This window comes from Corvus hawaiiensis, unplaced genomic scaffold, assembly GCF_020740725.1.
Source record: "Corvus hawaiiensis isolate bCorHaw1 unplaced genomic scaffold, bCorHaw1.pri.cur scaffold_32_ctg1, whole genome shotgun sequence".
Lineage (NCBI taxonomy): Eukaryota > Metazoa > Chordata > Aves > Passeriformes > Corvidae > Corvus > Corvus hawaiiensis.
The window spans coordinates 1-70,470 of record NW_025963366.1 but is presented as its reverse complement, the minus strand read 5'-3'; the positions used below and the strand labels follow the sequence as shown (position 1 = coordinate 70,470).

At 57.3% G+C, this 70,470-nt stretch overlaps 2 protein-coding genes and 1 long non-coding RNA gene across 9 annotated transcripts; 1 reads left to right on the top strand and 2 right to left on the bottom strand.

The window, feature by feature from the left end:
- The first annotated feature begins 736 nt into the window (after window positions 1-736).
- On the top strand, window positions 737-9,463 carry LOC125321031. The gene is made up of 3 exons (XR_007201408.1): window positions 737-927; window positions 8,619-8,699; window positions 9,329-9,463. It is a non-coding gene; the product is annotated as an uncharacterized LOC125321031 (long non-coding RNA).
- Window positions 9,464-21,317: 11,854 nt separating this feature from the next.
- Window positions 21,318-30,268, bottom strand: LOC125321033 (hornerin-like). Of its 7 annotated transcripts, none has more exons than XM_048293455.1 (5): window positions 30,200-30,264; window positions 26,965-27,051; window positions 23,707-23,785; window positions 22,394-23,549; window positions 21,318-22,165 (listed from the first exon to the last, which is right to left on the bottom strand). In XM_048293455.1, the coding sequence occupies exons 1-5, from the start codon at window positions 30,230-30,232 to the stop codon at window positions 21,358-21,360; spliced, it is 2,163 nt and encodes a 720-aa protein (XP_048149412.1). In that variant the 5' UTR covers window positions 30,233-30,264; the 3' UTR covers window positions 21,318-21,357. The 7 variants fall into 7 exon arrangements, with proteins under 7 accessions (XP_048149412.1, XP_048149411.1, XP_048149410.1 ...); XM_048293454.1 differs by having other exon boundaries at window positions 21,318-22,250; window positions 22,401-23,549; XM_048293453.1 differs by having other exon boundaries at window positions 21,318-22,586; window positions 22,737-23,549.
- Window positions 30,269-39,247: 8,979 nt separating this feature from the next.
- On the bottom strand, window positions 39,248-70,107 carry PFAS (phosphoribosylformylglycinamidine synthase; the record flags this gene model as incomplete). The annotated part of the gene is given in 15 exon segments (XM_048293400.1): window positions 39,248-40,746; window positions 42,649-42,802; window positions 45,211-45,356; window positions 51,417-51,531; window positions 52,928-53,019; window positions 55,748-55,958; window positions 59,148-59,293; window positions 60,397-60,522; window positions 62,292-62,420; window positions 62,423-62,446; window positions 64,965-65,048; window positions 65,901-65,946; window positions 65,948-66,082; window positions 67,356-67,586; window positions 69,905-70,107. Coding segments are annotated over 15 exon segments (2,177 nt in total), but the record flags the coding sequence as incomplete, so codon positions are not given.
- Window positions 70,108-70,470: the final 363 nt, after the last annotated feature.

Below are 70,470 nucleotides of genomic sequence, written 5' to 3'. Positions count from 1 at the left end.
TGGCAGGGGATGTTCCCCACTGGGCCAGGAGCAGTTTGGGGCAGCAGTGCCGGGAACGGGCTGGAGCCGGGCACTGCGGCCACCCCAGCACTGCCCCAAGCCCAGCCCTGCTGTCCCAGTGCCACCATTCCCCAGCGCTCCCCAGAGCCTCCAGAGACTGCAGATCCCAGTTACCCACTGGGAACTGGTGGGAGAGTCACCCGCTGTCCTCCCATCTCGCCATGTCCCCTGATCCCGGGGTCCTGGCGCCCCAGGAAGCGCGGTCAGTCCAGCCTCAGTTTCCTCATGAGACTGGACTGGGAACAGGGACAATTCTGCTCTGCCACGTGCCGGGTCTGGGACTGGGCTCAGCTCTGGGGTGTCCCACAGGGAAAGCTCTGGGAGGGAAGGGGCAGCGGGAGATGGGGGATCTGGCTGTGGGGGCTGCAGGAGGATGGATTGTGGTGGAGTGGGGGTTGTCCCCACAGGGTCCCCAGCTGCCTTTGGCTCCCTACCCCCCCCAGGGCCTTGGCCCCCGCAGGTGCCTGGGCCATTCCAGGGGCAGCTGCCCCGTGCAGGAAGCTGGAGGGATGCCAGGCAAGGGGGCTGGATGCGTGCCGCAGGTGGGATGGACTCTGTGCCAGGGCCGGGCTTGTGGCCAGGGCTGGGGGCTGTGCCAAGCCGGGCTTTGGCCTGGGGGCTGTCGGGGAGGGTGCAGCGAGGAGTCCCGGCAGGGATAAAGGTGCTCCTGGCCCGGTGCAGCCTCAGCCAGCGCTGCCCAGTGCGAGAGGAAGATGAAGGTGGCTGTGCTCAGCGTGGCCCTGCTCTTCTCCATCCTGCTGTGCCGCCCGGCAGACGCTCACTTTGGGAGAGATTGCCGCTGGTCTTTGCTGGGGGGTGCTCGTTGTCCCCATGACCCCGGCTCCGGTGGAGGACCCCCTGCTGATGGTGAGCAGGAGATCCCTTGGCTTGAATTCTCTGGGCTTCCCCTCTGGGATTTTCCTTCTTGGGTTGGGGGGGGTCCCACGGGCTGGCAGGGAGCCTGGGGACACCTGTGTCCCTCCCTGGGCTGCACAAGGTCCCATCCCGACCATCCCTTTCCTCTCCTTCCCCAGGCCATGACAGACACTTGGCGTGGTTCCATCATCGTGGTTAGTTCTGGAGTTGGGGGGGGGGGGGGGGGATGCCCAGGGTGGGAATGGGCCCCAGTTTGGTCACCACATCCCTTACTGGGAGTGGCGACACCCCGGTGATGTGTCACGGTGTCTCTGCTGGGGGAAGCCATAGTTGGGAGAGACCGGGACGGCCAGGTGGGTACTGAGAATTCTGGGATCAGACCCCCCCTCTCATGGCTACGGCCCTCCAGGGCACCCCAGTCCACCCCAGTGCTTCCCAGAAGCCTCTCACTGTATTCCCATTAATCCCAGTCCACCCCCGAGCGCACCCCAGTTCTTCCCAGAGAGGGCCTCCATTGTATTCCCAGTTATCCCAGTGCACCCCAGTAACCCCCACAGTGCAACATTCCCAGTCCGTTTCTTGCCCTCTTTCCCCCCAGTCCTTTCCCTTTCCTATTGCCCGTGTGTGCGATGTCCCCAAATCCCCTTCCTTGTCCCCTGTACTAGTTTGAAAACAAACCAGTGGGAGGCACCAAGTCAGAATAACAATTTAATGGAAATTAAAGAAAAGGGGAAAAAAAAAGGTAAAAGAAAACACTGTCAAACTGACAGAGTCAAGGTACAACCTGACACCCTGTTAGGCACGGTGGTGGTAGCAGTCTGGTAGAAATGGTGGCTGCAGTCCTCTGAAGCAGTGATCCTGTAGTAAAACAGTCTGCTCTTCCTCAGAAAGTCCAGTGGTGGCTGTGTAGCTCCTGTCCTCTGGAAATCCAGTGGGAAGCCGGTGTCTCTGGTGTTCAGCCTCAGATTATATCCAGGATGGGATGCTTGGTTCCTCCCTCTGGGCGGAGCATCTCACAATGGGGTAATGAGTCATGAGGCAAAGTGTTGATTAGGCTCATTAACAGAAGATAGTCCGGAGGGAGTTATCTCTGAGTCAGGCGGCAGGACAATGATGGGCAATTAACAGAAAGATAGTCTGGGGGGAGGAGGCAAGGAAACACTGCCCCACCTGATTTCAACAGCTGATGGAGATGGTAATAGAATACACTGCAACCCAGGACATTTTCCACCCCTTATTCTATTACCATCTACATTATCCCAAATCAATACCTTCTTAAACTCTAAAACACACACATATATATATATATATATATATATATATACACAGTGAAACCTACACACCGTTCTCACCTAAGATTAGGTCTCCTTGTGGTACACAACGGGTTTCCCCATCTTTCTGCATTACCCACCAAGTGCAACCAGGTCCTTGAGCAAAGACAATCCCACGGATGGGTTTGCCTTTGCCTGAGGTGGGACTAATCCAAACAGTCTTTCCTAAAATACCTCTCAGGTGTACCACAGGGACTCTATCTCCATCCACTGTGTGCAAGGGTTCAGACTCGGCGGGACCAGCTCGATTGATGGACCCTCGGGTATTGACCATCCAGGTGGCCTTTGCTAAGTTCACTTCCCAATTTTTGAAGGTCCCCCCACCAAGTGCCTTTAGGGTAGTTTTAAGTAGTCCATTGCAGCGTTCAACTTTTCCAGCAGCTGGTGCATGATAAGGAATATGATATATCCATTCGATACCGTGTTCTCTGGCCCAGGTGTTGATGAGGCTGTTCTTAAAATGAGTCCCGTTGTCCGACTCGATCCTGTCAGGGGTGCCATGTCTCCACAGGACTTGCTTTTCCAGGCCCAGGATGGTGTTCCGGGCTGTAGCATGAGGCACAGGGTAGGTCTCCAGCCATCCAGTGGTTGCTTCAACCATGGTCAACACGTAGTGCTTGCCTTGGCGGGTTTGGGGAAGGGTGATGTAGTCAACTTGCCAGGCTTCACCATACCTGTACTTTGACCATCGTCCACCGTACCACAGAGGCTTCACCCGCTTGGCCTGTTTGATTGCAGCACAGGTCTCACAACTGTGGATGACCTGTGAGATGCTGTCCATGGAAAGGTCCACCCCTCGGTCACGGGCCCATCGGTATGTTGCATCTCTCCCCTGATGACCAGAGGCATCATGGGCCCAACGAGCTAGGAATAATTCTCCCTTGTGCTGCCAGTCCAGATCCACCTGTGATACTTTCACCTTGGCAGCTCGGTCCACCTGCTCGTTGTTGCGATGTTCTTCATTAGCCCGACTCTTGGGTACGTGCGCATCCACGTGTCGAACCTTCACGGTCAGCTTCTCTACTCGGGCGGCGATGTCCTGCCAAATCTCAGCGGCCCAGATGGGCTTCCCTCTGCGCTGCCAGTTGGCCTTTCTCCAGCGATCCAGCCATCCCCACAGAGCATTAGCTACCATCCATGAGTCGGTGTAGAGATAGAGCCTCGGCCACTTCTCTCGTTCAGCAATATCCAAAGCCAGCTGGACGGCTTTAAGCTCTGCAACCTGACTCGATCCACCTTGTCCCTTGGTAGCTTGTGCAACTCGTCGTGTGGGGCTCCATACTGCAGCTTTCCACTTTCGATTAGCGCCTACAATTCGGCAGGAACCATCAGTGAAGAGGGCATAACGTCTTTCAGTCTCCGGTAGCTCATTATATGGTGGGGCTTCCTCAGCACGAGTCACTTGCTCTTCCTCTTCTTCAGAGGATAATCCAAAAGTCTCACCTTCAGGCCAGTTTGTTATAATTTCTAGAATCCCAGGGCGATTCGGGTTTCCAATACGGGCACGCTGTGTGATGAGGGCGATCCACTTGCTCCATGTGGTGTCGGTGGCATGATGCGTGGAAGGAACCTTTCCCTTGAACATCCAACCCAGCACCGGTAGTCGGGGTGCCAGAAGCAACTGTGCTTCAGTGCCGATTACCTCTGAGGCAGCTTGAACTCCTTCATAGGCTGCCAAGATTTCCTTCTCTGTGGGAGTGTAGTTGGCTTCAGACCCTCTGTAGCTTCAACTCCAGAATCCCAGTGGTCGGCCACGAGTCTCACCAGGCACCTTCTGCCAGAGGCTCCAGGACAGACCATGGCTCCCGGCTGCAGAGTAGAGCACATTCTTCACCTCTGGTCCTGTCCTGACTGGGCCAAGGGCTACCACATGAGCGATTTCCTGCTTGATCTGGGCAAAGGCTTGCTGCTGTTCGGGGCCCCAGTGGAAATCATTCTTCTTGCGGGTAACCAGGTAGAGAGGGCTCACGATCTGGCTGTACTCGGGAATGTGCATCCTCCAGAAACCTATGGCGCCTAGGAAAGCTTGTGTTTCCTTCTTGCTGGTCGGTGGAGACATCGCAGTGATCTTATTGATGACCTCGGTGGGAATCTGACGTCGTCCATCTTGCCACTTTACTCCCAGGAACTGGATCTCTTGGGCAGGTCCCTTGACTTTGCTCCTTTTGATGGCAAAGCCAGCTTCCAGGAGAATCTGGATGATTTTCTCTCCTTTCTCAAACACTTCCTTTGCTGTGTTTCCCCACACGATGATGTCATCGATGTATTGCAGATGTTCTGGAGCCTCACCCTTTTCCAATGCAGTCTGGATCAGTCCGTGGCAAATGGTGGGACTGTGCTTCCACCCCTGGGGCAGTCGGTTCCAGGTGTATTGCACACCCTTCCAGGTAAAAGCAAACTGGGGCCTGCATTCTGCTGCCAAAGGAATGGAGAAGAAGGCATTGGCAATGTCAATAGTGGCGTACCACTTCGCTGCTTTGGACTCCAGCTCGTACTGAAGTTCCAACATGTCCGGCACAGCGGCGCTCAATGGTGGCGTGACCTCATTCAGGCCACGGTAGTCCACCGTCAGCCTCCATTCTCCACTGGACTTACGCACTGGCCATATAGGGCTGTTGAAAGGTGAATGGGCCTTGCTGACCACCCCTTGGCTCTCCAGTTTGCGAATCATCTCATGGATGGGAACCACAGAGTCTCTGTCGGTGCGGTATTGCCGGCGGTGCACTGTTGCTGTGGCGATTGGCACCTGTTGTTCTGCAACTTTTAGCAGTCCCACGGCAGAGGGGTCATCTGAGAGGCCAGGCAATGTACTCAGTTGTCTGATATCTTCTGTCTCCACAGCAGCTATCCCAAAAGCCCAACGATGTCCTTTTGGGTCCTTGAAATATCCATTTCTGAGATAGTCTATGCCGAGAATGCACGGGGCCTCCGGGCCAGTCACGATGGGGTGTTTCTGCCACTCGTTCCCAGTTAAACTCACTTCAGCTTCCAGTACAGTCAGCTGCTGGGATCCTCCTGTCACCCCAGAAATAGAAATGGGTTCTGCTCCCACATACCTTGATGGCATCAGAGTACATTGAGCACCGGTGTCAACCAAAGCCGTGTATCTTTGTGGGTCAGATGTGCCAGGCCATCGGACCCACACAGTCCAAAAGACCCGATTCTCCCTTTCCTCTACCTGGCTAGAGGCAGGGCCCCTCTACTCCTGGTCATGTTGCATGTTGCTCTCTTCCGGTGAATACGTTCCTGAGGTCCCTTCAAGAGGATCGGTCATATTATCATTCCGGTACCGTCTGGAGTTCTGTGTGCGGGAGACCGGAGCAATGTTGACTCTAGATGCGCTTCTTGTGGTAGTTGTCCCTCTTTTTAGTTCACGTACCCGAGCTGCTAAGGAGGAGGTGGGTTTTCCATCCCACTTACTCATGTCTTCTCCATGTTCCTGAAGGAAAAACCAGAGGTTACCTCGTGGGGTGTATCCTCTCTCCCTGGTTGGGGGTCGCCGGCTCCTAATGGCAGAGACTCTTGTTGGTTCTGGAGAGATCTGGTAAATCTCTTCCTTAAGTTCCTTTTTCAATTTCTGATGGCCTTCTTCAATCAAGCTCTGGACTTGCTCAGCCAAAAGACTTGTTTCCACGGATGAGACATGGGTGCGAAACGGGGCTGTGACGGTGTCCTCGTAAATCCTCAGTTTGTTCACCAAGACGCCCACCCTGTCCTCGCCTTCCCTCCATTGCAGCGTTGCCAGGTAACGGGAGTATATCTCTGCTCCAAGGCATGCGAACCTCAACCACATCTGTGACGTGCACTGGACACCATCTGGGCTCTTAGGAAATCTCTCATCTTCTGAGAAAATGATCTCCAGCACAGCCAATTCCCTCAGGCACCGGATACCTTGTTCCATTGTGCTCCATTTTCCTTGGTGCACCTGGAGGTCTTCTTTACAAAGGTACCTGTCCCTTACACTTGTAAGCAGTCGCCGCCAGAGGCTGAGGGTTTCTTGGGTTCTCCCGATCCCCTGGTCAATGACCACATCCCGGGACAGAGATCCCAGTTGCCTGGCCTCACTTCCGTCCAGAATGGTGTCATTGGCTGCAGCGTCCCAGATGCGGAGCAGCCAGGTCAGGATAGACTCGTTCGTCTGGCGGGTGAATTCCCTCCGCAGGTCTCGCAGCTCACCCAGGGATAGCGACCGAGTGATGATCTCTGGCTCTGCCTCTTCTGCTGGGTGCGAAGGTCCTGCTGCATCCTCGTCAGTCACTATGCGGACTGATTTGCTTTTTGATTTCTTCTGCACGGGGGCAACTGCAATCGGTTTAGGCTGTTCTGGTTCAGTGATGGTTTGCATGGGGACGCTGACAGTGCTTTTGGTTCCTTTCTCCTCTGAGTCAGTCTGCGTAGACATGGACGCTGTTGTTTTACATTTGGTTCCTTTCTCCTCTGTGACAGTCTGTGTAGAGATGGACACTGTTGCTTTTTGTTTGGTTCCTTTCTCCTCTGTGTCAGTCTGCGTAGAGATGGATGCAGTTGCTTTGCTCTTGGTTCCTTTCTCCTCTGTGACGGTCTGCGTAGAAATGGATGCGGTTGCTTTGCTCTTGGTTCCTTTCTCCTCTGTGACGGTCTGCGTAGAGATGGATGCGGTTGCTTTGCTTTTGGTTCCTTTCTCCTCTGTGATGGTCTGCATAGAAATGGATGCGGTTGCTTTGCTTTTGGTTCCTTTCTGTGTGACAGTCTGCGTAGAAATGGATGTGGTTGCTTTGCTCTTGGTTCCTTTCTCCTCTGTGACGGTCTGCGTAGAAATGGATGCGGTTGCTTTGCTTTTGGCTCCTTTCTCCTCTGTGACGGTCTGCGTAGAAATGGATGCGGTTGCTTTGCTTTTGGCTCCTTTCTGTGTGACAGTCTGCGTAGACATGGTATTTGCTGCTTTGCTCCTTTTTACCTCCTCCTCAAGCAGACGTTGCACCACACTAAGTAGTGTTTTGTTTCTAAGCATGGTGTACACAATGCAGGCCATAGAGAAAAAAGAGAAGAGAACTGACAAGAAGATTATACCATCCTTAATATCCAGAGGGAACTCAATTTTTTCAAAAACTGCTGTGCCTGGCCTGAAAGGCTGGAAGAAACCACTCTCTACTCCTCCCACCAGGGGCTGGCTGTGATTGTTGAAGAGGTCCCAGACATAGGAGCCCAGACTAGGACAGCCAAACAAAATTGAGTATATATTCCGAATGGTATTCATCGCCTCGCAGGTTATTATGCTATAGACATAATAAACCAATAAAGCAATTCTCATACCATTCCCTGGTTTTAACAGGAGTAATACAACAGGCAGGTAGTTCCCCACGTGAGGAAAAATATAGAGAGCAAGATACAGTACCCATGCAGACCAGCTGAGCACCATGGTGAATAGATTTCTGTTTATACAAAATTGTAATTCTGACCTTTTCTCAGAGCAAGCCCCACATTGGGCGCCAAATTATGTACTAGTTTGAAAACAAACCAGTGGGAGACACCAAGTCAGAATAACAATTTAATGGAAATTAAAGAAAAGGGGAAAAAAAAAGGTAAAAGAAAACACTGTCAAACTGACAGAGTCAAGGTACAACCTGACACCCTGTTAGGCACGGTGGTGGTAGCAGTCTGGTAGAATGGTGGCTGCAGTCCCCTGAAGCGGTGATCCTGTAGTAAAAGAGTCTGCTCTTCCTCAGGAAGTCCAATGGCGGCTGTGTAGCTCCTGTCCTCTGGAAATCCAGTGGGAAGGGTTGTCTCTGGTGGTCAGAGTCCCAGATTATATCCAGGATGGGATGCTTGGTTCCTCCCTCTGGGCGGAGCATCTCACAATGGGGTAATGAGTCATGAGGCAAAGTGTTGATTAGGCTCATTAACAGAAGATAGTCCGGAGGGAGTTATCTCTGAGTCAGGCGGCAGGACAATGATGGGCAATTAACAGAAAGATAGTCTGGGGGGAGGAGGCAAGGAAACACTGCCCCACCTGGTTTCAACAGCTGATGGAGATGGTAATAGAATACACTGCAACCCAGGACATCCCCCCACTCCCAAAGCCCCTCCCAATCCCATTGATTTTTGTCCCCTGCCCCCCTTTCTCCTGCCCCCACCCACCCCAAGATTCAGCCCGAGTCCCCCCCATGGAATTCCCTCCTCCACCTCCTCCTCCTCCTCCCTTCTTTGCCCCCCGCTCCCCTCAGCCCCGGCCCTTCAACACCCCCACCCAGTCCCTTGGGGTCCCCAGTTCCCCTCAATTCACCATCACTGAGGGCCCCCCCTTCACCCCAACCCTCCCATCCCTTACTGGGACTGGGGACACCCCGCTGACATCCCACGACCTCTCCACAGAGACGAGCGAAAGTTCGTCAAGCGAAAGTTTGTCGAGCGAAAGTTTGTCGAGCGAAAGTTCGTCGAGTGAAGAGGTCTGAGGTGAGTACCCCGAGTTCTGCCGGGCCCAGACCCTCCCCTGCCACGCCCACGGCTCTCAGGGCCATCCCAGTGAGCCCCAGTACAGCCCAGTGTGTCCCAGTATCCCCCAGTACACCCCGGTATCTCCCAGCTGCCCCCTAGCCCTGCATTCATTCCCAACTCCCCCATGGATGACGCGGGGCAGCATCACCTGGCTGCCCTTCGGGATGCTCGGGTGAGAAATCTCGGGGGGTCTCCAGCCCCACAAAGGGTTCGGGGGGGTTTCAGGGAGACCCCGGAGCCCTCTGGGGTGGGCAGAGCTCGGGGACAGCAGAGGGACAGGGAAGGGGCTGTCCCTGCTCTGTGTCCTGAGGGCACTGGACAGAGCTGTCCCCAAGCCCCTCCTTGTGCTCGGGGGGCTCTGGGGACCCCCAGGGTCACTGGGGGGGGGGGCTGGGAGGGGCTCTGGGAGGGTTTGGGGCATCCCGGGGCTAAGGGGTCTGGGGGCCACATGGATGTGAGGAGCCGAGTCCTGTCCTGGCTCCATGCAGGGCCCCAATTCCCTTCTCCTGCCAGGCGGGGGTGGGACAGGGCCCCTCTCCTGTCCCAGTGGACACGGGGGGGATCGCGTTTTGGGCTCTGGCTTTTAGGATTGGAACTGGTGGTGACACCCGTGTCCTGTCCTCCTCCAGCGGCATGAGGAGATCGTCACCCGTGGAGGACCCCTCCACCCCCTGGGAGCCCTGGGAATTTCCCTGGAATGATCAATAAACCCCTCCAGCAGAGCTCGGTGTCCGTGCTTGGGAATGGGAGGTTCGTTTCTGCCGCCGGCTCCTCCTCGGGGAGAGGATGCCCTTCCTCTGGGGTCCTTCCTCCAGGAACTGCTCCAGGAGCTTTCCATGGGCTCAGGAACGGCTCCAGGTCCTCTCCATGGGGTCAAAACCTCAGGAACTGCTGCAGGTCATTCCATGGGCTCAGGAACTGCTGCAGGAGCTTCCACGGGGTCAGGAACTGCTCCAGGAGCTTTCCATGGGGTCAGGAACTGCTCCAGGTCCTTCCATGGGGTCAGAAACTGCTCCAGGTCCTTCCATGGGGTCAGGAACTGCTCCAGGTCCTTCCATGGGGTCAGAAACTGCTCCAGGTTCTTTCCATGGGGTCAGGAACTGCTGCAGGTCCTTTCCATGGGCTCAGGAACTGCTCCAGGAGCTTTCCATGGGGTCAGGAACTGCTCCAGGAGCTTTCCATGGGCTCAGGAACTGCTCCAGGTCCTTTCCATGGGCTCAGGAACTGCTCCAGGTCCTTTTCATGGGGCCAAAACCTCAGGAACTGCTCCAGGAGCTTTCCATGGGCTCAGGAACCGCTCCAGGTCCTTTCCATGGGCTCAGGAACTGCTCCAGGTCCTTCCTTGGGGTCAAAACCTCAGGAACTGCTCCAGGTCCTTTCCATGGGCTCGGGAACTGCTCCAGGTCCTTCCTTGGGGTCAAAACCTCAGGAACTGCTCCAGGAGCTTTCCATGGGCTCAGGAACCGCTCCAGGTCCTTCCATGGGCTCAGGAACTGCTCCAGGTCCTTCCTTGGGGTCAAAACCTCAGGAACTGCTCCAGGTCCTTTCCATGGGCTCAGGAACTTCTCCAGGTCCTTCCATGGGCTCAGGAACTGCTCCAGGTCCTTTCCATGGGGCCAAAACCTCAGGAACTGCTCCAGGAGCTTTCAATGGGGTCAGGAACTGCTCCAGGTTCTTTCCATGGGGTCAGGAACTGCTCCAGGAGCTTTCCATGGGGTCAAAACCTCAGGAACTGCTCCAGGTTCTTTCCATGGGGTCAAAACCTCAGGAACTGCTGCAGGTCCTTTCCATGGGCTCAGGAACTGCTCCAGGTCCTTTCAATGGCGTCAAAACCTCAGGAACTGCTCCAGGTCCTTTCCATGGGGTCAAAACCTCAGGAACTGCTCCAGGAGCTTTCCATGGGGTCAAAACCTCAGGAACTTCTCCAGGTCCTTCCATGGGCTCAGGAACTGCTCCAGGTTCTTTCCATGGGGCCAAAACCTCAGGAACTGCTCCAGGAGCTTTCCATGGGCTCAGGAACTGCTCCAGGAGCTTCCATGGGGTCAGGAACTGCTCCAGGAGCTTTCCATGGGGTCAGGAACTGCTCCAGGTCCTTCCCATGGGGTCAAAACCTCAGGAACTGCTCCAGGTCCTCTCCATGGGGTCAAAACCTCAGGAACTGCTGCAGGTCCTTCCATGGAGCCAGGAACTGCTCCAGGTCCTTTCAATGGCGTCAAAACCTCAGGAACCGCTCCAGGTCCTTCCATGGGGTCAGGAACTGCTCCAGGAGCTTTCCATGGGGTCAAAACCTCAGGAACTGCTCCAGGTTCTTTCCATGGGGTCAAAACCTCAGGAACTGCTCCAGGTCCTCTCCATGGGGTCAAAACCTCAGGAACTGCTCCAGGTCCTTCCACGGGGTCAGGAACTGCTCCAGGTCCTTTCAATGGCGTCAAAACCTCAGGAACTGCTCCAGGTTCTTTCCATGGGGTCAAAACCTCAGGAACTGCTCCAGGTTCTTTCCATGGGGTCAAAACCTCAGGAACTGCTCCAGGAGCTTTCCATGGGGTCAGGAACTGCTCCAGGTTCTTTCCATGGGGTCAGGAACTGCTCCAGGAGCTTTCCATGGGGTCAAAACCTCAGGAACTGCTCCAGGAGCTTTCCATGGGGTCAAAACCTCAGGAACTGCTCCAGGTCCTCTTCATAGGGTCAGGAACTGCTCCAGATCCTTCCATGGGCTCAGGAACTGCTGCAGGTCCTTTCCATGGGCTCAGGAACTACTCCAGATCCTATGGGATCAGGAACTGCTCCAGGAGCTTTCCATGGGCTCAGGAACTGCTCCAGGTCCTTTCCATGGGCTCAGGAACTGCTCCAGGAGCTTTCCATGGGGTCAGGAACTGCTGCAGGTCCTTCCCATGGGGTCAAAACCTCAGGAACTTCTCCAAATCCTTTCCATGGGGTCAAAACCTCAGGAACTTCTCCAGGTCCTCTCCATGGGGTCAAAACCTCAGGAACTTCTCCAGGTCCTCTCCATGGGGTCAAAACCTCAGGAACTGCTCCAGGTCCTTTCCATGGGATCAGGAACCGCTCCAGATCCTCCATGGGGTCAATCCCTCACTCCCTCCTCCATTTCTTCCTCTCTCCCCCATTTAGGATCTTAGGGACACCTCCTCTTTTGATCACCCTAATTCAAAATACAACACTGGGGGGGGGGCTGGAATTACACGTCAATAGGAATTAATTAAAAGAAATAAATAATAACAAAAAGGCTCATTAACACTGCAATTAAATCCTTCTCCACCCTCGCGACGCAGAAATGAGGCTGGAAGAGGAATTTGGGGTGGATTTCTCACCCCTTTTTTCCTGCCATTCACGCCGATATTTGCATCAAATTTACCGAATTCCTCCGTTTTTGTTGTGCAAAAATCACCCAACGGCCTCGTTTTCCACTGAAATTCGCAGTTCCAAATAATGAGTTGGAGGGAAGAGCCAAAATGATGAAATGGGCAAATTCCACGTAACAACAGCGGGACGGTGACTTCCTGAATAAATTAACGCGGAATAAATTAGGGTGGAATAAATCAGCACTGAATTAAATTAACAAAAACGGACTTGTTACATGTTCTTTTCTTACGATAAATGAAGTTATTTTTACGAGCCAGAGAGGCAGAAAAAGCGGGAAATAATTCCTGGAGGTGAGAAAGTTCCAATTTCCAGCGCAGCGCCACTTTTGAGGGTTTCAGGCCCATTTCGGGGGGTAGTTCTGGCCCAGCTCCAGCTCCAGTTTGTGATTTTCAGCACTTTTGGGGGAAAAAAAAAAAAAAAAATTACTCCAGGGGGTTCCCACAGGATTTTACCTCAATTATGGATTTTTGGGCTAATTCCAGGAGGGTTTGGTACCTTCTGTTGTGCTGCTGTAGATTTTACATCATTTATTTCTATTCCTTTACGTGGAAATATCATGTAAAAAATATTATATCGTGTAAAAAATATTATATCATGTAAAATGTATTATATACCATAATGTAATATAGAAAATAGCACTTTATATCACATTATGTTGACTTTGCAGATATTAATATATCTTACAAATAACATTTGATAAATTATATAAAACGTATTGATATAATTCTATATATATTTAATAAATATGTGTGAATCTGTAAATCCCAATTGCAATTCTAATGCCATAATACGATTTTAATACAATTTGTATATATTGATGTACTATTTATCACATTATATATTTTATAGCTATTTTATAGCTATTTTATAGTTATTTTATAGCTATTAAGGTCCTTTTATATTTTTACATAATTTATGTATTTATCATTATATATTATATATATAAACAAACATATTTCAAATGTATTTGTGTCTATATAAAGCTAAATATTGCATATTGGTTTATGTACTAACGCATAATAATATACATAAATTATGCATTTCACCTTTGTATCCTTTAATATATATTTTATGCATCCTTCTCTACAATCTAAACATATTTTATACATATTAGAGATCAGATTATATAACAACTACTATATGTATAAATATACAACAAATATTCTATGAGTATATATAAAATATAATCGTGTATGCATAAAATAAAAAATATTTTATTTGTTTCTATATGCATATTTAATATGCATATATCATATATCAGAAATATTGTGCATATTAAAATGCATAATATATAATATATAATATATAATGTATAATATATAATATGTTAGGGTATATATGATATATGATATATGATATATAATATATAATATATATATAATATATAATACATTAGGTATGTAATATAATAATAATATATATAATATATATTATTATATATATTATATATTATATATATAATTCTTATAATTACAATTATTATATTATATCTATAAATACAATAATATATATGTTATTAAAATATATATAATATATATAATAATATATTACGGTATATATTATATATAATATATTATATTTATATTTATGTATTACATATTATATATTATCTATCATATAATATGTATCATATTATATATATGGTATACCTCTAATTATTTATTTTATATAAAATAATTTGCCATTATATGTATTTTTATATATTCATATAATAAATGTCACATATAAGGTATTGCTGTTTATTTTATGTATCTATATAGTATATACAATTCTAGATTATAATTATATATAATTACATATATATATGTTATATGTTATGTCATATGTTATATGTTATATAATATATATTATATATTATATATTATTATGTATTGTATATATGTTTTGCATATTACATGTATATTGTATATTATGTATTATATGAAATATAATATATATTATAATTGTATCTAATAGATTCTATATTCTATATTTCATATATTATAAATATATATAATTACATCTACATTATATATTCTATTTTATAGATATATACGTGTAATATATATTATGTATTTTATCTATTTTTGCATATATATTTATATATAATTGTGTGTATTTCAGAATTAATTATGATTTTATTATACAATTTTTGATTTATTGAATAAATATAAAATGAAATTAATATTATATATAAAATCACTTAGTATTGAATAAATATAAAATGAACTATTACACAATATTTTAAATGTAACATTTAATATATCTTTAAGATGTAATTTCAATCATTTTATAATTGATTACATTTATTCTCTATCTCTTTATAGCTGTTATTTGACATTATATATAATAACCATTTCTGATATTTCACTGTACATTATTTATCACATTCTATCGTACCGACCATTTGTGGTCCATACATTGACATAAATCAACTTTCCACTCGTTAATTCCCATTAATTTTCCAGGAAAAAGGAAATTTTGGCCAAACCACCCAAGTTTGGGCTCCTCCCACGCCGCTTTTTCACCCAACAAATTTCCGATATTTTAGAAACCCAACCAGAGCCCAAAATTCCCCCCAAACCCCAGAATTTTCCTGGTTATTTAACAGGATTAAAACAGGATAAAAACAGGACAGAAAAATGGCTAAAATTGGATTAAATGTTCAACTAGACGAAAACAGGACGGGAAATCAGGAAAACAGGAGGGAAAATGACTGAAATTGGATCAAAAGGACTCAAATTGGATTAAATGGACTAAAACAGGGTGAGAAAGGACTAAAGTGGGATGGAAAAGGGCCAAAAGAGGTTTTAGGTGACTAAAAAACGATGAAAAAGATGAAAATGGGATTAAAACGATTAAAATGGAGGGAAAATGATTAAAAGTGGATAAAAATTGCTAAAAGAGGTTCAAAAAAAGGCAAAAAAGGGGATTAAAAAGGACTTAAAGAGGATTAAAGGGATTAAAACAGGATAAAACCGGGATAAAACCAGGATTAAAACAGGATAAAACCAGGATTAAAACAGGATAAAAACAGGATAAAACCAGGACGGAAAAATGGCTAAAATTGGATTAAAATGTTCAACTGGAACAAAATGGACGAAAACAAGATGGAAAAGGACTAAACCAGGACTAAAAGGATTAAACCAGGACAAAAAAAGGGCCAAAAGAGGTTTTAAGGGACTAAAAAAGGATGGAAAAGAAGAAAATGGGATTAAAGTGGGATTAAAATGATTAAAATGGGAGGGAAAATGATTAAAAGTGGGTTAAAATTACCAAAAAAGAATTTTAAAAGGACAAAAAGCAGCTGAAAAAGGACTAAGCCAGGCTTAAAAGTATTAGAAGAGATGAAAAGGATGAAAACGGGATGGGAAATGAGGAAAACAGGAGGGAAAATGACTGAAATTGGATCAAAAGGACTCAAATTGGATTAAATGGACTAAAACAGGGTGAGAAAGGACAAAACCAGGACTAAAGGGACTAAAGTGGGATGGAAAAGGGCCAAAAGAGGTTTTAGGGGATGAAAAAACGATGAAAAAGACGCAAATGGGATTAAAACAATTAAAATGGAGGGAAATGATTAAAAGTGGGTTAAAACTGCTAAAAGAGGTTCAAAAAAAGGCAAAAAAGGGGATTAAAAAGGACTAAAAGAGGATTAAAGGGATTAAAACAGGATAAAACCAGGATAAAAACAGGACAAAATCAGGATAAAGCCGGGATAAAAACAGGATAAAAATGGGATAAAAACGGGATTAAAACCAGGATTAAAACAGGATAAAAACAGGATAAAACCAGGAAAGAAAAATGGCTAAAATTGGATTAAAATGTTCAACTGGAACAAAATGGACGAAAACGAGATGGAAAAGGACTAAACCAGGACTAAAAGGATTAAACCAGGACAAAAAAAGGGCCAAAAGAGGTTTTAAGGGACTAAAAAAGGATGGAAAAGAAGAAAATGGGATTAAAACGATTAAAATGGAGGGAAATGATTAAAAGTGGGTTAAAATTGCTAAAAGAGGTTCAAAAAGGACAAAAAGGGGATGGAGAAGAACGAAACTGGGGGGCAATGATTCCAACAGACGGAAAAGAATCAAGATTTTCTGTGGTTTTTTGTGGATTTATCCCAATTTTTCACAGATTTCTCCCCATTTTCAGGGATTTTTTCACAGATTTTTCTCAATTTTCTGTGATTTTTCACAGATTTTTCCCAATTTTCTCTGATTTTTTCATGGATTTTTCCCAATTTTCAGGGATTTTTTGTGGATTTCTCCCAATTTTTCACAGATTTAACCAAATTTTCTGGGATTTTCCATGGATTTTTCCCGATTTTCTGCCATTTTCCATGGATTTTTCCCGATTTTCTCCGATTCCTCACAGATTTCTCCCAGTTTTCCACCAGACACAAAATCACATCAGGAAAAATCCGCCCGGGACATCAAAAATGAGGAAAATCCGGGAGTTTTGCTGAATCTGGCGGAATTCAGGTGAAATCCGATCCCAAAAATCTGCTGGGAAAGGGGGAATTCTGTCAAATCCCAAAATATTAAAAATGGAAATGGAAATAAAAATTAAAATTCAAAAATAAAAATTAAAATCAAAAATGAAAATTCAAAATAAAAATCAAAAATCAAAAATAAAAATAAACAAAAATAAAAATAAACATAAAGATAAAAATAAAGATAAAAATAAAAATGAAAATAAAAATAAAAATAAAAAATTAAAATCTAAAAATAAAAATAAAAACCAAAAATAAAAATTCAATAAAAATTAAAAATCAAAAATTAAAAATTAAAAATTTAAAAATTTTTAAATTAAAACAAAAATAAAAATAAAAATTAAAATTAAAATTAAAATTAAAAAATAAAAATAGTAAAAAAATTATTTTAAATGAAAATGAAAATGAAAAATAAAAAATAAATTTTTTAAATAAAATGAAAAATGAAAATGAAAATGAAAATGAAAAAAAATTTAAAATAAATGAAAATGAAAATGAAAATGAAAATCAAAATTGAAATTAAAATTAAAATTGAAAATTTTAAATTAAATAAAAAGAAAAACAAAAATAAAAATTAAAACATCAAATTAAAAAATAAAATTAAAAACAAACATAAAACAAAAAGCAAAACGAAAATAAAAATAAAAAATTCAAAAATAATTAAAAAAATAATAAAAATAATGCCTGGAGATTGCTTTTGATTCTGTTTGGTTAATTAATATTAATTAATGGAGAGACTGGGGGGATTTAGGGGTGGGGGAGGGGTGGGAGCCGGGAGATTTTGGAGGGATTTGGGGGAATTTGGGGGGAATTTGGGAGGAATTTGGGAGGATTTGGGGGAATTTGGGGGGTGGGAGCAGTGAGGAGATTTTGGGGAGATTTGGGGGAATTTGGGGGGATTTGGGGGGAATTTGGGAGGATTTGGGGGAATTTGGGGGGTGGGAGCAGTGAGGAGATTTTGGGGGGATTTGGGGGAATTTGGGGGGAATTTGGGGGGAATTTGGGAGGATTTGGGGGAATTTGGGGGGTGGGAGCAGTGAGGAGATTTTGGGGGGATTTGGGGGAATTTGGGGGGATTTGGGGGGAATTTGGGAGGATTTGGGGGAATTTGGGGGGTGGGAGCAGTGAGGAGATTTTGGGGGGATTTGGGGGAATTTGGGGGGAATTTGGGGGGAATTTGGGAGGATTTGGGGGAATTTGGGGGGTGGGAGCAGTGAGGAGATTTTGGGGGGATTTGGGGGAATTTGGGGGGAATTTGGGGGGAATTTGGGAGGATTTGGGGGAATTTGGGGGGTGGGAGCAGTGAGGAGATTTTGGGGGGATTTGGGGGGATCTGGGGGGATTTGGGGGGAATTTTGGGGGATTTGGGAGAAGTTTGGGGCGTGGGGGAGGGCGGGGATTTGGGGGGGATTTGGGGGATTCCAGGGATCCTCCGGGGGGGGGAGGACCCCAGAGCCCCAACCCCCCCCCCTTGGAACCCCCCCCAACCCCACAAGGGACCCCCAGAGCCACAGAACCCCCCAGCCCCCCCCTTATAGGGACCCCCCCCTTATAGGGACCCCCCCACCCTTATAGGGACCCCCCCCCTTATAGGGACCCCCCACCCTTATAGGGACCCCCCCCTTATAGGGACCCCCACCCTTATAGGGACCCCCCCCCCTTATAGGGACCCCCCCCTTATAGGGACCCCCCACCCTTATAGGGACCCCCCCCCCTTATAGGGACCCCCCCCTTATAGGGACCCCCCACCCTTATAGGGACCCCCCCCCTTATAGGGACCCCCCACCCTTATAGGGACCCCCCCCCTTATAGGGACCCCCCCCCTTATAGGGACCCCCCACCCTTATAGGGACCCCCACCCTTATAGGGACCCCCCCCTTATAGGGACCCCCCCACCCTTATAGGGACCCCCCCCCTTATAGGGACCCCCCCCTTATAGGGACCCCCCACCCTTATAGGGACCCCCCCCCTTATAGGGACCCCCCCCTTATAGGGACCCCCCCACCCCTTATAGGGACCCCCCCCCCTTATAGGGACCCCCCCTTATAGGGACCCCCCCCCCTTATAGGGACCCCCCCCTTATAGGGACCCCCCCCCACCCCATAGCGATCCCATTGGTCCCCCAAAGGGAACCCCCACCCTTGTAGGGACCCCCCCACCCCATAAGGACCCCCCACCCCTATAGGGACCCCCCACCCTTTATAGGAATCCCCCACAGGGACCCCCCACCCCTATAGGAACCCCCCCACCCCCACAGGGACCCCCAGTCCTACAAGGACCCCCCCAGCCCCATAGGAACCCCCCCGCCCCATAGGGACCCCTCCTCCTCTTTAGGGACCCCCCACCCCTTAAAAGGACCCCCCCGGGGACCCCCCACCCCCTATAGGAGCCTCCCACCCCTATAGGGACTCCCCACCCCTCATAAGGACCCCCCTCAACCTTATAGGGACCCCCACCCCCTATAGGGCCCCCCCCCAGGAAACCCCTGCCCTATAGGAATCCCCCACCCCATAGGGACCCCCATTTGTCCCCCATAGGAACCCCCCAGCCTCATAAGGACCCCCCACCCCATAGGAACCCCCCACCCCTATAGGAACCCCCCCACCCCATAGGAACCCCCAACCCCTATAGAAACCCCCCCACCCCATAGGAACCCCCCCTCCTATAGGGACCCCCACCCTTTATAGGAAGCTCCCCCAAGGGACATCCCACTCCTACAGAGACCCCCCCACCCCTATAGGAACCCCCCACCCCCATAGGAACCCCTCCACCCCTATAGGAACCCCCCACCCTATAGGAACCCTCCACCACTATAGGAACCCCTCCACCACTATAGGAACCCCCCACCCCTATAGGAACCCCCCACCCCTATAGGAACCCCTCCACCACTATAGGAACCCCCCACCCTATAGGAACCCCCCACCCCTATAGGAACCCCCCCGCCCTATAGGAACCTCCCAGTTCTACCAGGACCCCCCCCCCACCCCTATAGGACCCCCCTCGACCCCATAGGGACCCCCCACAGAGGGATCCCCCAGCCCCAAAAGGACTCCTCAACCCCTATAGGGCCCCCCACCCCTATAGGGCCCCCCCCCACCCCTATAGGGCCCCCCCCCACCCCTATAGGAACCCCCCCCACCCCTATAGGGCCCCCCCCCACCCCTATAGGAACCCCCCCCACCCTTATAGGGCCCCCCCACCCCCTATAGGGCCCTCCCAACCCCTATAGGGCCCCCCCCACCCCTATAGGGCCCCCCCAACCCCTATAGGGCCCCCATCCCCTATAGGGCCCCCCCCAACCCCCTATAGGGCCCCCCCACACCCCTATAGGGCCCCCCCCCACCCCTATAGGGCCCCCCACACCCCTATAGGCCCCCCCCAACCCCTATAGGAACCCCCCAACCCCTATAGGGCCCCCCCAACCCCTATAGAACCCCCCAACCCCTATAGGGCCCCCCCACACCCCTATAGGGCCCCCCCCCACCCCTATAGGGCCCCCCCCCACCCCTATAGGGCCCCCCACACCCCTATAGGAACCCCCCCAACCCCTATAGGCCCCCCCCAACCCCTATAGAACCCCCCAACCCCTATAGGAACCCCCCAACCCTATAGGGCCCCCCCCATCCCCTATAGGGCCCCCCAACCCCTATAGGAACCCCCCATCCCCTATAGGGCCCCTCCCACCCCTATAGGGCCCCCCCCATCCCCTATAGGGACCCCCCCACCCCACAATTCCAGCCGGGAATTCTGGGATTTTTAAAATTTTATTTTTTATTGGGATTTTTCCCTCAAAAAACCCCGAGAATTCGGGGGGGAGGGGCCCCGAATCGGGCCCGGAAAAGGGGAACCCAAAATTCCATCGAAACCCAAAATCCGGGAATTCCGGCCCTTCCCGAAATTCCCCAAAATCCGGGAATTCCGGCCCTTCCCGAAATTCCCCAAAAACCCGGAATTCAGGGACCCCAAATCCTTCGGTTTTCACCCCAAAATCGACGCTGGGAGCCCCGAGGTTCCCCTGGAGCCGTTCCCAGTTCTCCCAGTTTGGGGTCAGGACTGGGATCCCCCTCCCATGGGAGAACTGGGAGGGCAACTGGGAAAACTGGGAGGGACTGGGATGGACTGGGACAAGTGGGAGGGAACTGGGAGAACTGGGACAGACTGGGAGAACTGGGAGGGAACTGGGAGGGAACTGGGAGGGAACTGGGAGGCTCCTCATCCTCCCAGTCCACCCCATTAAAACCAGACCTTCCTCCCAGTATAACCAGTTAAATCCCATCTGCTTCCCAGTTCACCCAGTTAAATCCCGCCTGTCTCCCAGTATAACCAGTTAAACCCAGTTAAACCCCATCTACTTCCCAGTTCACCCAGTTAAATCCCGCCTTTCTCCCAGTATAACCAGTTAAAATCCCCCATTCCTCCCAGTACATCAGACAACCCTCCCCCAGTATCCTCCCAGTTTGTCCCAGTTCCCCCAGTCCCTCCCAGTCTCCCCCAGTTCCCCCCAGTCCCTCCCAGTCCATCCCAGTTCCCCCCAGACCACCCCCAGTCCCTCCTGGTCTCTCCCATTTTGTCCCAGTCCCCCCCAGTCCCTCCCAGTTCCCCCCAGTTCCCCCCAGTCCCTCCCGGTCTCTCCCATTTTGTCCCAGTTCCTCCCAGTTCCTCCCAGTCCCCCCCCCATTTCCCCCCAGTCCCTCCCAGTTCCCCCCCCCAGTCCCTCCCAGTCCCTCCCAGTCCCTCCCAGTCCATCCCAGTCCCCCCAGTTCAGGGCCAGGGTCTCCAGACCCAGCCCCCGCCCGGTGCCGCCATCTTGGCCTCAGGGACTTCAACGGGGACGGGAGCGAGGCCTTGACCTTGACCTTGGCCATGACCTTGACCATGACTGGGGTGACCACTGGGGCCATGACTGGGGTGACCACGGGGGCCATGGCCATGACTGGGGTGACCACTGGGGCCATGACTGGGGTCACCACTGGGGCCATGACTGGGGTGACCACTGGGGCCATGACTGGGGTCACCACTGGGACCATGACTGGGGTCACCACTGGGACCATGGCCATGACTGGGGTGACCACTGGGGCCATGGCCATGACTGGGGTCACCACTGGGACCATGACTGGGGTCACCACTGGGACCATGGCCATGACTGGGGTGACCACTGGGGCCATGACTGGGGTCACCACTGGGACCATGGCCATGACTGGGGTGACCACTGGGGCCATGACTGGGGTCACCACGGGGGCCATGGCCATGACTGGGGTGACCACTGGGGCCATGACTGGGGTGACCACTGGGGCCATGGCCATGACTGGGGTGACCACTGGGGCCATGACTGGGGTGACCACGGGGGCCATGGCCATGACTGGGGTGACCACTGGGGCCATGACTGGGGTCACCACGGGGGCCATGGCCATGACTGGGGTGACCACTGGGGCCATGACTGGGGTGACCACTGGGGCCATGACTGGGGTCACCACTGGGACCATGGCCATGACTGGGGTGACCACGGGGGCCATGACTGGGGTCACCACTGGGGCCATGACCATGACTGGGGTGACCACTGGGGCCATGACTGGGGTCACCACTGGGACCATGGCCATGACTGGGGTCACCACTGGGGACATGACTGGGGTCACCACTGGGGACATGGCCAAGACCTCGATGGTCATCGTGGCCACCACCGGCAACAGGCCCAAGGCCTTGACCATGACTGTGGTCACCACTGGTGAGAAGACAAAGACCATGGCCAAGAGCCTGATGGTCATCATGGCCACCACTGCAGACAGGACCAAGGCCAAAACCTTGACCATGACTGGGGTGACCACTGGGGACATGGCCAAGACCATAACGGTCATCGTGGTCACCACTGCGGACAGGACCAAGGCCTTGACCATGACTAAGGCGATGACCAGGGACAGGACTGGGGTCACCACAGGTCACTCGGTCAAGGCCATGGTTGGGGTCACCATTGAGGACACAACCAAGACCAAGACCATGACTGGACACAAGACCAAGACCAAGACCAAGGCCATGGTTGGGGTCACCACTGAGGACACGACCAAGACCAAGACCATGACTGGACACAAGACCAAGACCAACGGCAAGACCATGACTGGGGTCACTACTGTGGACATGACCAAGACCAAGACCATGACTGGACACATGACCAACACCAAGGCCATGACCAAGACCAAGGCCATGGTTGGGGTGACCACTGGACACATGACCAAGGCCGTGACCATGACCTGGACCATGACTGTGGTGACCACTGGGGACAAAAGCAAGACCTTGACCAAGACCAAGACCTTGACCACAACTGTGGTCACCACTGAGACCATGACCAAGACCGGTGACAGCACCCAGGACACGACTGATGTCACCCCCGGTCACGTGACCAAGGCCATGCCCAGGGTCACCACCAAGGCCATGAGTGGACACTTGACCGGGGTCATCAGTGATGAAATGACCAAGGCCATGCCCACGGCCATGAGTGCACACACGACCAAGGCCATGAGTGGACACACCACCAAGGCCACCCCCGGGGTCACCAGCAAGGCCAGGACTGGGCACATGACCAAGGCCACCCCTGGGGTCACCACCAAGGCCACGAGTGGACACATGACCAAGGCCATCACTGTGGTCACCACCTGGTCCATCACTGTGGTCACCACCTGGTCCATCATCGTGGTCACCACCAAGGCCACGACCGCGGCCACCACGGGTGCCCCCGGCCCTGCCCCGTCGCCCGGCGTGCCCGCGGTGCCCGGCAGCCCCGGAATCGCTCCCGAGGCCTTTCTGGGTCGGGCCGGCGGCGCCGGCGGGGCCGGAGACGCCGCTCAGGAAGCGCCGGGCTCGGGCCAGGCAGGCCTGGTAGCCACGGCGGAAATGGCGCCGCAGCTCCTCCTCCTCCTCTTCGTCCTCGTCCTCGTCCTCGTCATGGCGGCCCCGTGGCTCTGCTGGGGACAGGGAACGCCGGGAATGCCGGGAACGCCGGGAACGCCGGGAACGCCGGGAACCCGGGAACGCCGGGAACGCCGGGAATGCCGGGAATGCCGGGAACACCGGGAACACCGGGAACCCGGGAACGGGGGCAGGGGAAGCGGAGGCACAGACCTGGGCGGGGCTGGGCCCGCAGGAACCGCAGCGCCCCCTGCAGGATCTCGGCCTTCTCCACCCTGGGGTTCAGCAGCCGCTGCGGGGGAGGGGCCTCGCGTCACGACGGGGCCGCAGCGTCGCGATAGAGCCCCGATGGTGTCGCGATAGAGCCCCGAGAGTGTCGTGATAGAGCCCCGATAGCGTCGCGATAGAGCCCCGATGGTGTCGCGATAGAGCCCCGATAGCGTCGCGATAGAGCCCCGATGGTGTCGCGATAGAGCCCCGATAGCGTCGCGATAGAGCCCCGATGGTGTCGCGATAGAGCCCCGATAGCGTCGCGATAGAGCCCCGATAGCGTCGCGATAGAGCCACGATAGCGTCGCGATAGAGCCCCGATGGTGTCGCGATAGAGCCCCGATAGCGTCGCGATAGAGCCCCGATGGTGTCGTGATAGAGCCCCGATAGCGTCGCGATAGAGCCATGATAGCGTCGCGATAGAGCCCCGATAGCGTCGCGATAGAGCCCCGATGGTGTCGCGATAGAGCCCCGATGGTGTCGCGATAGAGCCCCGAGAGTGTCGTGATAGAGCCCCGATAGCGTCGCGATAGAGCCCCGATGGTGTCGCGATAGAGCCCCGATAGCGTCGCGATAGAGCCCCGATGGTGTCGCGATAGAGCCCCGATAGCGTCGCGATAGAGCCCCGATAGCGTCGCGATAGAGCCACGATAGCGTCGCGATAGAGCCCCGATGGTGTCGCGATAGAGCCCCGATAGCGTCGCGATAGAGCCCCGATGGTGTCGTGATAGAGCCCCGATAGCGTCGCGATAGAGCCATGATAGCGTCGCGATAGAGCCCCGATAGCGTCGCGATAGAGCCCCGATGGTGTCGCGATAGAGCCCCGATGGTGTCGTGATAGAGCCATGATAGCGTCGCGATAGAGCCCCGAGAGTGTCGTGATAGAGCCCCGATAGCATCGCGATAGAGCCCCGATAACGTCGCGATAGAGCCCCGAGAGTGTCGCGATAGAGCCCCGATAGCGTCGCGATAGAGCCCCGATGGTGTCGCGATAGAGCCATGATAGCGTCGCGATAGAGCCATGATAGCGTCGCGATAGAGCCCCGATGGTGTCGCGATAGAGCCCCGATAGCGTCGCGATAGAGCCCCGATAACGTCGCGATAGAGCCCCGAGAGTGTCGCGATAGAGCCCCGATAGCGTCGCGATAGAGCCCCGATAGCGTCGCGATAGAGCCCCGATAGCGTCGCGATAGAGCCCCGATGGTGTCGTGATAGAGCCCCGATAGCGTCGCGATAGAGCCCCGATGGTGTCGCGATAGAGCCCCGATAGCGTCGCGATAGAGCCCCGATAGCGTCGCGATAGAGCCCCGATAGCGTCGCGATAGAGCCCCGATGGTGTCGTGATAGAGCCCCGATAGCGTCGCGATAGAGCCCCGAGAGTGTCGTGATAGAGCCCCGATGGTGTCGCGATAGAGCCCCGATGATGTCGCGATAGAGCCCCGATAGCGTCGTGATAGAGCCCCGATGGTGTCGCGATAGAGCCCCGATGGTGTCGCGATAGAGCCCCGATAGCGTCGCGATAGAGCCCCGATGGTGTCGCGATAGAGCCCCGATAGCGTCGCGATAGAGCCACGATAGCGTCGCGATAGAGCCCCGATAGCGTCGCGATAGAGCCATGATAGCGTCGCGATAGAGCCCCGATAGCGTCGCGATAGAGCCCCGATGGTGTCGCGATAGAGCCCCGATAGCGTCGCGATAGAGCCCCGAGAGTGTCGTGATAGAGCCCCGATAGCGTCGCGATAGAGCCCCGATGGTGTCGCGATAGAGCCCCGATAGCGTCGCGATAGAGCCCCGAGAGTGTCGCGATAGAGCCCCGATAACGTCGCGATAGAGCCCCGATGATGTCGCGATAGAGCCCCGATGGTGTCGCGATAGAGCCCCGATGGTGTCGCGATAGAGCCCCGATAGCGTCGCGATAGAGCCCCGATGGTGTCGCGATAGAGCCCCGATAGCGTCGCGATAGAGCCACGATAGCGTCGCGATAGAGCCCCGATGGTGTCGCGATAGAGCCCCGATAGCGTCGCGATAGAGCCCCGATGGTGTCGCGATAGAGCCCCGATAGCGTCGCGATAGAGCCATGATAGCGTCGCGATAGAGCCCCGATAGCGTCGCGATAGAGCCCCGATGGTGTCGCGATAGAGCCCCGATAGCGTCGCGATAGAGCCCCGAGAGTGTCGTGATAGAGCCCCGATAGCGTCGCGATAGAGCCCCGATGGTGTCGCGATAGAGCCCCGATAGCGTCGCGATAGAGCCCCGAGAGTGTCGCGATAGAGCCCCGATAACGTCGCGATAGAGCCCCGAGAGTGTCGTGATAGAGCCCCGATAGTGTCACGATAGAGCCCCGAGAGCGGCCCTGGTTATGTCGCGATAGAGCCCCGACAGAGCCCCGATAGAGAGACGGTGTCGTGATAGTGTCACAATAAAGCCCCGATCGAGCTCCCAGCAATGTCGCGACAGAGCCGCAGCAGAGCCACGAGAGTCGTGACAGAGCTGCAGCATCGTCGCGATAGCCACAATATCACCACGATCCCGTCGCGATAGCCACGATATCGCCACAATCCCGTCGCGATAGCCACGATATCGCCACGATCCCGTCGCGATAGCCACGATATCGCGGTGATAATCGCGATACCGTCACGATATCGCTGCGATATTGTCACGATAGCGATGCTCCCATCGCGATATCGCGGTGATAATCGCGATATCGCCATTACATCGCCACGATTCTGTCGCGATAGCGGCCGCTCCCATCAGCGTATCACGAGATCCTCACTGTATCGCCACGATACTCCCGGTATCGTCGCGATAGCGCCGCGATATCGCGGCGATAGCGGCTCTCCCGTCAGGATACGGCCCCCCCATCGCGACAGCGTCGCGCTATCGCCACGGCGACCCTGATACTGTCGCGATATCGCCACGGCGACCCCGATACTGTCGCGATATCGCCACGGCGCCCCCAGCATCGCCATCGTGTCGCTCCGATACTGTCGCGATAGCGTCGCTCCTATTGCGATATCTCCACCTCTATCGCGATATGGCCGCTCCCGTGGCGATCCCGTCGCAGTCTGGCCGCCCCTATCGCGACAGTGCCGCCCCTATCGCGATATCTCCCCGCCCCTATCGCGATATCTCCCCGTCCCTGTCGCGATATCTCCCCGCCCCTATCGCGATATCGCCGCCCCTGTCGCGACAGGGCCCCACCCGCTCGCCGGTGGCCTCCAGCAGGAGGCGCCGCAGCCGCTCCAGGGCCCGGTTCAGGCGCTGCCGACGGAGCCGCTCCCGCAGGGCCTGGGGGGAACTGGGATGGACTGGGAGGGACTGGGAGGGAACTGGGATGGACTGGGAGGGTCTAGGATGGACTGGGAGGGAACTGGGGGGACTGGGAGGGAATTGGGAAGAACTGGGATGGACTGGGAGGGACTGGGAGGGACTGGGAGGGACTGGGGGGAACTGGGATGGACTGGGATGGACTGGGGGGAACTGGGAGGGTCTGGGATGGACTGGGAGGGACTGGGAGGGAACTGGGAGGGACTGGGAGGGACTGGGAGGGAACTGGGGGGACTGGGAGGGAACTGGGAGGGAACTGGGGGGACTGGGAGGGAATTGGGGGGAACTGGGATGGACTGGGAGGGACTGGGAGGGACTGGGAGGGACTGGGGGGAACTGGGATGGACTGGGATGGACTGGGGGGAACTGGGATGGACTGGGAGGGACTGGGAGGGACTGGGGGGGAACTGGGAGGGACTGGGAGGGAACTGGGATGGACTGGGATGGACTGGGGGGAACTGGGAGGGAACTGGGGGGAACTGGGATGGACTGGGATGGACTGGGGGGAACTGGGATGGACTGGGAGGGACTGGGAGGGACTGGGGGGGAACTGGGAGGGACTGGGATGGACTGGGAGGGAACTGGGAGGGACTGAGATGGACTGGGAGGGAACTGGGATGGGCTGGGATGGACTGGGGGGAACTGGGATGGACTGGGAGGGACTGGGGGGAACTGGGATGGACTGGGAGGGACTGGGAGGGACTGGGGGGGAACTGGGAGGGACTGGGAGGGAACTGGGATGGACTGGGATGGACTGGGGGGAACTGGGAGGGAACTGGGGGGAACTGGGATGGACTGGGATGGACTGGGGGGAACTGGGATGGACTGGGAGGGACTGGGAGGGACTGAGATGGACTGGGAGGGAACTGGGAGGGACTGAGATGGACTGGGAGGGAACTGGGATGGACTGGGAGGGAACTGGGAGGGACTGAGATGGACTGGGAGGGAACTGGGATGGGCTGGGATGGACTGGGGGGAACTGGGATGGACTGGGAGGGAACTGGGAGGGGACTGGGATGGACTGGGATGGACTGGGAGGGGACTGGGAGGGACTGGGAGGGACTGGGAGGGACTGGGGGGAACTGGGATGGACTGGGAGGGACTGGGGGGGAACTGGGAGGGACTGGGAGGGAACTGGGAGGGGACTGGGATGGAACTGGGAGGGGACTGGGATGGACTGGGATGGACTGGGAGGGGACTGGGAGGGACTGGGAGGGACTGGGAGGGACTGGGGGGAACTGGGATGGACTGGGATGGACTGGGGGGAACTGGGATGGACTGGGAGGGACTGGGAGGGACTGGGGGGGAACTGGGAGGGACTGGGAGGGAACTGGGATGGACTGGGATGGACTGGGGGGAACTGGGAGGGAACTGGGGGGAACTGGGATGGACTGGGATGGACTGGGGGGAACTGGGATGGACTGGGAGGGACTGGGAGGGACTGAGATGGACTGGGAGGGAACTGGGAGGGACTGAGATGGACTGGGAGGGAACTGGGATGGACTGGGAGGGAACTGGGAGGGACTGAGATGGACTGGGAGGGAACTGGGATGGGCTGGGATGGACTGGGGGGAACTGGGATGGACTGGGAGGGACTGGGAGGGACTGGGGGGGAACTGGGAGGGACTGGGAGGGAACTGGGAGGGGACTGGGATGGACTGGGAGGGACTGGGAGGGGACTGGGATGGACTGGGAGGGACTGGGAGGGAACTGGGAGGGACTGGGAGGGAACTGGCAGGGACTGGGATGGACTGGGAGGGAACTGGGGGGAACTGGGATGGACTGGGAGGGAACTGGGATGGACTGGGAGGGACTGGGAGGGAGTGGGATGGACTGGGAGGGACTGGGATGGACTGGGAGGGGACTGGGATGGACTGGGAGGGACTGGGAGGGACTGGGAGGGAACTGGGAGGGAACTGGGAGGGACTGGGAGGGACTGGGATGGACTGGGAGGGAACTGGGGGGAACTGGGATGGACTGGGAGGGAACTGGGATGGACTGGGAGGGACTGGGAGGGAGTGGGATGGACTGGGAGGGACTGGGATGGACTGGGAGGGGACTGGGAGGGACTGGGAGGGACTGGGAGGGAACTGGGGGGAACTGGGAGGGAACTGGGGGGAACTGGGATGGACTGGGAGGGACTGGGATGGACTGGGAGGGAACTGGGGGGAACTGGGATGGACTGGGAGGGACTGGGAGGGAACTGGGATGGACTGGGAGGGAACTGGGAGGGACTGGGAGGGAACTGGGAGGGACTGGGATGGACTGGGAGGGGACTGGGATGGACTGGGAGGGACTGGGAGGGACTGGGATGGACTGGGAGGGACTGGGGGGTAACTGGGAGGGACTGGGAGGGAACTGGGATGGACTGGGAGGATCTGGGATGGACTGGGAGGGACTGGGAGAGACTGCGGGGGGGGAACTGGGAGGGGACTGGGATGGACTGGGGGAAACTGGGGGGGACTGGGAGGGACTGGGGGGGTTGGAGGGGATGGGAGGGACTGGGACAAACTGGGACAAACTGGGACAAACTGGGACAAACTGGGGAGCGGGGGGGATTGGAATGGACTGGGACAAACTGGGAGGGACTGGGAGGGGATTGGGGAGGACTGCAAGGGACTGGATCAAACTGGGACAGACTGGGATGGACTGGGAGTACTGGGGATACTGGGGGAACTGGGAGGGGGCACTGGGAGCACTGGGAACACTGGGGGTTACTGGGAGGATACTGGGGGTCACTGGGAGCACTGGGAGGTTACTGGGAGGATACTGGGGGTTACTGGGAGCACTGGGGCAAACTGGGGGTTACTGGGAGCACTGGAAGGTTACTGGGAAGGTATTGGGGGTTACTGGGAGGGGGCACTGGGGGATTACTGGGAGCACTAGGGGATTACCGGGAGGGGGGCACTGGGAGCACTGGGGAGCACTGGGGGTTACTGGGAGGTTACTGGGGGTAACTGGGAGGGTATTGGGGGTTACTGGGAGGGGGCACTGGGGGTTACTGGGAGGTTACTGGGGGCCACTGGGAGCACTGGAGGGTCCCGGGGGGTACTGGGAGGGTACTGGGAGGGTACTGGGAGTTACTGGGAGTTACTGGGGGCTCCGTTACCTTCCTGGGGGGGGGGTCGGTGCTGCTGCTCATGGCGGAACTGGGCCAGACTGGGCGGAACTGGGCGGAACTGGGCGGAACTGGGCCGGACTGGGAGGGGGGCGGGGCTCGGCCCGGCCTTTGTGGGAGGGGGGAGGAGGCGGGGCCGGAACTGGGAGCACTGGGAGCACTGGGGGAGGGGGGGATGGGAGCACTGGGGGTGACTGGGAGCACTGGTGTGTTACTGGGAGCACTGGGGGAGGGGGGGATGGGAGCACTGGGAGCACTGGGAGCACTGGGGGTGACTGGGAGCACTGGTGTGTTACTGGGAGCACTGGTGTGTTACTGGGAGCACTGGGAGCACTGGGGGAGGGGGGATGGGAGCACTGGGAGCACTGGGAGCACTGGGGGAGGGGGGATGGGAGCACTGGTGGGTTACTGGGAGCACTGGGGGTGACTGGGAGCACTGGTGGGTTACTGGGAGCACTGGCGGGTGACTGGGAGAGCACTGGGGGGTGACTGGGAGCACTGGTGGGTTACTGGGAGCACTGGTGGGTGACTGGGAGAGCACTGGGGGTGACTGGGAGCACTGGTGGGTTACTGGGAGCACTGGTGTGTTACTGGGAGCACTGGGGGGTTACTGGGAGCACTGGGAGGTGACTGGGAGAGCACTGGGGGTGACTGGGAGCACTGGCGGGTGACTGGGAGCACTGGTGGGTTACTGGGAGCACTGGTGGGTTACTGGGAGCACTGGGAGGTGACTGGGAGCACTGGTGGGTTACTGGGAGCACTGGGGGGTTACTGGGAGCACTGGGGGGTGACTGGGAGCACTGGGGGGTGACTGGGAGAGCACTGGGGGTGACTGGGAGCACTGGTGGGTTACTGGGAGCACTGGTGGGTTACTGGGAGCACTGGGGGGTGACTGGGAGAGCACTGGTGGGTTACTGGGAGCACTGGGGGGTGACTGGGAGAGCACTGGTGGGTTACTGGGAGCACTGGGGGGTGACTGGGAGAGCACTGGTGGGTTACTGGGAGCACTGGGGGTTACTGGGAGCACTGGGAGGTTACTGGGACCTTACTGGGATGTGTCACTGGGAGCACTGGAGGGGCACTGGGAGGTTATTGGGAGCACTGGGGGGTACTGGGAGATTACTGGGAGTACTGGGAGAGCACTGGGAGCTGTTACTGGGAGCACTGGGAGGGCATTGGGGGTTACTGGGAGCACTGGGAGCACTGGGGGAGGGGGGGGATGGGAGCACTGGGGGTGACTGGGAGCACTGGTGTGTTACTGGGAGCACTGGTGTGTTACTGGGAGAGCACTGGTGGGTTACTGGGAGCACTGGTGGGTTACTGGGAGCACTGGGAGGTGACTGGGAGAGCACTGGTGGGTTACTGGGAGCACTGGGAGGTGACTGGGAGAGCACTGGTGGGTTACTGGGAGCACTGGGAGGTGACTGGGAGAGCACTGGTGGGTTACTGGGAGCACTGGTGGGTTACTGGGAGAGCACTGGTGGGTTACTGGGAGCACTGGGAGGTGACTGAGAGAGCACTGGTGGGTTACTGGGAGCACTGGGAGGTGACTGGGAGAGCACTGGTGGGTTACTGGGAGCACTGGGAGGTGACTGGGAGAGCACTGGTGGGTTACTGGGAGCACTGGTGAGTTACTGGGAGCACTGGTGGGTTACTGGGAGCACTGGGGGGTGACTGGGAGAGCACTGGTGGGTTACTGGGAGCACTGGTGGGTTACTGGGAGAGCACTGGTGGGTTACTGGGAGCACTGGTGGGTTACTGGGAGCACTGGTGTGTTACTGGGAGCACTGGGGGGTGACTGGGAGAGCACTGGTGTGTTACTGGGAGCACTGGGAGGTGACTGGGAGAGCACTGGTGTGTTACTGGGAGCACTGGGGGGTGACTGGGAGAGCACTGGTGGGTTACTGGGAGCACTGGTGGGTTGCTGGGAGCACTGGGAGGTGACTGGGAGAGCACTGGTGGGTTACTGGGAGCACTGGTGTGTTACTGGGAGCACTGGTGTGTTACTGGGAGCACTGGGCATGGGGGAGGGGGATGGGGGAACTGGGAGGTGGGAGCACTGGGATGTTACTGGGAGCACTGGGATGTTACTGGGAGCACTGGTGTGTTACTGGGAGCACTGGGAGGTTACTGGGAGCACTGGGAGGGCACTGGGTGTTAACTGGGAGCTGTTACTGGGAGCACTGGGATATGTTACTGGGATGTTACTGGGAGCACTGGGGGGTTACTGGGAGGGCACTGGTGTGTTACTGGGAGCACTGGGAGGGCACTGGGTGTTAACTGGGAGCTGTTACTGGGAGCACTGGGATATGTTACTGGGATGTTACTGGGAGCACTGGGGGGTTACTGGGAGGGCACTGGGGGTTACTGGGAGCTGTTAGTGGAAGCACTGGGAGCTGTTACTGGGAGTTACTGGGGATTACTGGGAGGGCACTGGGGGTTACTGGGAGCACTGGGAGGTTACTGGGACCTTACTGGGATGTGTCACTGGGAGCACTGGAAGGGCACTGGGAGGTTATTGGGAGCACTGGGGGGTACTGGGAGATTACTGGGAGTACTGGGAGAGCACTGGGAGCTGTTACTGGGAGCACTGGGAGGGCATTGGGGGTTACTGGGAGCACTGGGAGCACTGGGGGAGGGGGGGATGGGAGCACTGGGGGTGACTGGGAGCACTGGTGTGTTACTGGGAGCACTGGGGGGTGACTGGGAGCACTGGGGGGTGACTGGGAGAGCACTGGGGGTGACTGGGAGCACTGGTGGGTTACTGGGAGCACTGGTGGGTTACTGGGAGCACTGGGGGGTGACTGGGAGCACTGGGGGGTGACTGGGAGAGCACTGGGGGTGACTGGGAGCACTGGTGGGTTACTGGGAGCACTGGTGGGTTACTGGGAGCACTGGGGGGTGACTGGGAGAGCACTGGTGGGTTACTGGGAGCACTGGGGGGTGACTGGGAGAGCACTGGTGGGTTACTGGGAGCACTGGGGGGTGACTGGGAGAGCACTGGTGGGTTACTGGGAGCACTGGTGTGTTACTGGGAGCACTGGGGGGTGACTGGGAGCACTGGGGGGTGACTGGGAGAGCACTGGGGGTGACTGGGAGCACTGGTGGGTTACTGGGAGCACTGGTGGGTTACTGGGAGCACTGGGGGGTGACTGGGAGAGCACTGGTGGGTTACTGGGAGCACTGGGGGGTGACTGGGAGAGCACTGGTGGGTTACTGGGAGCACTGGGGGGTGACTGGGAGAGCACTGGTGGGTTACTGGGAGCACTGGGGGTTACTGGGAGCACTGGGAGGTTACTGGGACCTTACTGGGATGTGTCACTGGGAGCACTGGAGGGGCACTGGGAGGTTATTGGGAGCACTGGGGGGTACTGGGAGATTACTGGGAGTACTGGGAGAGCACTGGGAGCTGTTACTGGGAGCACTGGGAGGGCATTGGGGGTTACTGGGAGCACTGGGAGCACTGGGGGAGGGGGGGGATGGGAGCACTGGGGGTGACTGGGAGCACTGGTGTGTTACTGGGAGCACTGGTGTGTTACTGGGAGAGCACTGGTGGGTTACTGGGAGCACTGGTGGGTTACTGGGAGCACTGGGAGGTGACTGGGAGAGCACTGGTGGGTTACTGGGAGCACTGGTGGGTTACTGGGAGAGCACTGGTGGGTTACTGGGAGCACTGGGAGGTGACTGAGAGAGCACTGGTGGGTTACTGGGAGCACTGGGAGGTGACTGGGAGAGCACTGGTGGGTTACTGGGAGCACTGGGAGGTGACTGGGAGAGCACTGGTGGGTTACTGGGAGCACTGGTGAGTTACTGGGAGCACTGGTGGGTTACTGGGAGCACTGGGGGGTGACTGGGAGAGCACTGGTGGGTTACTGGGAGCACTGGTGGGTTACTGGGAGAGCACTGGTGGGTTACTGGGAGCACTGGTGGGTTACTGGGAGCACTGGTGTGTTACTGGGAGCACTGGGGGGTGACTGGGAGAGCACTGGTGTGTTACTGGGAGCACTGGGAGGTGACTGGGAGAGCACTGGTGTGTTACTGGGAGCACTGGTGGGTTACTGGGAGCACTGGTGTGTTACTGGGAGCACTGGGGGGTGACTGGGAGAGCACTGGTGGGTTACTGGGAGCACTGGGGGGTGACTGGGAGAGCACTGGTGTGTTACTGGGAGCACTGGGAGGTGACTGGGAGAGCACTGGTGTGTTACTGGGAGCACTGGTGGGTTACTGGGAGCACTGGTGGGTTACTGGGAGCACTGGGGGGTGACTGGGAGAGCACTGGTGGGTTACTGGGAGCACTGGGGGGTGACTGGGAGAGCACTGGTGGGTTACTGGGAGCACTGGTGGGTTGCTGGGAGCACTGGGAGGTGACTGGGAGAGCACTGGTGGGTTACTGGGAGCACTGGTGTGTTACTGGGAGCACTGGTGTGTTACTGGGAGCACTGGGCATGGGGGAGGGGGATGGGGGAACTGGGAGGTGGGAGCACTGGGATGTTACTGGGAGCACTGGGATGTTACTGGGAGCACTGGGATGTTACTGGGAGCACTGGTGTGTTACTGGGAGCACTGGGAGGTTACTGGGAGCACTGGGAGGGCACTGGGTGTTAACTGGGAGCTGTTACTGGGAGCACTGGGATATGTTACTGGGATGTTACTGGGAGCACTGGGGGGTTACTGGGAGGGCACTGGTGTGTTACTGGGAGCACTGGGAGGGCACTGGGTGTTAACTGGGAGCTGTTACTGGGAGCACTGGGATATGTTACTGGGATGTTACTGGGAGCACTGGGGGGTTACTGGGAGGGCACTGGGGGTTACTGGGAGCTGTTAGTGGAAGCACTGGGAGCTGTTACTGGGAGTTACTGGGGATTACTGGGAGGGCACTGGGGGTTACTGGGAGCACTGGGAGGTTACTGGGACCTTACTGGGATGTGTCACTGGGAGCACTGGAAGGGCACTGGGAGGTTATTGGGAGCACTGGGGGGTACTGGGAGATTACTGGGAGTACTGGGAGAGCACTGGGAGCTGTTACTGGGAGCACTGGGAGGGCATTGGGGGTTACTGGGAGCACTGGGAGCACTGGGGGAGGGGGGGATGGGAGCACTGGGGGTGACTGGGAGCACTGGTGTGTTACTGGGAGCACTGGTGTGTTACTGGGAGCACTGGGGGAGGGGGGGATGGGAGCACTGGGAGCACTGGGAGCACTGGGGGTGACTGGGAGCACTGGTGTGTTACTGGGAGCACTGGTGTGTTACTGGGAGCACTGGGATCACTGGGAGAGGGGGGATGGGAGCACTGGGAACACTGGGAGCACTGGGGGAGGGGGGATGGGAGCACTGGGGTTGACTGGGAGCACTGGCGGGTGACTGGGAGCACTGGTGGGTTACTGGGAGCACTGGTGTGTTACTGGGAGCACTGGGGGGTTACTGGGAGCACTGGGGGGTGACTGGGAGAGCACTGGGGGTGACTGGGAGCACTGGTGGGTTACTGGGAGAGCACTGGGGGGTTACTGGGAGCACTGGTGGGTTACTGGGAGCACTGGGGGGTGACTGGGAGAGCACTGGTGGGTTACTGGGAGCACTGGGAGGTGACTGGGAGAGCACTGGTGGGTTACTGGGAGCACTGGGGGGTTACTGGGAGAGCACTGGTGGGTTACTGGGAGCACTGGGAGGTGACTGGGAGAGCACTGGTGGGTTACTGGGAGCACTGGGAGGTGACTGGGTGTTAACTGGGAGCTGTTACTGGGAGCACTGGGATATGTTACTGGGATGTTACTGGGAGCACTGGTGGGTTACTGGGAGGGCACTGGTGTGTTACTGGGAGCACTGGGAGGGCACTGGGTGTTAACTGGGAGCTGTTACTGGGAGCACTGGGATATGTTACTGGGATGTTACTGGGAGCACTGGGGGGTTACTGGGAGGGCACTGGGGGTTACTGGGAGCTGTTAGTGGAAGCACTGGGAGCTGTTACTGGGAGTTACTGGGGATTACTGGGAGGGCACTGGGGGTTACTGGGAGCACTGGGGGTTACTGGGAGCACTGGGAGGTTACTGGGACCTTACTGGGATGTGTCACTGGGAGCACTGGAAGGGCACTGGGAGGTTATTGGGAGCACTGGGGGGTACTGGGAGATTACTGGGAGTACTGGGAGAGCACTGGGAGCTGTTACTGGGAGCACTGGGAGGGCATTGGGGGTTACTGGGAGCACTGGGGGGGGTTACTGGGAGGTTACTGGGAGCACTGGGACGTTACTGGGAGCTGTTACTGGGAGCAGTGGGAGGGCACTGGGAGCTGTTACTGGGAGCACTGGGAGGTTACTGGGAGCTGTTACTGGGAGCACTGGGGGTTACTGGGAGCACTGGGGTTTACTGGGAGCACTGGAAGGTTACTGGGAGCTGTTACTGGGAGCACTGGGAGGGCACTGGGAGCTGTTACTGGGAGCACTGGGGGTTACTGGGAGGTTACTGGGAGCTGTTACTGGGAGCACTGGAGGTTACTGGGAGGTTACTGGGAGCTGTTACTGGGGGCACAGAGGGCACTGGGAGCTGTTACTGGGAGCACTGGGGGTTACTGGGAGGTTACTGGGAGCACTGGGGGTTACTGGGAGCTGTTACTGGGAGCACTGGGACATTACTGGGAGCACTGGGAGGTTACTGGGAGCACTGGGAGGGCACTGGGAGCTGTTACTGGGAGCACTGGGAGGGCATTGGGGGTTACTGGGAGCCCTGGGCGTTACTGGGATGTTACTGGGAGCAGTGGGAGGTTACTGGGAGCTGTTACTGGGAGCACTGGGAGGTTACTGGGACGTTACTGGGAGCACTGGCAGGGCACAGGGAGGTTACTGGGAGCACTGGGAGGGCACTGGGGGTTACTGGGATGTTACTGGGAGCTGTTACTGGGAGCACTGGGAGGTTACTGGGAGCACTGGGAGGGCATTGGGGGTTACTGGGAGCCCTGGGCGTTACTGGGATGTTACTGGGAGCAGTGGGAGGTTACTGGGAGCTGTTACTGGGAGCCCTGGGAGTTACTGGGATGTTACTGGGAGCAGTGGGAGGGCACTGGGGGTTACTGGGATGTTACTGGGAGCACTGAGAGGTTACTGGGAGCACTGGGATGTTACTGGGAGCTGTTACTGGGAGCACTGGGAGGTTACTGGGACGTTACTGGGAGCACTGGGAGGGCACAGGGAGGTTACTGGGAGCACTGGGAGGTTACTGGGATGTTACTGGGATATGTCACTGGCTGCACTGGGAGGGCGTTGGGGGTTACTGGGAGCACTGGAGGGTACTGGGAGCACTGGAGGGTACTGGGAGCTGTTACTGGGAGCACTGGGAGGGCACTGGAGGGTACTGGGAGCACTGGAGGGTACTGGGAGCTGTTACTGGGAGCACTGGGAGGGTACTGGGAGCTGTTACTGGGAGCACTGGGGTTTACTGGGATGTGTCACTGGGAGCACTGGGAGGGCACTGCGGGTTACTGGGAGCACTGGGAGGGTACTGGGAGCTGTTAACTGGGAGCACTGGGGGTTACTGGGATGTGTCACTGGGAACACTGGGAGGTTACTGGGAGGTTACTGGGAGGTTACTGGGAGCACTGGGTGTTACTGGGGGTTACTGGGAGCTGTTACTGGGACCACTGGGATGTCACTGGGAGCTGTTACTGGGAGCACTGGGAGGGCACTGGGAGCTGTTACTGGGAGCACTGGGAGCTGTTACTGGGAGGTTACTGGGAGGTTACTGGGAGCTGTTACTGGGAGCACTGGGAGCTGTTACTGGGAGGTTACTGAGAGGTTACTGGGAGCTGTTACTGGGAGCACTGGGAGCACTGGGAGGTTACTGGGAGGTTACTGGGAGCTGTTACTGGGAGCACTGGGAGCTGTTACTGGGAGGTTACTGGGAGGTTACTGGGAGCTGTTACTGGGAGCACTGGGAGCTGTTACTGGGAGGTTACTGAGAGGTTACTGGGAGCTGTTACTGGGAGCACTGGGAGCACTGGGAGGTTACTGGGAGGTTACTGGGAGCTGTTACTGGGAGCACTGGGAGCTGTTACTGGGAGGTTACTGGGACGTTACTGGGAGCTGTTACTGGGAGCACTGGGAGCTGTTACTGGGAGGTTACTGGGAGGTTACTGGGAGCTGTTACTGGGAGCACTGGGAGGGCACTGGGAGGTTACTGGGAGGTTACTGGGAGCTGTTACTGGGAGCACTGGGAGGGCACTGGGAGCTGTTACTGGGAGGTTACTGGGAGCTGTTACTGGGAGCACTGGGAGGGCACTGGGAGGTTACTGGGAGCTGTTACTGGGAGCACTGGGAGGGCACTGGGAGCTGTTACTGGGAGGTTACTGGGAGGTTACTGGGAGCTGTTACTGGGAGCACTGGGAGCTGTTACTGGGAGGTTACTGGGAGGTTACTGGGAGCTGTTACTGGGAGCACTGGGAGCTGTTACTGGGAGGTTACTGGGAGGTTACTGGGAGCTGTTACTGGGAGCACTGGGAGCTGTTACTGGGAGGTTACTGGGAGGCTACTGGGAGCTGTTACTGGGAGCACTGGGAGCTGTTACTGGGAGCACTGGGACGTTACTGGGAGCACTGGGAGGGCACTGGGAGGGTACTGGGGGTTACTGGGAGCTGTTACTGGGAGCACTGGGAGCTGTTACTGGGAGGTTACTGGGAGGTTACTGGGAGCTGTTACTGGGAGCACTGGGAGCTGTTACTGGGAGGTTACTGGGAGGTTACTGGGAGCTGTTACTGGGAGCACTGGGAGCTGTTACTGGGAGGTTACTGGGAGGTTACTGGGAGCTGTTACTGGGAGCACTGGGAGCTGTTACTGGGAGGTTACTGGGAGGCTACTGGGAGCTGTTACTGGGAGCACTGGGAGCTGTTACTGGGAGCACTGGGACGTTACTGGGAGCACTGGGAGGGCACTGGGAGGGTACTGGGGGTTACTGGGAGCTGTTACTGGGAGCACTGGGAGGGCAGCCCCTCCCTCCCCCCCCCCCCCCCCGATCCGATGACGTCATTCCCCATCAGCCGCTCATCAATGACGTCATTCATTAACAGCACTTTATTAATTACAGCCCCGCCCCCCCGGGGTCACTGAGGGGTCACTGAGTGGCCAGTGAGGGGTCACTGAGGGGTCACTGAGGGGTCAGTGAGGGGTCACTGAGGGGTCACTGAGGGGTCAGTGAGTGGTCACTGAGGGGTCACTGAGGGGTCAGTGAGGGGTCAGTGAGGGGTCAGTGAGGGGTCACTGAGGGGTCACTGAGGGGTCAGTGAGTGGTCACTGAGGGGTCACTGAGGGGTCACTGAGGGGTCAGTGAGGGGTCAGTGAGTGGTCACTGAGGGGTCACTGAGGGGTCAGTGAGGGGTCACTGAGGGGTCACTGAGGGGTCACTGAGGGGTCAGTGGGGGTCACTGAGTGGCCAGTGAGGGGTCAGTGAGGGATCAGTGAGGGGTCAGTGAGGGGTCAGTGAGTGGTCACTGAGGGGTCAGTGAGGGGTCACTGAGGGGTCACTGAGTGGCCAGTGAGTGGTCACTGAGGGATCAGTGAGGGGTCAGTGTCCTGGGGGTTGGTCCACTGGTCACTCAGCAGTCACTCAGCGGTCACTCAGCGGTCACTGCTCCCCGTTGGGCCACCGCAGGCACCACTCGAGGGCGTTGGTGGGGTCAGTGATTGGTCAGTGGGTGGTCAGTGGGGTGGTCAGTGATTGGTCAGTGATTGGTCAGTGGGTGGTCAGTGGGGTGGTCAGTGGGTGGTCAGTGGGGTGGTCAGTGATTGGTCAGTGGGGTGGTCAGTGATTGGTCAGTGGGTGGTCAGTGGGGTGGTCAGTGATTGGTCAGTGGGGTGGTCAGTGGGGTGGTCAGTGGGGTGGTCAGTGATTGGTCAGTTGGGTACTCAGTGTCCTGGGGGTTGGTCAGCCAGGTGATCAGCCGGTCACCCAGCGGTCACTCAGCGGTCACCCAGCGGTCACCCAGCGGTCACTCAGTGGTCACTCAGCGGTCACTGCTCCCCGTTGGGCCATCACAGGCACCACTCGAGGGCGTTGGTGGGGTCAGTGGGTGGTCAGTGATTGGTCAGTTGGGTACTCAGTGTCCTGGGGGTTGGTCAGCCAGGTGATCAGCCGGTCACCCAGCGGTCACTCAGCGGTCACCCAGCAGTCACCCAGCAGTCACCCAGCGGTCACTCAGCGGTCACCCAGCGGTCACCCAGCGGTCACTGCTCCCCGTCGGGCCACCTCACGCACCACTCGAGGGCGTTGCGGAACATGCGCAGCCAGGGCCCGGCTCCGGCCTTGCTCCGGCCCTCGGCGGCCGCCGGCCGGCCGGCCCAGGGGCACTGCCAGGCGCGCACGGCGCGCTCGGGGTGGGGCATGGCGGCCAGGTGGCGGCCGCAGGGCGACGCCAGCGCGGCCACGCCGCGGCCGGAGCCGTTGGGGTTCAGCGGGTAGCGCTCGGTGGGCGCCCCGCGGTCGTCGGCGTAGCGCAGCGCGGCCAGGCCCGACCGGACACAGCGCTCCAGGGCGGCCGGAGGGCGGAACTGGAAACGGCCTGCGGCCAAGGAGGCAGGGACTGGTCAGGGACCGGTCAGCGACTGGTCAGGGACCAGTTAGACCAGTTAGGGAGCAGTTAGGGAGCAGTTAGGGACCGGTCAGGGACCAGTCAGGGACCAGTTAGAGGAGTTAGAGACCACTTAGGGACCGGTCAGTGACCAGTTAGGGACCAGTTAGAGACCAGTCAGGGACCAGTCAGGGACCAGTTAGAGCAGTTAGGGAGCAGTCAGGGACCAGTTAGAGACCAGTTAGGGACCAGTCAGGGACCAGTTAGACCAGTTAGAGACCAGATAGAGGAGTTAGAGACCAGTTAGGGACCAGTCAGGGACCAGTTAGGGACCACTTAGGGACCAGTTAGAGCAGTTAGGGACCAGTTAGGGACCAGTTACAGACCAGTTAGACCAGTTAGGGACCAGTTAGAGACCAGTTAGAGACCAGTTAGGGACCACTTAGAGACCAGTTAGAGCAGTTAGGGAGCAGTCAGGGAGCAGTCAGGGACCAGTTAGGGACCAGTTAGGGACCAGTTAGGGACCAGTTAGAGCAGTTAGAAACCAGTTAGAGCAGTTAGAGACCAGTTAGAGACCAGTTAGAGCAGTTAGGGACCAGTTAGGGACCAGTTAGAGCAGTTAGGGACCAGTTAGGGACCAGTTAGGGACCAGTTAGAGCAGTTAGGGACCAGTCAGGGACCAGTTAGAGACCAGTTAGAGCAGTTAGGGACCACTTAGAGACCAGTTAGAGACCAGTTAGGGACCGGTCAGGGACCAGTTAGGGACCAGTTAGGGAGCAGTTAGAGACCAGTTAGAGACGAGTTAGACCAGTTAGGGACCAGTTAGAGCAGTTAGGGACCAGTTAGGGACCAGTTAGAGCAGTTAGGGACCAGTTAGGGACCAGTTCGAGACCAGTTAGAGACCAGACACGGACCAGTTAGAGCAGTTATGGCCCAGTTAGACCAGTTAGAGACCAGTTAGAGACCAGATAGGGACCAGTTCCAGACCAGTTCCAGACCAGTTCCACCAGTGCCACCCAAGCCGTCCCAGTGCCCTCCCAGTATCCTCTCCCAGTGCTCCCAGTATCCTCTTCCAGTCCCTCCCAGTGCTCCCAGTACATTCCCCGTGCGCCACCCACACGCCCAGCACCGCCCCCTCCATCCCCCCAGTGCTCCCAGTATCCTCTCCCAGTGCTCCCAGTCCCTCCCAGTGCCCTCCCAGTGCCCTCCCAGTGCTCACCCAGTGCTCTCCCAGTGCTCCCAGTATCCTCTCCCAGTGCCCTCCCAGTGCTCACCCAGTGCTCTCCCAGTGCTCCCAGTATCCTCTCCCAGTGCCCTCCCAGTGCTCTCCCAGTGCTCCCAGTATCCTCTCCCAGTGCCCCCCAGTCCCTCCCAGTGCTCCCAGTGCTCCCAGTACCTTCCCCGTGCGCCACCCACACGCCCAGCACTGCCCCCTCCATCCCCCCAGTCCCTCCCAGTGCTCTCCCAGTGCTCCCAGTATCCTCTCCCAGTGCTCTCCCAGTCCCTCCCAGTGCTCCCAGTACCTTCCCCGTGCGCCACCCACACGCCCAGCAGCGCCCCCTCCATCCCCCAGTCCCTCCCAGTCCCTCCCAGTCCCTCCCAGTGCCCCCCAGTCCCTCCCAGTCCCTCCCAGTCCCTCCCAGTGCTCCCAGTACCTTCCCCATGCGCCACCCACACGCCCAGCACTGCCCCCTCCATCCCCCAGTGCCCTCCCAGTCCCTCCCAGTCCCTCCCAGTGCTCCCAGTACCTTCCCCGTGCGCCACCCACACGCCCAGCACTGCCCCCTCCATCCCCCCAGTCCCTCCCAGTCCCTCCCAGTGCTCTCCCAGTGCTCCCAGTATCCTCTCCCAGTGCCCCCCAGTCCCTCCCAGTGCTCCCAGTGCTCCCAGTACCTTCCCCGTGCGCCACCCACACGCCCAGCAGCGCCCCCTCCATCCCGCGCAGCAGCAGCGCCGGGCTCGGCTCCACGCGCACGGTGACGAAGCGCGACTCGAAGCGCCCGGAGAGGTTCCGCTCCAGCGCCACCCGCCCCGGGCGCGCCCGGCCCTGGCACCCAATGGTCAGCGGGGCACCCAAAGGTCAGCGGGGACACCCGAAGGTCAGCGGGGGCACCCAACGGTCAGTGGGGGCACCCAAAGGTCAGCGGGACACCCAAAGGTCAGCGGGGCACCCAAAGGTCAGCGGGGCACCCAAAGGTCAATGGGGACACCCAAAGGTCAGCGGGGCACCCAAAGGTCAGTGGGGGCACCCAATGGTCAGCGGGGGCACCCAAAGGTCAGCAGGGCACCCAAAGGTCAATGGGGGCACCCAGTGGTCAGCGGGGGCACCCAACGGTCAGTGGGGCACCCAAAAGTCAGCAGGGCACCCAAAGGTCAGCGGGGGCACCCAACGGTCAGTGGGGCACCCAAAGGTCAGTGGGGACACCCAAAGGTCAGTGGGGACACCCAAAGGTCAGCGGGGCACCCAAAGGTCAGCGGGGGCACCCAACGGTCAGTGGGGGCACCCAAAGGTCAGCGGGGCACCCAAAGGTCAGCGGGGGCACCCAGTGGTCAGTGGGGGCACCCAATGGTCAGCGGGGGCACCCAAAGGTCAGCAGGGCACCCAACGGTCAGCAGGGGCACCCAAGGTCAATGGGGGCACCCAAAGGTCAGCAGGGGCACCCAACGGTCAGCGGGGGCACCCAATGGTCAGCGGGGGCACCCAATGGTCAGCGGGGCACCCAAAGGTCAGCGGCTGGCACCGGGGGGCACAGAGAGGGGACAGAGAGAGGACGCAGGGAGGGGACAGAGGGGACACAGGGAGGGGACACAGGGAGGGGACAGAGGGGACACAGGGAGGGGACAGAGGGGACAGAGGGGACAGAGGGGACACAGGGAGGGGACACAGGGAGGGGACAGAGGGGACACAGGGAGGGGACAGAGGGGACAGAGGGGACAGAGGGGACAGAGGGGACACAGGGAGGGGACAGAGGGGACAGAGGAGACAGAGGGGACACAGGGAGGGGACACAGGGAGGGGACAGAGGGGACACAGGGAGGGGACAGAGGGGACAGAGGGGACAGAGGGGACACAGGGAGGGGACCCCCCCCGGGGACGCCCCAAAGGAAATCCCAACGGGACAACGCTGGGGACATTTCTGGGGACACCTCAGGGACACCCGGGGACCTCCCAGAGCCTCCCCAGGGACCCCAAAGTGTCACCGAGTGTCACCAAGGGGAGGGGACATCGAGGGGACACCCCGGGGACACCCCGGGGACACCCTGGGGACATCGAGGGGACACCCCTGGGGACACCCTGGGGATGCCCCGAAAGGGAAACCCCAAAGGGACAAATTTTGGGACATTCTTGGGGACATCCCAGGAAGCCGCTGGGGTGACACCGGGGACTCCCAAGTGACCTCCAGGTGACCCCAGAGGTGACCCCCAGAGGTGACCCAGATGTCCCCAAGGTGCCCCAGATGTCCCCAAGGTGACCCAGATGACCCCCAGGTGCCCCAGGTGCCCCCGAGGTGGCCCAGTGGCCTCACCTGGCGGTGGCCCCACCCAGCCCAGCAGCGCCATCAGCTGAGGGTGTCCCCAAACCCAATCCCGGGTGACCCCAAGGTGACCCCAGAGGTGACCCCAAGGTGCCCCAGGTGACCCCAGAGGTGGCACAGGTGACACAGGTGACACCACAGGTGACACCAGAGGTGATTCTCAGGTGCCCCAGATGTCCCCAAGGTGCCCCAGGTGACCCCACAAGTGACCCCAAAGGTGACACAGGTGACCCCAAGGTGCCCCAGGTGACCCCACAAGTGACCCCAAAGGTGACACAGGTGACCCCAAGGTGCCCCAGGTGACCCCACAAGTGACCCCAGAGGTGACCCCAAGGTAACCCAGGTGTCCCCACGGTGCCCCAGATGACCCCCAGGTGACCGCAGAGGTGCCCCAGGTGACCCCCAAGTGACCCCAAAGGTGCCCCAGGTGCCCCCCACGTGCCCCAGGTGCCCCCAAGGTGACCCCAAAGGTGACCCAGGTGACCCCAGAGGTGGCACGGGTGACCCCAGAGGTGACCTCAGAGGTGACCCCAAGGTGCCCCAGATGTCCCCAAAGTGACCCAGATGACCCCACAGGTGACACAGGTGTCCCCAAGGTGACCCCAGAGGTGGCACAGGTGACACAGGTGTCCCCGAGGTGACCCCACAAGTGACCCCAAAGGTGCCCCAGATGTCCCCAAGGTGACCCAGATGTCCCCAAGGTGCCCCAGGTGACCCCCAAGGGACCCCAAAGTGCCCCAGGTGTCCCCAAGGTGCCCCAGATGACCCCCAGGTGACCGCAGAGGTGCCCCAGGCGTCCCCAAGGTGACACAAGTGGCCCCGCAAGTGACCCCAAAGGTGACACAGGTGACCCCAAGGTGACCGCGAGGTGCCCCAGGTGTCCCCAAGGTGCCCCAGTTGCCCCGAGGTGGCCCAGTGGCCTCACCTGGCGGTGGCCCCACCCAGCCCAGCAGCGCCATCAGCTGGCAGCCGTTGCACACCCCGAGGCTGAAGGTGTCCGGCCGCGTCCGGAACCGCTCCAGGACCTCCCGGACCTTGGGGTTGAAGAGAATCGAGGCCGCCCAGCCTGGGAAGAATGGGGGAAAAAAGGGGGAAAACGGGAAAAACGGGGGGTCAGGGCAGCCCAAAAACGGGGGAAACCCTAAAAAAGGGAACGGGGAACCCCAAAAATGGGAGGAACCCCAAATCCCCGGGAAAGGCCCCAAAATCCCACCCCAAAAACTGGGAAACCCTAAAAATGGGGAAAACCCTAAAAAATGGAACAGGGAACCCCAAAAATGGGAGAAAACCATAAAAAAGTGAACGGGGAACCCCAAAAATGGGAGGAACCCCAAATCCCCGGGAAAGGTCCCAAAATCCCACTCCAAAAACTGGGAAACCCTAAAAATGGGGCAGGACCCTAAAAACTGACCGGGGCACCCCAAAAATGGGGAAAACCCTAAAAAACGGAACTGGAAACCCCAAAAATGGGAGGAACCCAAAATCCCCAGGAAAGGCCCCAAAATCCCACCCCAAAAATTGGGAAACCCTAAAAATTGAGGGACCCTAAAAACTTGAACGGGGCACCCCAAAAATGGGAGAAACCCTAAAAAATGGAACTGGAAACCCCAAAAATGGGGGAAAACCCCAAAATCCAGCCCTAAAAAATGGGAGGAACCCAAAATCCTCGGGAAAGGTCCCAAAATCCCACCCCAAAAACTGGGAAACCCTAAAAATGGGGAAAACCCTAAAAAATGGAACAGGGAACCCCAAACATGGGAGAAAACCATAAAAAAGTGAACGGGGAACCCCAAAAATGGGAGGAACCCCAAATCCCCGGGAAAGGTCCCAAAATCCCACCCCAAAAACTTCCCAGACCCAAAAAATTGAGGGACCCTAAAAACCTGAACGGGGCACCCCAAAAATGGGAGAAACCCTAAAAACGGAACTGGAAACCCCAAAAATGGGGGAAAACCCCAAATCCAGCCCTAAAAAATGGGGGGAACCCCAAATCCCCGGGAAAGGCCCCAAAATCCCACCCCAAAAACTTCCCAGACCCGAAAAATTGAGGGACCTTAAAAACCTGAACGGGGCACCCCAAAAATGGGAGAAACCCTAAAAAACAGAGCTGGAAACCCCAAAAATGGGGGAAAACCCTAAAAACAGTGAACGGGGAACCCCAAAAATGGGAGGAACCCCAAATCCCCAGGAAAAGTCCCAAAATCCCACCCCAAAAACTGGGAAACCCTAAAAATTGAGGGACCCTAAAAACTGACCAGGGCACCCCAAAAATGGGGGAAACCCTAAAAAGCAGAACGGGGAACCCCAGAAATGGGAGAAAACCGTAAAAAAAGTGAAGGGGGCACCCCAAAAATGGGAGGAACCCCAAATCCCCAGGAAAGGCCCCAAAATCCCACCCCAAAAACTTCCCAGACCCGAAAAATTGAGGGACCCTAAAAACCTGAACGGGGCACCCCAAAAATGGGAGAAACCCTAAAAAACAGAGCTGGAAACCCCAAAAATGGGGGAAAACCCCAAATCCAGCCCTAAAAAATGGGGGGAACCCAAAATCCCCGGGAAAGGCCCCAAAATCCCACCCCAAAAACTGGGAAACCCTAAAAATGGGGAAAACCCTAAAAAATGGAACAGGGAACCCCAAACATGGGAGAAAACCATAAAAATGTGAACGGGGAACCCCAAAAATGGGAGGAACCCCAAATCCCCGGGAAAGGTCCCAAAATCCCACTCCAAAAACTGGGAAACCCTAAAAATGGGGCAGGACCCTAAAAACTGACCGGGGCACCCCAAAAATGGGGAAAACCCTAAAAAACGGAACTGGAAACCCCAAAAATGGGAGGAACCCAAAATCCCCAGGAAAGGCCCCAAAATCCCACCCCAAAAATTGGGAAACCCTAAAAATTGAGGGACCCTAAAAACTTGAACGGGGCACCCCAAAAATGGGAGAAACCCTAAAAAATGGAACTGGAAACCCCAAAAATGGGGGAAAACCCCAAAATCCAGCCCTAAAAAATGGGAGGAACCCAAAATCCCCGGGAAAGGTCCCAAAATCCCACCCCAAAAACTGGGAAACCCTAAAAATGGGGAAAACCCTAAAAAATGGAACAGGGAACCCCAAACATGGGAGAAAACCATAAAAAAGTGAACGGGGAACCCCAAAAATGGGAGGAACCCCAAATCCCCGGGAAAGGTCCCAAAATCCCACCCCAAAAACTTCCCAGACCCAAAAAATTGAGGGACCCTAAAAACCTGAACGGGGCACCCCAAAAATGGGAGAAACCCTAAAAACGGAACTGGAAACCCCAAAAATGGGGGAAAACCCCAAATCCAGCCCTAAAAAATGGGGGGAACCCCAAATCCCCGGGAAAGGCCCCAAAATCCCACCCCAAAAACTTCCCAGACCCGAAAAATTGAGGGACCCTAAAAACCTGAACGGGGCACCCCAAAAATGGGAGAAACCCTAAAAAACAGAGCTGGAAACCCCAAAAATGGGGGAAAACCCTAAAAACAGTGAACGGGGAACCCCAAAAATGGGAGGAACCCCAAATCCCCGGGAAAGGTCCCAAAATCCCACCCCAAAAACTTCCCAGACCCGAAAAATTGAGGGACCCTAAAAACCTGAACGGGGCACCCCAAAAATGGGAGAAACCCTAAAAAACGGAACTGGAAACCCCAAAAATGGGGAGAGCCCCAAAATCCACCCCAAAAAAATGGCGACGGTCCCAAAATCCCGTGAAACCCCAAAAAACTTGGGGGGACCCTAAAAACGGAACGGGGCACCCCAAAACCCCTCAGGGAGGGGACGTTTTGGGGTTTTTTGTGGGGTTTTGGGCGCAGTTTTAGGGGATTTGGGGTTTTTTGAGTTTTGGGGGTTTTTTGGGGTTGTTTTTTGGGGTGAAAGGCCCCAAATCCTCACCTTTGGCGAATCCCAGGGTGTCAGAGCTGCTGAACCCCCAAAAATCCCTATTGGGGTTCAGGTTTTGGGGGTTTTTGTGGGGTTTTGGGTGCAGTTTTGTGGATTTTTGGGGTTTTTGAGTTTTGGGGTTTTTTTGGGGTCGTTTTTGGGGTGAAAGGCCCCAAATCCTCACTTTTGCTGGATCCCAGGGTGTCAGAGACGCTGAACCCCCAAAAATCCCTACTGGGGTTCAGGTTTTGGGGTTTTTTGTGGGGTTTTGGGGTGAAATCTGGGGGATTTGGTATTTTAGGATTTTGGGGGGATTTGGGGTTTTTTAGGGTCGATTTTTTGGGGTGAAAGGCCCCAAATCCTCACTTTTGCTGGATCCCAGGGTGGCAGAGCCGCTGAACCCCCAAAAATCCCTATTGGGGTTCAGGTTTTGGGGGTTTTTGTGGGGTTTTGGGGTGAAATTTGGGGGATTTGGAATTTTAGGATTTTGGGGGGATTTGGGGGTTTTTTTAGGGTCGATTTTTTTGGGGTGAAAGACCCCAAATCCTCACTTTTGCTGGATCCCAGGGTGTCAGAGCCGCTGAACCCCCAAAAAATCCCTACTGGGGTTCAGGTTTTGGGGTTTTTTGTGGGGTTTTGGGTGCAGTTTTAGGGGATTTGGGTTTTTTTGAGTTTTGGGGTTTTTTTGGGGTTGTTTTTTGGGGTGAAAGGCCCCAAATCCTCACTTTTGGTGGATCCCAGGGTGGCAGAGCCGCTGAACCCCCAAAAATCCCTATCGGAGTTCCGGTTTTGGGGTTTTTTGTGGGGTTTTGGGGTGAAATTTGGGGGATTTGGTATTTTAGGATTTTGGGAGGAATTGGGGTTTTTTAGGGTCGATCTTTTGGGGTGAAAGGCCCCAAATCTTCACCTTTGCTGGATCCCAGGGTGTCAGAGCTGCTGAACCCCCAAAAATCCCTATTGGGGTTCAGGTTTTGGGGTTTTTTGTGGGGTTTTGGGGTGAAATTTGGGGGATTTGGAATTTTAGGATTTTGGGGGGATTTGGGGGTTTTTTTAGGGTCGATTTTTTTGGGGTGAAAGACCCCAAATCCTCACTTTTGGCAGGTCCCAGGGTGTCAGAGCCGCTGAACCCCCAAAAATCCCTACTGGGGTTCAGGTTTTGGGGTTTTTGGGGGGTTTTGGGTGCAGTTTTAGGGGATTTGGGTTTTTTTGAGTTTTGGGGTTTTTTTGGGGTTGTTTTTTGGGGTGAAAGGCCCCAAATCCTCACTTTTGGTGGATCCCAGGGTGGCAGAGCCGCTGAACCCCCAAAAATCCCTATTGGGGTTCAGGTTTTGGGGTTTTTTGTGGGGTTTTGGGGTGAAATTTGGGGAATTTGGTATTTTAGGATTTTGGGGGGATTTGGGGTTTTTTAGGGTCGATTTTTTGGGGTGAAAGGCCCCAAATCCTCACCTTTGCTGGATCCCAGGGTGGCAGAGCCGCTGAACCCCCAAAAATCCCTATTTGGGTTCAGGTTTTGGGGTTTTTTGTGGGGTTTTGGGGTGAAATTTGGGGGATTTGGTATTTTAGGATTTTGGGAGGAATTGGGGTTTTTTAGGGTCGATTTTTTGGGGTGAAAGGCCCCAAATCTTCACTTTTGGTGGATCCCAGGGTGGCAGAGCTGCTGAACCCCCAAAAATCCCTACTGGGGTTCAGGTTTTGGGGTTTTTTGTGGGGTTTTGGGGTGAAATCTGGGGAATTTGGTATTTTAGGATTTTGGGAGGAATTGGGGTTTTTTAGGGTCGATTTTTTGGGGTGAAAGGCCCCAAATCCTCACTTTTGGCGGATCCCAGGGTGTCAGAGCTGCTGAACCCCAAAATCCCAATTGGGGTTCAGGGTTTGGGGTTTTTGTGGGGTTGTGGGGGCGGTTTTGTGGAATTTGGGTTTTTTTGCGTTTTGGGGTTTTTTTGGGGTTGTTTTTTGGGGTGAAAAACCCCAAATCCTCACCTTTGGCGGATCCCAGGGTGTCAGAGCTGCTGAACCCCCAAAAATCCCTACTGGGGTTCAGGTTTTGGGGTTTTTTGTGGGGTTTTGGGGTGAAATTTGGGGGATTTGGAATTTTAGGATTTTGGGGGGATTTGGGGGTTTTTTTAGGGTCGATTTTTTGGGGTGAAAGGCCCCAAATCCTCACCTTTGCTGGATCCCAGGGTGGCAGAGCCGCTGAACCCCCAAAAATCCCTATTTGGGTTCAGGTTTTGGGGGTTTTTGTGGGGTTTTGGGGTGAAATTTGGGGGATTTGGTATTTTAGGATTTTGGGAGGAATTGGGGTTTTTTAGGGTCGATTTTTTGGGGTGAAAGGCCCCAAATCTTCACTTTTGGTGGATCCCAGGGTGGCAGAGCTGCTGAACCCCCAAAAATCCCTACTGGGGTTCAGGTTTTGGGGTTTTTGTGGGGTTTTGGGGTGAAATCTGGGGGATTTGGTATTTTAGGATTTTGGGGGGATTTGGGGGTTTTTAGGGTCGATTTTTTGGGGTGAAAGACCCCAAATCCTCACTTTTGCTGGATCCCAGGGTGTCAGAGCCGCTGAACCCCCAAAAATCCCTACTGGGGTTCAGGTTTTGGGGGTTTTTGTGGGGTTTTGGGTGCAGTTTTAGGGGATTTGGGGTTTTTGAGTTTTGGGGTTTTTTTGGGGTCGTTTTTGGGGTGAAAGGCCCCAAATCCTCACTTTTGGCGGATCCCAGGGTGTCAGAGCTGCTGAACCCCAAAATCCCAATTGGGGTTCAGGGTTTGGGGTTTTTTGTGGGGTTGTGGGGGCGGTTTTGTGGAATTTGGGGTTTTTTGCGTTTTGGGGTTTTTTTGGGGTCGTTTTTTGGGGTGAAAAACCCCAAATCCTCACCTTTGGCGGATCCCAGGGTGTCAGAGCCGCTGAACCCCCAAAAATCCCTACTGGGGTTCAGGGTTTGGGGTTTTTTGTGGGGTTTTGGGGTGAAATTTGGGGGATTTGGAATTTTAGGATTTTGGGGGGATTTGGGGGTTTTTTTAGGGTCGATTTTTTTGGGGTGAAAGACCCCAAATCCTCACTTTTGGCAGGTCCCAGGGTGTCAGAGCCGCTGAACCCCCAAAAATCCCAATCGGGGTTCAGGTTTTGGGGTTTTTTTGGGGGTTTTTGGGGCAGTTTATTGGAATTTGGGGTTTTTTGGGTTCGGGGTTTTTTTGGGGTCCTTTTTGGGGTGAAAAACCCCAAATCCTCACCTTTGGCGGATCCCAGGACGTCGGCGTAGCTGAAGCCCCCCACGAAGACGAGGCCCCGGAACCCGTCCAGGGAGGCGGAGCCGGCACAAAGGTCCTGGGTGGTCACGTCCCACACCTGGGAACCCCAAAAACCCCGAGTTAGCCCCCAAAAAATCCCCAAATAACCCCAAAAAAACCCACCCCAAAACCCCCAAACGGGAGTTATCCCAAAAAAAAACCCCCGAACTCCCCCAAAAGCGGAGTTATCCCAAAAAAATCCCCAAACCACCCCAAAACGGGAGAGATCCCCCAAACAAACCCCAAAACACCCGAAAAACCCCAAAAACTCCACCCCAAAATCTCCACCCGGGTGAGTTTTGGGGACCCGGGGGTGGTTTTGGGGTCCCAGGGGTGTTTTTGGGGTTCCTGAGGTGCTTTTGGGGTCCCAGGGGTGGTTTTGGGGTCCTCCAGGTATTTTTGGGGTCCCTCAGGTGGTTTTGGGGTCCCCGAGGTGTTTTTGGGGTTCCCAAGATGCTTTTGGGGTCCCAGAGGTGTTTTTGGGGTCCCAGGGTTGTTTTTGGGGTCCCGGGGATGTTTTTTGGGGTTCCTGAGGAGTTTTTTGGGGTTCCCGAGGTGATTTTGGGATCCTGGGGGTGTCTTTGGGGTCCCAGGGGTGGTTTTGGGGTCCCCCAGGTGAGTTTTGGGGTCCCCCAGGTGCTTTTGGGGTCCCAGGGGACTTTTTTGGGTCCCCGAGGTGTTTGGGGGGTCCTGGGGATGTTTTTGAGGTTCCCGAGGTGTTTTGGGGTCCCCCAGGTGAGTTTTGGGGTCCCGGGTGTGCTTTTGGGGTCCCCGAGGTGGTTTTGGGGTTCCCAAGGTGGTTTTGGGGTCCCAGGTGTGGTCTTGGGGTCCCAGAGGTGTTTTTGGGATCCCGGGGGTGTTTTGGGGGTCCCGGGGATGTTTTTGGGGTTCCCGAGGTGGTTCTGGGGTCCCAGGGGTGTTTTTGGGATCCTGGGGGTGTTTTGGGATCCCAGGGGGGTTTTTGGGGTCCCGGGGGTGGTTTTGGGGTTCCCAAGGTGGTTTTGGGATCCCAGGGGGGTTTTTGGGGTCCCGGGGGTGGTTTTGGGGTTCCCAAGGTGGTTTTGGGATCCCAGGGGGGTTTTTGGGGTCCCGGGGGTGTTTTGGGGGTCCTGGGGGTGTTTTTGGGATCCCAGGGGTGGTTTTGGGGTCCCAGGTGTGTTTTTGGGATCCTGGAGGTGTTTTTGGGATCCCAGGGGTGGTTTTGGGGTCCCAGGGGTGGTTTTGGGGTCCCTCAGGTGAGTTTTGGGGTCCCTCAGGTGAGTTTTGGGGTCCCAGGGTTGTTTTGGGGTCCCGGGGATGTTTTCGGGGGTCCACAGGTGGTTTTGGGATCCTGGGGGTGTCTTTGGGGTCCCAGGGGTGTTTTTGGGGTCCCAGGGGTGGTTTTGGGATCCCAGGGGTGTTTTTGGGATCCCGGGGGTGGTTTTGGGGTCCCAGGGGTGGTTTTGGGGTCTCACCTGGAACCCCGCCATGGCGAAGGCGGCCGCCATCTCCCGGTCCCCGTTGCTGCCCTCCTCCCTCAGCACGGCCACGCGCGGCCCCGGCAGCTCTGGGGGACCCCAAAAATCGTCACCGGCGCCCCCAAAAACCCCAAAAACCACCCCAAAATCCCACAGACCCCAAAAACCAAAAAAAAACCCCAAAAATCTCCCCAAAAAAAACCCAAAATCCCCAGAAATCCCATAGAAATCCCACCAAGCCCCCCCAGACCCTTCCCAGAGCCCACCCAACCCCCCCAGAAGTTCGGGGAGGACCCCAAAATCGTCAGCGGGCCCCCCAAAATCTGCCCCAAAATCCCCAAAAAACCCCCAAAACACCCCAAAAAATCCCAGAGAAACCCCATCAAACTCCCCAAAATCCCACAGAAATCCCCACAAAAAGCCCCAAAACACCCACCCAAATCCCCCCAGCCGCTCTGGGGACCCCAAAACCATCACCAGGAACCCCAAACACCCCAGAAACCACCCAAAATTAAAAAAACCCTCAAAAAACAACAAAAAAATCCTTAAACCCCCCCCAAACCCCTCCAAAACCCCCAAAAAAATCCCACAGAAACCCCACAGACCCCACCCAACCCCCCAGCAGCGCTGGGGGACCCCCAAAATTGTCACTGGCACCCTGAAAACCCCCCAACCCCCCCAAAAAACCATAAAAAACCCTCAAAACCCCCAAAAGACCCCAAAAAATCCCAAAAAATCCCAAAAATCCCAACATCCCTGACGGCCCCGATGGCCCCAAAGCCCCCAATGTCCCCAAGGTCCCCAGTGACCCCAGTGTCCCCAGTCCCCCCCAGTTCCCCCAGTCTCCCCAGTATCCCCAGTGTCCCCAAGGTCCCCAGTATCCCCAGTCCCCCCAGTGTTCCCAATGTCCCCAATCCCCCCCAGTATCCCCAGTATCCCCAGTGTCCCCAATCCCCCCAGTATCCCCAGTCCCTCCAGTCCCTCCAGTATCCCCAGTATCCCCAGTATCCCCAGTATCCCCAGTCCCCCAGTATCCCCAGTGTCCCCAATCCCCCAGTGTCCCCCCAGTGTCCCCAATCCCCCCAATGTCCCCCGTCCCCCCAGTCCCCAGTGTCCTCAATTCCCCTAGTCTTCCCAGTGTCCCCAGTCCCCCCAGTACCCCCAGTGTTCCCAGTCCCCTCAATTCCCCAGTCCCCCCAGTGTCCCCAGTATCCCCCCGGTCCCCCCAATCCCCTCAGTGTCCCCAGTCCCCCCAATGTCCCCAATCCCCCCAGTGCCCCCAGTGCCCCCAGTGTCCCCAATCCCCCCAGTCCCCCCAGTATCCCCAGTGCCCCCAGTGCCCCCAGTGTCCCCAATCCCCCCAGTGCCCCCAGTATCCCCAGTATCCCCAGTGCCCCCAGTGCCCTCAGTGTCCCCAATCCCCCCAGTCCCCCCAGTCCCCCCAGTGCCCCCAGTGCCCCCAGTGCCCCTCACCCATGTGCTGGACCATGGGTGCCACGTAGTCGGGGTCAAAGGTCACTTTGTAGGACAGTCCCCAGCGTGTCCCCAGCGTCCCCAAAGCCCCCAGTGTCCCCAATCCCTCAACGTCCCCAGTGTCCCCAATGTCCCCAGTATCCCCAGTCCCCCCAGTATCCCCAGTGCCCCCAATGTCCCCAGTATCCCCAGTCCCCCCAGTATCCCCAGTGCCCCCAGTGCCCCCAGTGTCCCCAATCCCCCCAGTCCCCCCAGTATCCCCAGTGCCCCCAGTGCCCCCAGTGTCCCCAGTGTCCCCAATCCCCCCAGTCCCCCCAGTATCCCCAGTGCCCCCAGTGCCCCCAGTGCCCCCAATCCCCCCAGTCCCCCCAGTATCCCCAGTCCCCCCAGTGCCCCCAGTGCCCCTCACCCATGCGCTGGACCATGGGTGCCACGTAGTCGGGGTCAAAGGTCACTTTGTAGGACAGTCCCCAGCGTGTCCCCAGCGTCCCCAAAGCCCCCAGTGTCCCCAATCCCTCAACGTCCCCAGTGTCCCCAATGTCCCCAGTATCCCCAGTCCCCCCAGTATCCCCAGTGTCCCCAATGTCCCCAGTATCCCCAGTCCCCCCAGTATCCCCAGTGCCCCCAATGTCCCCAGTATCCCCAGTCCCCCCAGTATCCCCAGTGCCCCCAGTGCCCCCAGTGTCCCCAATCCCCCCAGTCCCCCCAGTATCCCCAGTGCCCCCAGTGCCCCCAGTGTCCCCAGTGTCCCCAATCCCCCCAGTCCCCCCAGTATCCCCAGTGCCCCCAGTGCCCCCAGTGCCCCCAATCCCCCCAGTCCCCCCAGTATCCCCAGTCCCCCCAGTGCCCCCAGTGCCCCTCACCCATGCGCTGGACCATGGGTGCCACGTAGTCGGGGTCAAAGGTCACTTTGTAGGACAGTCCCCAGCGTGTCCCCAGCGTCCCCAAAGCCCCCAGTGTCCCCAATCCCTCAACGTCCCCAGTGTCCCCAATGTCCCCAGTATCCCCAGTCCCCCCAGTATCCCCAGTGTCCCCAATGTCCCCAGTATCCCCAGTCCCCCCAGTATCCCCAGTGCCCCCAGTGCCCCCAGTGTCCCCAATCCCCCCAGTCCCCCCAGTATCCCCAGTGCCCCCAGTGCCCCCAGTGCCCCCAGTGTCCCCAATCCCCCCAGTCCCCCCAGTATCCCCAGTGCCCCCAGTGCCCCCAGTGCCCCCAGTGTCCCCAATCCCCCCAGTCCCCCCAGTATCCCCAGTGCCCCCAGTGCCCCCAGTGCCCCCAGTGTCCCCAATCCCCCCAGTCCCCCCAGTATCCCCAGTCCCCCCAGTGCCCCCAGTGCCCCTCACCCATGTGCTGGACCATGGGTGCCACGTAGTCGGGGTCAAAGGTCACTTTGTAGGCCGGTCCCCAGCGCGAGCCCAGGTCCTGCTCCTCCTGCTCCACGCAGGCCGGGGCCGCCTGCAGCCGCTCCAGCCGGAAACTCGTCTGCTCCCAAACGTCCCGGAGGTCCCCCACGGGCGCCGCCAGCACCTCGGTGCCACCCACCGCCACCGTCACCTGCGGGCACAGCGGGGACAGCGGGGACATTGGGGACACTCGGGGACAGTGGGGACACTCAGGGGCATGGGGGACACTCAGGGGCATTGGGGACATTGGGGACATCGGGGACAGGGACTCGTCTGCTCCCAAACGTCCCGGAGGTCCCCCACGGGCACCGCCAGCACCTCGGTGCCACCCACCGCCACCGTCACCTGCGGGCACAGCGGGCTTTGGGGACACTGGGGGCACTCGGGGACACTCAGGGACATTGGGGACACTCGGGGACAGCGACAGTCGGGACACTCAGGGACACTCGGGGACAGTGGGGACATTGGGGACACTCAGGGGACATTGGGGGACACTCAGGGGACACTCAGGGACATTGGGGACATTGGGGACACTCAGGGACACTCGGGCATTGGGGACATTGGGGACACTCAGGGACAGTGGGGACACTCAGGGACATTGGGGACATTGGGGACACTCAGGGACAGTGGGGACACTGAGGGGACATTGGGGACACTCAGGGACAGTGGGGACACTCAGGGACACTCAGGGGCCATTGGGGACATTGGGGACACTCAGGGGCCATTGGGGACACTCAGGGACAGTGGGGACACTGAGGGGACATTGGGGACACTCAGGGACACTCAGGAACATTGGGGGCATTGGGGACACTCAGGGACATTCAGGGACACTCAGGGGATGTTGGGGACATTGAGGGGACACTCAGGGACATTCAGGGACACTCAGGAACATTGGGGACATTGAGGGGACACTCAGGGACATTCAGGGACACTCAGGGACATTGGGGCCATTGGGGACACTCAGGGACATTCAGGGACACTCAGGGGATGTTGGGGACATTGAGGGGACACTCAGGGACATTCAGGGACACTCAGGGGATGTTGGGGGCACTCAGGGGTATTGGGGACACTCAGGGACATTGGGGACATCGGGGACAGGGACTCGTCTGCTCCCAAAGTCCCCTCAGGTCCCCAACGGGCGCGGCCACCGCCTCGGTGCCACCCACCGCCACCGTCACCTGCGGGCACAGCGGGGACACTGGGGACACTCGGGGACACTCAGGGGCATTGGGGACACTGAGGGGCCATTGGGGACACTCAGAGGATGTTGGGGACACTCAGGGACACTCAGGGGATGTTGGGGACACTCAGGGGCATTGGGGACACTTGGGGACACTCAGGGACACTCAGGGGTATTGGGGACACTCAGGGACATTCAGGGACACTGAGGGGACATTGGGGACATTGAGGGGACACTCAGGGACATTCAGGGACACTCAGGGGATGTTGGGGGCACTCAGGGGTATTGGGGACACTCAGGGACATTCAGGGACACTGAGGGGACATTGGGGACATTGAGGGGACACTCAGGGACATTCAGGGACACTCAGGGGATGTTGGGGGCACTCAGGGGTATTGGGGACACTCAGGGACACTCAGGGGTATTGGGGACACTCGGGGACATTGGGGACACTCAGGGACATCGGGGACATGGACAGTGACACCGGTACAGGGGGACAGTCAGGGACAGTGACACAGGGACAGGGACACGGGGACACAGGGACAGCCAGGGACAGGGGACACAGCCAGTGTCACCTGCCAGGGGGACACGGAGGGACAGGGGGACAGAGAGGGACAGGGGGACACTGAGGGACAGAGAGGGGACACTGAGGGACAGGGGGACACTGAGGGACAGGGGGACAGAGAGGGACAGAGAGGGGACACTGAGGGACAGAGAGGGGACACTGAGGAACAGGGGGACACTGAGGGACACAAGGACAGGGGACGGGGGGGACACTGAGGGACGGGGGACACTGAGGGACACAAGGACAGGGGACGGGGGGACACTGAGGGACAGGGGACAGAAAGGGGACAAGGAGGGACACAGGGGACGCGAGGACAGGGGACAGGGAGGGACAGGGGGACAAGGGGACAGAAGGACAGGGAGGGACACGGGGACACGTGGGGACACTGAGGGACAGGGGGACAGGGGGACAGAGAAGGACACAGGGACATGGGGACAGTGGCGCACTGAGGGACATGGGGACACTGAGGGGACAATGAGGGACACAAGGACAGGAGGACATGAGGACATGGGGACACTGAGGGGACAAGGAGGGACAGGAGGACACAGGGACACTGAGGGGACACTGAGGGGACAAGGAGAGACATGGGGACACTGACGGGACACTGAGGGACAGTGAGGGGACACTGAGGGACAGGGGACACTGAGAGGACACTGAGGGGACAAGGAGGGACAAGGAGGACACAGGGACACTGAGGGGACACTGAGGGGACACTGAGGGACAGAGAGGGGACACTGAGGAACAGGGGGACACTGAGGGACACAAGGACAGGGGACGGGGGGGACACTGAGGGACGGGGGACACTGAGGGACACAAGGACAGGGGACGGGGGGACACTGAGGGACAGGGGACAGAAAGGGGACAAGGAGGGACACAGGGGACGCGAGGACAGGGGACAGGGAGGGACAGGGGGACAAGGGGACAGAAGGACAGGGAGGGACACGGGGACACGTGGGGACACTGAGGGACAGGGGGACAGGGGGACAGAGAAGGACACAGGGACATGGGGACAGTGGCGCACTGAGGGACATGGGGACACTGAGGGGACAATGAGGGACACAAGGACAGGAGGACATGAGGACATGGGGACACTGAGGGGACAAGGAGGGACAGGAGGACACAGGGACACTGAGGGGACACTGAGGGGACAAGGAGAGACATGGGGACACTGACGGGACACTGAGGGACAGTGAGGGGACACTGAGGGACAGGGGACACTGAGAGGACACTGAGGGGACAAGGAGGGACAAGGAGGACACAGGGACACTGAGGGGACACTGAGGGGACACTGAGGGACACAGTGACGTCAGGGGACACTGAAGGACACGGGGACAAGGAGGGACAAGGGGGACACGGACACCACAAAGCCACTGCCCCTCCCCCTGTGCCCCCTCCCCCGTGTCCCCCCCGCCGTCCCCGTGTCCCCTCATCGTCCCCGTGTCCCCTCACTGTCCCCGTGTCCCCTCATCGTCCCCGTGTCCCCCCGCCATCCCCCTGTCCCCCCCGCCGTCCCCATGTCTCCCCGCCGTCCCCGTGTCCCCTCACTGTCCCCGTGTCCCCCCGCCGTCCCCCTGTCCCCCCCGCTGTCCCCTCACCGTGGCGCGGGGCCCGTAGGGGCCGCTGTGGCCGATGGGGACACAGGTGACGCCGGCGTCCTGGTAGCGGCGGCACACGGGGACAGTGGCCACGGCCGGCACCTCGAGCAGCAGCCCCGGCTCCTCGGCGAACAGCAGGGACAGCGCTGGGGACAGTGAGGGACATTGGGGACAGTGAGGGGACATTGGGGACAGCAGGGACAGCGCTGGGGACAGCAGGGACAGCGCTGGGGACAGTGAGGGACATTGGGGACATTGGGGACAGTGAGGGGACATCGGGGACAGCAGGGACAGTGCTGGGGACAGTGAGGGACATTGGGGACATTGGGGACAGTGAGGGGACATCGGGGACAGCAGGGACAGCGCTGGGGACAGCGGGAACATTGGGGACATTGGGGACAGTGAGGGACATTGGGGACGTTGGGGACAGTGAGGGGACATCGGGGACATTGGGGACATTGGGGACAGCAGGGACAGCGCTGGGGACAGCAGGGACAGCGCTGGGGACAGTGAGGGACATTGGGGACATTGGGGACATTGGGGACAGCAGGGACAGTGCTGGGGACAGCGGGGACATTGGGGACATTGGAGACAGTGAGGGACATTGGGGACGTTGGGGACAGTGAGGGACATTGAGGACAGTGAGGGGACAGCAGGGACAGCGCTGGGGACATTGGGGACATTGGGGACAGTGAGGGGACATTGGGGACGTTGGGGACAGTGGGGACATTGGGGACAGCAGGGACAGTGCTGGGGACATTGGGGACATTGGGGACAGTGAGGGGACATCGGGGACAGCAGGGACAGCGCTGGGGACAGCGGGAACATTGGGGACATTGGGGACAGTGAGGGACATTGGGGACGTTGGGGACAGTGAGGGGACATCGGGGACATTGGGGACATTGGGGACAGCAGGGACAGTGCTGGGGACAGCGGGAACATTGGGGACATTGGGGACAGTGAGGGACATTGGGGACAGCAGGGACAGCGCTGGGGACATTGGGGACATGGGGACAGTGAGGGGACATCGGGGACATTGGGGACACTCGGGACATTGAGGGGATTGGGGACATCGGGGACATTGGGGACAGCGAGGGGACAGCGAGGGGGACATTGGGGACACTCAGGGGACATTGGGGACATCGGGGGGGTTGGGGACATCGGGGGGGGGGGGGGGGGGGGTTGTGGGGACACCGGGCACGCTCAGGACACCCTGGGCACACGCGCGGGCGCCGGCGCGGTCACTCACGGGTGACGCCGGGCGGCGGCGCGGGGACATCGACGGTGACACCGCAGTTGCCGGCGAAGGCCATCTCCAGGAGGCAGCCCAGGAAGCCCCCGTCGCTGATGTCGTGGCCGGCGGTCAGGACACGCTCTGGGGACACCCAGATGGCACCTCAGGGTCACCAAATGTCACCCGGGGCCACCTCGGTGCCACCAAACGTCAGCCGGGGTCACCCCGGTGTCCCCCAGGGTGGGACAGCCCAGGAACCGCCGTCACCGATGTCGTGTCCAGCGGTCAGGACACGCTCTGGGGACACCCAGATGGCACCTCAGGGTCACCAAATGTCACCCAGGGCCACTCAGGGTCACCTGGGGTCACTCAGGGTCACCAAATGTCACCCAGGGTCACTCAGGGTCACCCGGGGTCACCTCAGGGTCACCAAACGTCACCCAGGGCCACTCAGGGTCACCTGGGGTCACCTCAGGGTCACCAAATGTCACCCAGGGTAACTCAGGGTCACCTGGGGTCACCCGGGGTCACCTCAGGGTCACCAAATGTCACCTGGGGTCACCTGGGGTCACCTGAGGTCACCTGGGGTCACCTCAGGGTCACCAAATGTCACCCAGGGTCACTCAGGGTCACCTGGGGTCACCTCAGGGTCACCAAATGTCACCCAGGGTCACTCAGGGTCACCTGGGGTCACCTCAGGGTCACCAAATGTCACCCGGGGTCACTCAGGGTCACCCGGGGTCACCTCAGGGTCACCAAATGTCACCCGGGGTCACTCAGGGTCACCTGGGGTCACCTCAGGGTCACCAAATGTCACCCAGGGTCACTCAGGGTCACCCGGGGTCACCTCAGGGTCACCAAATGTCACCCAGGGCCACTCAGGGTCACCTGGGGTCACCTCAGGGTCACCAAATGTCACCCAGGGTCACTCAGGGTCACCCGGGGTCACCTCAGGGTCACCAAATGTCACCCGGGGTCACTCAGGGTCACCCGGGGTCACCTCAGGGTCACCAAAATGTCACCCCGGGGTCACTCAGGGTCACCTGGGGTCACCTCAGGGTCACCAAATGTCACCCGGGGTCACTCAGGGTCACCTGGGGTCACCTCAGGGTCACCAAATGTCACCCAGGGTCACTCAGGGTCATCTCAGGGGGGCCCCAAACCACCACCCCCCTCCCCCCCCGATTGGGAAATCCCAAAATCTGAGCCAGGGGGATCCCAAAATTTCCCACCTGCAGCCCCAGATTTTTCACCACCTGGACCCCAAAATTCCCTCCCGGAGAGCATTTCCTGCAAATCCCAAATTATCCCCTTCGAACCCCCCCGAAAGTCCCTCAAATCCACCCCAAAACCCCCAAATTCCATCCGAAATCCTCCCGGAATTCCCCCCAACCTCCCCGAATCCCCCAAACTGCCCCAAATCTCCTCAAATCCTCCCCAATTCCTTCAAACTGCCTCAAATCTCCTCTAACCTCCCCCAAACCACTCTCGAATCCCTCAAAATCCCCAAATCCCCCCAAATTCCATCCAAAATTCCCAAAACTCCTCCAAAATCCCCCTCAAATCCTCCCAAATCCCCCAATTCCGGCCCCCTAAAATCCCATAAAATCTCCCCAAATCTCCCTCAAATCCTCCCAAATCGCCCCAAAATCCCCCTCAAATCCACCCAAAATCCCCCAAAATCCCCCAAATCCCCCGAATCCCCCCCAACCTCCCCCCAAAACCCCTCAAATTCCATCGAAACTCCCCCAAATCCTCCCCCAAATCCCCCTAAACTCCCCCAAATCCTCCCAACCCCCCCCCCAAAACCCCTAAAATCCCCTCAGACTCACCCGAATCCCCACAGATCCACCCCAAAATTCACCCAAACTCCACCCAAAAGCCCAAAACCGCCGGGTTTGGCCCCAAACCTTTGAGCAGCTCCTGGGTGATGTTGAAGGCGCTCTCGAGGCTCCGCGGCTCGTCCAGGTCGGGGCAGGCGTCGCCCACCTGGGCAAACACCTGGGCCAGGGCCGAGCCCCCCAGGCGGTGCTGGCCCGGTTCAGCTGCACCCACAGCAGGGCCCCTGCGAACCCCAAAAATCAGCCCCCAAATCGCCCCAAAAACAGCCCAAATCCACCCAAAACCGGCCCCAAAAGAGCTCGGGACAAAATCGGGACCAAAAAGGGACAAAAATGACCCAAAATGGAGCCAAAAGTGGCCCCGGACACACCCGGGGACACCGAATCTCACCCAGGACCCCAAAATGTCCTGAAATGTCCCAAAATGACCCAGAAAATGGCTCCAAATATCCCAAAAAATGGCCCCCAAAATCAACTGGGAAAAATTGGTACAAAAAACGGACTAAAATGGAGCCAAAAGTGACCCCAGACACACCCGGGGATACCGAATCCCACCTGGGACCCCAAAATCGGCACCGAAATGTCCCAAATCGTCCCAAAATGTCCCAAAGTGACCCAAAAGTCTCCAAAATCCACCCAAAAACACCAGGGAGAATCAGCACCAAAAATGGACCAAAATGGAGCCAAAATGGAGCCAAAAGTGGCCCCAGACACACCGGGGACACCGAATCCCACCCAGGACCCCAAAATTGGCACCGAAATGTCCCAAAGTGACCCCAAATATCCCAAAAATGGCCCCAAAAACACCCAGGAAAAATTGGTACAAAAAAGGGAGCAAAATGACCCAAAATGGAGCCAAAAGTGGCCCCGGACACACCCGGGGACACCAAATCCCACCTGGAATCCCAAAAGTGGCATCAAAATGTCCCAAAATGTCCCAAAGTGACCCCAAATATCCCAAAACCCGGCCCCAAAAAACACCCAGGGAAAAATCAACACCAAAATGACCCAAAAGGACCCAAAATGGAGGCCAAAAGTGCCCCGGACACACCCAGGGACACCAAATCCCACCTGGGACCCCAAAATCAGCACCAAAATGTCCCAAAATGTCCCAAAGTGACCCCAAAAGTCTCCAAAATCCACCCAAAAACACCCAGGGAAAATCAGCACCAAAAATGGACCAAAATGGAGCCAAAATGGAGCCAAAAGTGGCCCCAGACACACCCGGGGACACCGAATCCCACCCAGGACCCCAAAATCAGCACTGAGATGTCCCAAAATGTCCAAAGTGACCCCAAAAATGGCCCCAAAAATTCCCAGGAAAAATTGGTACCAAAAAGGGCCCAAAATGGACCCCAAAATGGAGCCAAAAGTGGCCCCAGACACACCCGGGGACACCAAATCCCACCCAGGACCCCAAAAGTGGCATCAAAATGTCCCAAAACACCCCAAAGTGACCCCAAATATCCCAAAAATGGCCCCAAAAACTCCCAGGGAAAAATCAGCACCAAAAATGGACCAAAATGACCCAAAATGGAGCCAAAAGCGGCCCTGGACACACCCGGGGACACCAAATCTCACCAAGAAACCCAAAATCAGCACCGAAATGTCCCAAAATGTCCCAAAGTGACCCCAAATATCCCAAAAATGGCCCCAAAATCAACTGGGGAAAAATGAGACAAAAAGGGCCCAAAATGACCCAAAATGGAGCCAAAAGTGGCCCCAGACACACCCGGGGACACCGAATCCCACCCGGGACCCCAAAATTGGCATCAAAATGTCCCAAAATGTCCCAAAGTGACCCCAAAAATCCCCAAAATTGCCCCAAATATCCAAAAAACGGCCTCAAAAGCACCCGGGAAAAACTGGAACAAAAAGGGCCCAAAATGGACCAAAAGGACCCAAAATGGAGCCAAAAGTGGCCCCAGACACACCCGGGGACACCGAATCCCACCCGGAATCCCAAAAGTGACATCAAAATGTCCCAAAATGTCCCAAAGTGACCCCAAATATGCCAAAAACGGCCCCAAATATCCAAAAATGGCCCCAAAAACCAGGTGGGAGAAGAAATCGCTCCCAAGAAGGCCCCAAATGTCCCCAGGGTGTCCCCAGATGTCCCCAGGATGTCCCCAGGATGTCCCCAGGTGTCCCCAGGGGTGTCCCCAAATGTCCCCAGGATGTCCCCAAGGCGTCCCCAGATGTCCCCAGGGTGTCCCCAGGGTGTCCCCAGGGTGTCCCCAGGGTGTCCCCAAGGTGTCCCCAGCCCCCCCCAGGGTGTCCCCAAGGTGTCCCCAGGGTGTCCCCAGCCCCCCCAGACTCCCCAGGATGTCCCCAGGATGTCCCCAGGGTGTCCCCAGGATGTCCCCAGGGTGTCCCCAAATGTCCCCAGGGTGTCCCCAGGGGTGTCCCCAAATGTCCCCAGGATGTCCCCAAGGTGTCCCCAGGTGTCCCCAGGGTGTCCCCAGCCGCCCCAGGTGTCCCCAGGGTGTCCCCAGCCCCCCCCAGGTGTCCCCAGATGTCCCCAGGGTGTCCCCAGGGTGTCCCCAGGATGTCCCCAGGGTGTCCCCAAGGTGTCCCCAGCCCCCCCCAGGTGTCCCCAGGTGTCCCCAGGATGTCCCCAGGGTGTCCCCAGCCCCCCCCAGGTGTCCCCAGGTGTCCCCAGGATGTCCCCAGGTGTCCCCAGCCCCCCCAGGATGTCCCCAGGGTGTCCCCAGCCCCCCCCAGGTGTCCCCCGCCCCTCACCGCGGTCGTTGGGACACTTGAGGTCGGGGGTGACGGTGGCGGTGACGTCGGGGCACACGGCGTAGGCCGAGATCACCAGGGCGCCTGCGGGGACAGCGCCCACCTCACCCACGTGTCCCAACGTCCCCTGGGGGTCCCCAACGTGTCCCCAACGTGTCCCCAATGTCCCCTGGGTGTCACCAATGTCCCCAGCGTCCCCTGGGTGTCCCCCCAGTGTCCCCAGTGTCCCCAGCATCCCCTGGGTGTCAGCAACATCCCCTGGGTGTCCCCTGGGTGTCCCCAGTCCCCCCAGTATCCCCGACGTCCCCAACCCCCCAATGTCCCCAATATCCCCAGTGTCCCCCAGTGTCCCCAGTGTCCCCAATGTCCCCAATCCCCCCCAATGTCCCCAATCCCCCCAGTGTCCCCAGTGTCCCCAATGTCCCCAATCCCCCAATGTCCCCAATATCCCCAGTGTCCCCCAGTGTCCCCAGTGTCCCCAATGTCCCCAATCCCCCAATGTCCCTTCCTGATGTCCCCAATGTCCCCAATCCCCCCCCAGTCCCCCCAGTCCCCCAGTGTCCCCAATCCTCCCCCCAATGTCCCCAATCCCCCCAGTGTCCCCAGTCCCCCCAGTCCCCCCAGTCCCCCCAGTGTCCCCAATCCCCCCAGTCCCCCCAGTGTCCTCGATGTCCCCAATGTCCCCAATCCCCCCAGTGTCCCCAATCCTCCCCCAATCCCCCCAGTCCCCCAGTCCCCCCAGTGTCCCCAATCCCCCCAGTGTCCCCAATCCCCCCCCAGTCCCCCCAGTGTCCCCAATCCCCCCAATGTCCCCAATCCCCCCAGTGTCCCCAATCCTCCCCCAATCCCCCCAGTCCCCCCAGTGTCCCCAATCCCCCAGTCCCCCCCAGTGTCCCCCCAGTGTCCCCAGTCCCGCGGTGTCCCCGATGGTGTCACCAGGGGCCATCACGGTGTCCGTCCCCACTCGGGCCGCCATGCTCAGCCGAGTCCTTGCCGCCGTCGATGGCCACCCCCAGGCGGTGCAGGGCCACCACCAGCGCCTCGCAGGCGGCCACCAGCGCCCCGCCCTCCGCGCCCGTCTTGGCCCCCCACATCCAATTCCCCGAGCACTTCACGTCCTGGGGACACACGGGGGACACACGGGGGACAGACAGGGGGACACACCGGGGGACAGAGGGACAGACAGGGGACATTGGGGCCATTGGGGCCATTGGGGCCATTGGGGCCAGGGCCGGGGGCACACAGAGAGGGACACGGAGGTGCCGCAGTCGGACACAGACGAGGGGAAGGCACCGCTCAGGGCCCTGAGAGCGGCCCCGCTGCCACCCCCTGAGCGTCCCATGTCCCCAGTGTCCCCAGTGTCCCCAGTGTCCCCAGTGTCCCCAGTGTCCCCAACCCCCAATGTCCCCAGTGTCCCCAGTGTCCCCAGTGTCCCCAGTGTCCCCAACCCCCAGTGTCCCCAGTGTCCCCAGTGTCCCCAACCCCCAATGTCCCCAGTGTCCCCAGTGTCCCCAGTGTCCCCAACCCCCAGTGTCCCCAGTGTCCCCAACCCCCAATGTCCCCAGTGTCCCCAGTGTCCCCAGTGTCCCCAACCTCCAGTGTCCCCAACCCCCAGTGTCCCCAGTGTCCCCAGTGTCCCCAGTGTCCCCAACCCCCAGTGTCCCCAGTGTCCCCAGTGTCCCCAACCCCCAGTGTCCCCAGTGTCCCCAGTGTCCCAGTGTCCCCAACCCCCAGTATCCCCAATGTCCCCACTGTCCCCAGTATCCCCAGTATCCCCAATGTCCCCACTGTCCCCAATGTCCCCAGTATCTCCAGTGTCCCCAGTGTCCCCAGTGTCCCCAATGTCCCCACTGTCCCCAGTACCCCCAGTATCCCCAGTGTCCCCAGTGTCCCCAGTATCCCCAGTATCCCCAGTATCCCCAATATCCCCAGTGTCCCCAATGTCCCCAGTATCCCCAGTGTCCCCAGTATCCCCAGTATCCCCAATGTCCCCACTGTCCCCAGTGTCCCCAGTATCCCAATGTCCCCATTGTCCCCAGTGTCCCCAGTATCCCCAATGTCCCCAGTGGTCCCCAACCCCCAGTGTCCCCAATGTCCCCAGTATCCCCAGTGTCCCCAGTGTCCCCAGTATCCCGTATCTCCAATGTCCCCACTGTCCCCAGTATCCCCAGTATCCCCAGTGTCCCCACTGTCCCCAGTATCCCCACTGTCCCCCGTATCCCCAGTATCCCCAGTATCCCAGTGTCCCCAATGTCCCCAGTATCCCCAGTATCCCCAGTGTCCCCAATGTCCCCAGTATCCCCACTGTCCCCCGTATCCCCAGTATCCCCAGTATCCCCAATATCCCCAGTATCCCCAGTATCCCCAGTGTCCCCAGTATCCCCAGGTCACCTTCAGATGGGTCACCCTGGCGAACACCAGGTTGGTGATGGCCTCGGTCAGCGCCAGCCGCGCTCCGGCCGCGGGGTCCAGCAGCCCCTTGACCGGCTGCTCGCCGATGGCCGTGGCCGCGCCGGTGTCCCCGAACTGGGACAGGGCCACCACGGCCACGTCGGCCAGCGGCGTGTGCAGGGGGCCCACGCACTGCTGCTGGGCCACCAGCCCCGTCACCGAGCGGTCCACCTGGGGACACAGGGGACACAGGGGACATTGGGGACAGAGGGACAGACGGGACAGAGGGACAGAGGGACATTGGGGCCAGTGGCCAGGGGCCCCAGGCACTGCTGCTGGGCCACCAGCCCCGTCACCGAGCGGTCCACCTGGGGACACAGGGGACACAGGGGACATTGGGGACAGAGGGACAGACGGGACAGAGGGACAGAGGGACATTGGGGCCAGTGGCCAGGGGCCCCAGGCACTGCTGCTGGGCCACCAGCCCCGTCACCGAGCGGTCCACCTGGGGACACAGGGGACATTGGGGACATTGGGGACAGAGGGGACAGAGGCGACAGAGGGACAGAGGCGACAGAGGGACAGAGGGACAGAGGGACAGAGGGACAGACAGGGGACAGAGGGACATTGGGGACAGAGGGGACAGAGGGACAGACAGGGGACAGAGGGACACTGGGGACATTGGGGACATCAGGGACAGTGGCCAGGGGCCCCAGGCACTGCTGCTGGGCCACCAGCCCCGTCACCGAGCGGTCCACCTGGGGACACAGGGGACATTGGGGACATTGGGGACATTGGGGACATTGGGGACAGAGGGACAGAGGGACAGAGGGACAGAGGGGACAGAGGGACAGAGGGACAGAGGACAGAGGGACAGAGGGGGGTTGGGGACGTTGGGGACATCGGGGACACACAGGGACACAAAAGGGGACAGTGGGGAATGGCACAGGTGTGGCACAGGTGTGGCACAGGCGGCAACGGGGTCCCACAGGTGACACTCAGGTGAGACTGAGGTGACATTGAGGTGACACAGGTGACACTCAGGTGAGACACGGGTGACACGGGTGGCACTCAGGTGACACGGGAGAGCACAAATGGCACAGAAATGACACAGGGGTGACACCAAGGTGGCACAGGGGTGGCACAGGTGGCACAGGTGACCCAGGTGACACTCAGGTGACACAGGTGGCACAGGTCACACAGGTGACACTCAGGTGACACTGAGGTGACTCAGGTGACACAGGGGTGACCCAGGTGACACAAGTGACACAGGGGTGACTCAGATGACAGGTGACACACAGGTGACACTCAGGTGACATTGAGGTGACACAGGTGACACTCAGGTGACACAGGTGACACAGGGGTGACTCAGATGACAGGTGACACTCAGGTGACACACGTGACCCAGGTGACACAGGTGACCCAGGTGACACTCAGGTGACACTGAGGTGACACTCAGGTGACCCAGGTGACACTCAGGTGACACTCAGGTGGCCTCACCTTGTTGGTCAGGTACCTCTTGCTGGCCACGGCCGGGGGGTTTGGGGTCACACGGGGGTCACACAGGGGTGACACAGGTGACACTCAGGTGACACATTTAACACACAGGTGACACAGGGGTCACACAGGTGACACATTTAACACACACGGGTGACACAGGTGACACTCAGGTGACACAGGGGTGACACTGAGGTGACACAGGTGACCCAGGTGACCCAGGTGACACTCAGGTGACACTGAGGTGACACTCAGGTGACCCAGGTGACACTGAGGTGACACTGAGGTGGCCTCACCTTGCTGGTCAGGTACCTCTTGCTGGCCACGGCCGGGGGGGTTGGGGCCACACAGGTGACACAGGTGACACATTTAACACACACGGGTGACACAGGTGACACTCAGGTGACACAGGTGACCCAGGTGACCCAGGTGACACTCAGGTGACACTCAGGTGGCCTCACCTTGTTGGTCAGGTACCTCTTGCTGGCCACGGCCGGGGGGTTTGGGGTCACACAGGTGACACAGGTGACACATTTAACACACACAGGTGACACAGGTGACACTCAGGTGACCCAGGTGACACATTTAACACACACAGGTGACACAGGGGTGACACAGGGGGGTGACACAGGTGACACTGAGGTGACCCAGGTGACACAGGGGTGACACTGAGGTGGCCTCACCTTGCTGGTCAGGTACCTCTTGCTGGCCACGGCCGGGGGGTTTGGGGTCACACAGGTGACACAGGTGACACATTTAACACACACGGGTGACACAGGGGTGACACAGGGGTGACCCAGGTGACCCAGGTGACACAGGGGTGACACTGAGGTGGCCTCACCTTGTTGGTCAGGTACCTCTTGCTGGCCACGGCCGGGGGGTTTGGGGCCACACAGGTGACACAGGTGACACATTTAACACACACAGGTGACACAGGGGTGACACAGGGGGGTGACACAGGTGACCCAGGTGACCCAGGTGACACAGGGGGGTGACACAGGTGACACTGAGGTGACCCAGGTGACACAGGGGTGACACTGAGGTGGCCTCACCTTGTTGGTCAGGTACCTCTTGCTGGCCACGGCCGGCAGCCTCAGGACCCTCTCGAGGGCCTCCTGGACCGAGAGCGCCGGGGGGAGGCTCAGGGGGCGCCGGGGGAGGGGCGACAGCGACAGCTGGAACTCCTGGGGGGGGGGGCAGGGAGACCCCCAAATTTTGGGGGGGAAAAGGTCACATTTGGGGTTCCCCCCCCCCCCTAAAAAATTCGGGGTCCCAGAATTCAGGCTGGGGTTGAAATTTGGGGATTAAAGGGGGCACAAATGGGGGGGGGGGAGGGGAACTCGGGGGAGGGGCCTAAATTTGGGGTGGGGGGGTCCAAAATTTGGAGAGGGGTGTCAGAATTTGGGGGGGGTCTCAAATTTGGGGGGGGCCCAAAAAATTTGGGGTCCCAAAATTCAGGGAGTCCAAAAATTTGGGGATTTGAAGTTAAAGGGGTTTAAATGGGGGGGGGGGATGGGGCTCAAAATTTGGGGAGGGGTCCCAGAGTTTGGAGGGGGGGTCTCAAATTTGGGAGGGGGGGTCCCCAAAACATCTGGTTTGCCCAAATTTGGGGAGATCC

What these genes read in the sequence shown, in the direction of transcription:
- LOC125321033 (XM_048293449.1), bottom strand. Translation starts at nt 30,232, where the DNA reads ATGAGCAGCAGCACCGACCCCCCCCCCAGGAAG. An exon ending in CCGACCCCCCCCCCAGGAAG is followed by an intron (nt 27,052 to 30,199) that starts GTAACGGAGCCC and finishes AGTTCCCCCCAG; the next exon opens with GCCCTGCGGGAGCGGCTCCG. An exon ending in TGGAGGCCACCGGCGAGCGG is followed by an intron (nt 23,786 to 26,964) that starts GTGGGGCCCTGT and finishes CCTCCCCCGCAG; the next exon opens with CGGCTGCTGAACCCCAGGGT.